The sequence below is a fragment of the Alligator mississippiensis genome, chromosome 5 (genome assembly GCF_030867095.1).
Source record: "Alligator mississippiensis isolate rAllMis1 chromosome 5, rAllMis1, whole genome shotgun sequence".
Classification (NCBI taxonomy): domain Eukaryota; kingdom Metazoa; phylum Chordata; order Crocodylia; family Alligatoridae; genus Alligator; species Alligator mississippiensis.
Window position 1 is genome coordinate 218,173,708 of NC_081828.1, and position 68,007 is coordinate 218,241,714.

General features: G+C 56.9%; 3 protein-coding genes across 8 annotated transcripts in view; 2 read left to right on the forward strand and 1 right to left on the reverse strand.

The window, feature by feature from the left end:
* The first annotated feature begins 8,257 nt into the window (after positions 1-8,257).
* On the forward strand, positions 8,258-19,514 carry LOC102574553 (zinc finger protein 777). 3 transcript variants are annotated; one of them, XM_059729405.1, is made up of 8 exons: positions 8,258-8,338; positions 9,192-9,342; positions 9,479-9,814; positions 11,361-11,487; positions 14,474-14,629; positions 15,958-16,071; positions 16,275-16,385; positions 17,063-19,514. In XM_059729405.1, the coding sequence occupies exons 2-8, from the start codon at positions 9,331-9,333 to the stop codon at positions 18,193-18,195; spliced, it is 1,989 nt and encodes a 662-aa protein (XP_059585388.1). In that variant the 5' UTR covers positions 8,258-8,338; positions 9,192-9,330; the 3' UTR covers positions 18,196-19,514. The 3 variants fall into 3 exon arrangements, with proteins under 3 accessions (XP_059585388.1, XP_059585389.1, XP_059585390.1); XM_059729406.1 differs by lacking the exon at positions 8,258-8,338 and adding an exon at positions 8,438-8,506; XM_059729407.1 differs by lacking the exon at positions 8,258-8,338 and having other exon boundaries at positions 9,020-9,342; positions 15,961-16,071.
* Positions 19,515-20,769: 1,255 nt separating this feature from the next.
* Positions 20,770-59,334, forward strand: LOC102570760 (zinc finger protein 282). Of its 4 annotated transcripts, XR_009462796.1 has the most exons (14): positions 20,772-20,891; positions 21,046-21,453; positions 21,846-21,972; positions 23,483-23,596; positions 24,678-24,788; positions 25,321-25,440; positions 28,041-28,622; positions 30,400-30,519; positions 30,979-31,089; positions 45,493-45,666; positions 51,277-51,439; positions 52,362-52,467; positions 54,371-55,622; positions 55,733-59,334. XR_009462796.1 is itself a non-coding variant. In XM_059729398.1 (10 exons), the coding sequence occupies exons 1-10, from the start codon at positions 20,799-20,801 to the stop codon at positions 33,251-33,253; spliced, it is 2,682 nt and encodes an 893-aa protein (XP_059585381.1). In that variant the 5' UTR covers positions 20,770-20,798; the 3' UTR covers positions 33,254-33,359. The 4 variants fall into 4 exon arrangements, 2 of the variants coding, with proteins under 2 accessions (XP_059585381.1, XP_059585382.1); XR_009462795.1 differs by having other exon boundaries at positions 54,371-59,334; XM_059729398.1 differs by lacking the exons at positions 45,493-45,666; positions 51,277-51,439; positions 52,362-52,467; positions 54,371-55,622; positions 55,733-59,334 and adding an exon at positions 32,358-33,359 and having other exon boundaries at positions 20,770-20,891.
* Positions 59,335-66,125: 6,791 nt separating this feature from the next.
* LOC102570529 (t-SNARE domain-containing protein 1) overlaps positions 66,126-68,007 on the reverse strand; it is a 7,249-nt gene continuing 5,367 nt past the window's right edge. The window contains exon 4 of the mRNA XM_059729418.1: positions 66,126-67,851. Coding sequence (XP_059585401.1) covers positions 66,827-67,851 — 1,025 coding nt within the window. The 3' untranslated portion in view covers positions 66,126-66,826. The remainder of the gene's footprint in view (positions 67,852-68,007) is intronic.

Sequence of the window (68,007 nt, forward strand, 5' to 3'; positions counted from 1 at the left end):
CACACCCCTGGCCCAGCTGGTTTGCGGCCGGGGCGGTGTGGGGTCCAGCCCCACGTTCAGAAGATGCTCGGAGCTGCCGGGGGGCTGAGCCAAGAGGAGGGAGGAGGATGGGCAGGGTCTTACGGGAGGTCCTGGCCTCCTTCCTCCATAGGGTGCCGCGATCACACCACCTGCCCCATCCAGGAGCCCCGTGTCCCCCGCTCTCAGGTCCTGGGCTAGCCTCGGGGGACAGCCCACAGGGAAGCAGCCCTGCCCAGGCTGGCAGATGGGTTTTGTGGGCAGCTGTGGGCTGGCAGGGCTGGGCGATTGTCGGCAGCTGCCCTGCTGCGGGGCAGCTGGGTCCCCCCGTGCCTGGGGGGCTTGGTTGCCTGTCGCTCCCGGCTCTTGTCTTAGCATCTAGGTCATAGAATCCCAGTAAATGAGGGTGGAAGGGATCCCAGGGGATCGCATCCAGGCCAGCCCCCTGCTCCAAGCAGGACCAGCCCCAGCTACGTCATCCCAGACAAGGCGTTGTCCAGGCGGGTCTTCAAAACCTCCAAGGATGGAGAGTCCACAACCCGTTCCAGTGCTCCACCACCCTCCTCACGAGAGAGTTCTTCCGAATCTCCAACCTCTACTTGCCTTGCTGCAGCTTGAGCCCATTGCTCCTTGTCCTGTATCTGCCCCCACTGAGACCAGTCCAGCTCCATCCTCTTTGCAGCCCCCCTGCAGGGAGGTGAAGGCTGCTATTCAATCCCCCTCGGTCTTCCCTTCTGCAGACTCAATCAGCCCATTTCCCTCAGCCTCACCTCACCAGTCACGTGCCCCAGCCCCACAGCAATTTGCATTGCCCTTCATGGGACTCGCTCCGATGCGTCCACGTCCTTTCTGTACTAGGGACCCAAAACTCGACACAGGACTCCAGATGTGGCCTCCCCGGTGCGAGTAGATGGCTTGGTCCCTCTGGCCTCTCCCTGTCAGCCCCCCGCCGGCTGGTGCGGCCCTAGGGCTCCATGAGAGCTGCTCCCCCCACATCTCCCCTGCCCTGTCTGAGAGCAGGACATCTGTGGGGCCCGTGCTGCTGTGCCCCTGAGCTGGCCAGATGCTTGCCTATCCTCTCCTGCGCTGGGAAGTGGGCCTGACCCCTGCGGGGATGTAGTGGGGACTAGGTTTTTATTATATACAGATGTTGCTGGATGTCCAGGTTGTGGCCATAATCTTGCGCCCTTTTTGCTCTTTCACAGCTGGTGCATTGCAGCCCGCCGGCGTGGGGCTGAACCCCACCACGTGTTGGCTGGCAGATTTGGGCCAGGGTGAAGCCCTGGCACTTGTTGTTTGTCCAGACCTCAGTGCTGTATAGGCCTGGCTTTGCCAGGCTGCAGCCAAGTGGGCCTGGCGCTCCTTTGTTGTACATTCAAGCCCAGGTGCAGGTCAGGCCTGAGTCCCCATTTTACTGCTGTGTCTCAGCAGAGCCATATTGCTGAGCCCCGCTGTACATTTGTTTGCCGTCTGTCTGGGCCTGGCACGTTTTGGGCCAGGCACACGTTGCTTTTGTGGCGCCGTGTCCTGGCCCAGCTGTTTGTCTGGCCTTTGAGTTCTGTTGCAGGTTCCTGCCCCAGCAGCGCTGGGATTAGGACTGAAAACTTTGGGGTGCGATATGCTGGGGAAAACTTTGGTGAACCCCTCAAAGACATCACATGGACGTGAGGATCAGCACTACAGTTCCCAGTAATGCCAGCTGTCATGAAACCATCGCGAGACTCGGGATTTCGAAGTCAAAATAACTCCAAGTCTCGATTTCCCGATTCAACCCTCAGATCTCTGGATTTTACCAACTGGTAGGTGGAGGGAAAGGGGTGGTGTGGGGGGGGGGAGTTTGAGGCCCCCACGGTGAAGGAGGGAGTGGGGCAGGAGCAGGCCCTGGGGCTGGGGCAAATTGTCCAGAGGCGTTGGGGAGGGGGCAGGTCAGAGGCGGGCTGCCTGCTGTGGGCTGGGGCTCTGCGCCCTGCTACCTTTGCCCCAGGACCCCAGCAGTGCGACCCCAGTGTGCGTCCTGCCACCGAGAAGGCAGGGGATGTGCGGGGTGGCCAATGTGCCGCACGTCCCCTGCCTGCCAGGTGGGCAGCAACCGTGTCGCGTGGCTGAGCTCTGGGGAAGGCAGCAGGGCACAAAGCTCCAGCCTGCAGCGGGCAGCCCACCTCTGCCCCATGGGGGGGCATGTGCCCCCATGCCTCCCTCAGGGGGTGTGCACTGCTGAGGGGAAGTCACCCCCCACCCCCCCGTGCCTCTGGATGACCTGGCCCAGCCCAGGGCCCCATTCACCCCTGGCCCTGCTCCCTCCCTCACTGTGGGGGCCTAAATCTGCCCCCCAGCTCCTTTCCCCCCATTTATGAGCTGGGCACTGCTCCTCACCCCCAAGACAGCCCCCCACCCTGCTGCTGTTTCTCCCCCCGACGCACAGCACCCCCATCCTGCTAGGGTGCGGGGACCCTTCTCTCTCAGCTCCCCCCACTGCAGCCCGCGGTTGAGTGGCGGGTACGAGGAGAGCAGCCCTGAAACCCAGCTCTCAAGATCTGTCTCTAGTCTGTCAGTACATGTGTCACCGACTCAGGCTCATCGCAGAGCTCCCTTGGGCACTTGGGGGACCGGGAGAGTCCCCAGCGATAGAGCACCTGTCGCACTGGCAGAGCATTTCGCACCGCCCTCCACGCCAGCTCCTCATGCTCCCCTTTCCAGTCCTTCCCCACCAGTCCTTTCCACACCCTGCTGACTTGCTCCGGTCTCAACTCCCCGACATCCGACATCCTCTGCTTCCCTCTCAGGAAATTGAAGACCTTTTTGGCATCTCCCAGCCCCTCGATCCCTAACCCCTCCAATCCTTCTTGTGCAACAAAGGCTCCAAGTCGGGCGTAGGGCCGCGACATCTGCCAAGCCCACGCTCCCTGCCACGCACTCCCGAACAGGCCCAGCCTTCTCAGGAGCTTCCCCCCCAGAACCTGCAGAAATCGGTCACGGTGCCCGCTGCTCCCCTCGCTTCCCTCACCACCAGCTTCAAAAAGTGCCCGTAAACAAAGGGCTCTATGTTGGGGAAGCCCCATCCCCCCAATCCCTCTTCCTTATATATCTCTGTCCTAGCCACCTTCTCGGTCTTCCCCCCCCAAAAGAGAAGGCACAAGGCCCGCTGGACCCGCCGGGCCTGTCGCCAGGACGGGGGGTACACCATCGCCGTGTACAGGATTAGCGGCAGCAAGCACTGTTTGATCGCTTGCACCTTCCCCCTCGATGATAGCCCCCGTGTGCTCCACAACCCCACCGTCTGCTTCACTCTCCCCTCCAACACTTCCCACGCCCGTTTCCCTTTCCCCTGGGTATCCATCCAGACGCCAAGCACCTTCAGTTCCTCCCTTTCCACCCGTAGCCCAAGGTTTCTCAATTCCCCCCAATTCCCTACCGCAAGCACTACGCTCTTGTCCACGTTCAGCCTCGCTCCGGATGCCTCCCCAAACTCGTCTACGTGCTTCAAGGCTCTTCCCAGGGACACCTCGTCCCTCACTACCCATGTCGCATCATCCATGTATAGGAGGATTTTCAATTCCCCTCCCCTCGGCACTCTCACCCCGCTAATCACCCTATCCCCCCGATCCGTTGTGCCAGAGGCTCGATGGCGCAGACAAAGAGCCCCGGCGACAGCGGGCATCCCTGTCTCACCCCCGAGTCCACTGCAAAGGCTTCCCCCAGGAAACCCCTCGCCAGCACCCTGCTCGTAGCCTTTCCATAAAGTGCCCGCACCCACCCCACGAATTCTCCCGGCATCCCCATCCCTTCCAGGACCCGAAACAGAAACTCATGCCCAATGCTGTCGTACGCCTTTTGCAGGTCCAGACTCGCCACTAGCGTGTTCCACTTCCGTTCCGTGACATACGACAGCGTGTCCCGAAGCACCCAGAGTGCTTGTGTCGTCCGCCGCCCCCCCACTGCGCACATCTGTTCCTCACCCAGCACCTGCGGTAACACCGCCCCCAACCTCGCCGCTAGGATCTTGGTGAATAATTTATAATCGGCATTCAACAAGGTGATTGGCCTCCAGTTCTTAATGTGCTCCCGTTCCCCTTTCTTGTAAATCAGGACCACGACACCCTGGGCAAAGCCCTCCCCTACCTGACCCCGCGCCATGAATTCCTTAAAAAGGGCCAAGAGATCCCCCTTCACTAAGTCCCAAAACTTCCCATAGAGCTCCACCGGGATCCCGTCTCCTCCCGGTGTCTTCTTTAGTGGCATCGATCTCAGGACGCCCAGCATTTCGCTTTCCGTCAATTCCTTTCTCACACTCTCCCTCCCTTCCTCCCTCTTTCCAGACTCCCCACCAGTCCCTCCACTTGTTCCTGCTGCACCGCTTTCCTATGAAACAAGTCCTTGTAATATCTCGTCACCTCCCGCAAGACCCCTTCTACATCCTCCACCCTTCCTCCGTCGGCCGTGCGGACCACCTCCATCACCCGCTTTTTGCTTTTCACTCGTAAAGTGAAAAACCTGCCCCATTCCTCCCCCTCGTCCACCCACTGCGCCTTGGCCAGGAGCATCCGTTCTTTCATCCTGGTGTGAAACCACTTTTTCACCCCCTCTCTCGCCCGTTCCCATTCTCTCTTCACTGCTTCCCCCTTCTTCAACTCTTCCCACAATCTCTGAACTTCTCCTTGCAAGCGTGCCAGCTCCTTTTTCTGGCGTGCCTTTCTCCTCCCCACGTCATCGAACCACTCTCGCACGCGCCCCTTAATTTCAGTCCACCAGTCCCACCGGGTTGGGAAAAAGGGTTGCAAGGTTTGCCACTGGCGATACGCACTTTCGAAGGCAACGCATTCCTGGGGGTCGTCCAATAACGAGACGTTTAGTTTCCAGACTCCTTTCCCCTGTTTGAGCCCCTGCCCGATGCCCACCTCTACCCACAGCACGCGATGATCTGAGAAAACCACGTCAATCAGTTGTTTCCTGCAGATCTCCAACCCCTCCGACACCAGCACAAAATCGATCCTCGATTGCCCCCGTCCTCCCAGATCCACTCTAGTAAACACCCCTGACCCTTCCCAAGTGTCCTGGAGCCCCTCGTCTTTAATCCACCCCCGTAGCCACTTCCCCGTACTACCCATCCCGACTCCCTGCCCTATCCCAATCCGCCCACCCTCCTCGACAATGCAATTAAAATCCCCCAGCACAATCCGCGGTCCTCCACCCCCCACACACATCCTCAATTTATGCAAAAAGGCCATCCTCTCCGCAGCCTCGGCTGGGGCGTAGACATTGTACACAGTCACATCCACGCCCTCCACCTCCACCGCTGCTTTCTGTAGTCTGCCCTCTTCCAAGACCTGCTGGCCTTTGATTTTCCAGCCGCCTTCCCTTGCCAGGATCCCCACTCCCGCTGATTTGTTCTCATTTGAACCCCCCCACCACGACGGTCCAACCCCCCATTGCTCCTCCAAATATTTATAATTCCTCCCCCATGGGACCCCGCACTCTTGCAAGCACAACACTTGTGTGTGCAGGTCCCATAAGGTTTTGGACATTGTTTCCCATCTTTGCTTCCCGTATAAACTTCGTACATTTAAAGATGCCACAGTCAATGCCATCAGGGCTGTTTTCCAGAAGAGGAAACCCTGCATCAGATGTCGTCCGTGTCGCTACTTAGGTCTGAGGTGTCTCCCCCACCTTTCTGCATCCCCGTAGTCCTGACCAGAAGGTCGATTGCAGAGGAGCTCAGGTAGCTATCACTATCCTCCCCTTCCCCTTCCTCAGCCTTTTGTTCCTCCACAGGCAGCTCCCCGCTCTTCCCCACTGCTGTTTCCAGCTTTCCCCCTTCTGTCTCCTGGACCTTTCCCCCTTTCACCTCTAGCCGCTTTTTCTTTGGCTTTGCACTCCGTTTCTTCTTTCTTTTCACCAAAGAAGCCTCTTTCCCCTGATCCCCAGCCAGTTCCAGGTCCATGGCTGCTGGCTCAGATATTTGTGTCCCTTCTCCCACTCCCTTGCTCTGCTCCTCTTCCATCTCTTGCCCTTCTTCGGACACGGTGAGCTGGCTGGCTGCCTCGATCCCGTCGTTTCTCCGCTCCACCTCCGGGGTTTCCTCAACTATGCGGGTGTCCGTGTCCAAAATGCCGGTCTTCTCATCTCCTGGATCTTCTCTGCTCCTCTCCCCTGCTGCGTGCAACTCTCGTGCCTTGTTGGCGTAGGACAGGGGGCATTGGCGCTGCAGGTGCCCCTCACCTCCACACAAGGTGCACTCCAAAGTTTCCTTACAGGCTTTGGCCCGGTGCCCCATGCCGCCACACCTGTAGCAAACCGTCAGACTACAGAAGGCGACTAGGTGGGCCTCCACGCCGCACCTGCTACACAGCTTCGGCTGGCCGTGGTACGTCACGTACCCACGGTGGGCCCCTACGGACACTAGGGAGGGCAGGTGCCTCACCCCGCCGGGGTGTCTCAGATCTTCTTCTAGGACCACTCTGGCTTTCCATGCCCCGGTCCAGATCTGCCAGTGGTCCAGGACACGCTGGATATGCAGGATCTTTTCGACCCGCCCCTCCAGCCACCTTCTCATATCTTCCTGCTCTAGCTCATCTGAATACATCTTGAAATACAAAGCTCTCTCCTGGGACCTTTGACCCATTTCAAACCGCAGCCCCTGCAATTCCTCCTTGTCTGCCACCTCAGCGTACCGATCCCAGAAGGCAGAGTACGCCTCTCTCCTCCAGAAAGTAATGTTCCAGTGGCGGAAATTATCAAAAGCCACCATGCAACTTAAGTCTCTCGGGTTCACTTACAACTCCTCAAACAAAATCTTGTTCATGAAGTCTGCTCTCAGCATAGTGGTCTGCCCTTCACCCCCTCGGGAGTCAGGGTGGCTTTAACACGCAGCTTCACTGTTCTCCGTGGGTCTCCTTTTCCCCACAAAGGATAGGAAGGTTCTGGAAAGTTCCTCGTGGGATCCCTGTTTCCTACTGAGTTCTGCCTCGCTCTTTCCCTTCTCCAAAGGCACCACTTTGCCTCTTCGGCCAATCGTAGCCCAATGCGTCGTGTGCACAAGCACCCCGTGCGCACGGCTTCCCCTCTGAGCAGGCCCAGGAGGCTCCTCTTTGCCTGCAGAGGATTGCCCACGTATGCCTGTGGTGAAGGAAGGCCTGTCCCTTGCAGCTGAAACGCTGGTAAAGTAAATGCAATCAGGGCTCGTGGTAAGGTAAATGCTGTTTCACCCAGTCCCTAGATAACCCGGGGAACTCTCTGCCAAAGGATGTCAAGACCAGTTACTTGAGCAGGGTTTGGGGAGCTGGATTGCAAGTTGAATGGGTAATGAGACCTTCCACTGTTATGTTAGGCAGGATATTGTGGAGCTAATGCACCTACTTCTCTTAGCAGTGTGTCCCCCTGCCCCTCTTCCTTTTGTATGAAATCTTTGCTTTCTGCCAGTCCGTTCCTAGCAGCGGGTGAAGTTTATTTCTTTAGCGTATGCAGTTTCGGCATATTGTTTCAACCATCTTAAGGAGATGTCATCGCCAGCGGGAAGAGCCCGAAAGCCACCGGGTAGCATTGTAAATGGGCACAAGTCAGGTGAAGTAGGCTGTTGCGATGAGGGGGTGTCAGGGCCAGAAACCCCGCACGGCACAAGCGAGGGCAAAGGCTGCTGAGCACTTCTTGGCTTGCACGCTTACTCACCTCCGATGGCTCTGGCTGTTCAGCTGCCAACCCAGCTACTCTGTTCAGGTGTTCGAGGGGGGCCCACGTGGGATGGTCTCCTTGAAGGGGCAGATGCCTGCAGCAAACCTGAGAGAGGAGACGAGCCTGCCACATCCCACACTGACGTTTCCGGCCCCTTGGGAAGTGCCACCTCTTGGCTTTTGCTCCCGGTTTGACTGCACAAATAGAGCAGAGCGATGTTTCTGGTGCAAATAACTCAGCTCCCAGCAGAGTGGATTTAACCCGCCGGACTCCTGCTCACAGTCCCCGGGCTTGTCGTGTGAATCGTGTCGGCACACCTAACAAAGATAGCGCACCCTGCGGCACCCTTGGAAGGCTCTCAGGGCAGCCCAGGGCATCCTGGTTGAGGCTCGCTGATCTACAGCGCACCAAAACTGAACTGCAGGAGCTGGGCAAACATGGCAGTGGACAACCAAGCAGCTGGGAGGATCCTGGACTAGTGGGACAGGCTCGTTTACAGCCCAAATCCTCTCTTCTTAGTCATGGTTTTGACCTTCCCCCCATCAAGCCATCCTCTGGGCATCCTGACACGGGAGAACCGGCGCCTGGAGAACATGGAAAACCTTCTGCAGAACAGCAACTTCTGGATCCTGCGGCTGCCGCCGGGCACCAAGGGGTAAGGACCCCCAAGGGCTAGGATCCTGGGTAGATGCAGACTGAATGTGTTTTTCACATCCTTTAGGCCTGTCTTTCACCATTTGCATTCAGGGAGCGTGATCGTATTGACCTTGAGGCTCTGAGAAGTTGGCAGGACCTAATTTGTTTCGCCTTTTCGAGAGAGCAGGTAGGATGGGGGAGCTTGCAGCTCTGGCTCTGCGTGGCTTGTGTGGCAGGCTGGGGACCGGCAGGGTGTGAGCTCAACCTGGGTGTGTGGCCCAGAGCTTCCCATCCGGAAAGGGCAGTCCTTGTGGGTTTGGGAGGTCTTTAGCAAGGTGGGGGGAGTAGGAAGCCACGCTGGAGGGTAGGGATAGGGTTCAGAGAGACCCTGACAAATCGGAGGGTTGGGCCAAAAGAAATCTCACGAGGTTCAGCGAGGAGGCTCTGCTGTCCCTGCTCCTGGGGAGGAAGCTGCCATTTCGGGTCTCTAACTGGTTGCAGTGCACCCCAGACCCCCAGGCCTGACCTGCCCACCCGGAGCAGCAGTCCTAGCGCAAAGCCCTGTGGCTTGGACAAGGTCCCCTAGCTCAGAGTCATATCCAGGCGCTCCCCTTCATTTCTATCACTTGATATCACAGACTTATAGAAAATGCGAGGACCTCAGGGGGTCACATCCAGTCCAACCCCTGCTCCAAGCAGGACCAGCCCTGACTACATCATCCCAGCCAAGGCTTTGTCTACCCGGGTCTTCAAAACCCCCAAGGATGGAGACTGCACCATCTCTCTGGGTGACCTGTTCCAGTGCTTCACCCTGCCTAGTGAGAAAGTCCTTCCTCATCTCCTTTTTTTTGCTGCAATTTGCTGCCCTGCAGATGATCCCTGCGATTGCCCTGCAGATTTATCCTAGTCTCCGCGCAGACAGCCCGTGCCCAGCTGGGTCCAGGCAGGCAGGAGCTGCGGTTCTCCCTCCGCCCGGCGCTGGCCGCTGTGGGCAGGGCGCGGAGAGCAGGCATGGCCGCGCAGGTAAGCGGAGCATCCCCGGGCTGCAGCTGGGCATCACCCCTGGCCAGCCCTGCCGCTCCTGCAGCTGCCCCGCGCCTGGGGAAGGGCACTGTGCCCGGCCCTGCCCTTGACCTTGGCTTGCTCTCCTCCTTGCCAGGCTCCCGGCGGAGCAGCGTGCCCGCAGGTGGCCCAGATGTCCCTGTGGACCGTGGTGGCGGCGGTCCAAGCCCTGGAGAGGAAGGTGGACTCTCAGGCCGCCCGGCTGCTGGGCCTGGAGGGGCGCTCGGGGCTGGTGGAGAAGAAGCTGAGGGTCTGCGAGCAAAGGGCGCTGGAGCTGGGCGGCCAGCTGGAGGGGAAGTGGGGTGCACTGGGCAGCCTGATCCAGGAGTACGGGCTGCTGCAGCGGCGCCTGGAGAACATGGAAAACCTGCTGAAGAACAGGAACTTCTGGATCCTGCGCCTGCCGCCCGGTGCCAAGGGGGAGATCCCACAGGTAAGGACCCCCAGCCCGTGCCCTGGGTTGTTTTTTCACACCCTTCTGGCATGTGGGGCTCTTGTCTTTCACCGTTTGCATCCAGGGAGCGCGATCGTATTGAGCTCTGAGAAGTCCAGGCAGGACCTAGCTTGTTCTGTCTTTTCTAGAGAGCAGATAGGACGGGGGAGCTTGCAGCTCTGGCTCTGCGTGGCTTGTGTGGCAGGCTGGGGACCGGCAGGGTGTGAGCTCAAGCCCGGGTGTGTGGCCCAGAGCTTCCCATCTGGAAAGGGCAGTCCTTGTGGGTTTGAGAGGTCTTTAGCAAGGTGGGGGGAGTAGTAAAATACACTGGAGGGTAGGGCTAGGGTTCAGAGAGACCCTGACAAATCGGAGGATTGGGCCAAAAGAAATCTCATGAGGTTCAATATGGACAAGTGTAAAGTCCTGCACTTGGAACAAAACAATCCCCTGCACTGGGGCAGGCTGGGGCTGATGGGCTGGGCAGCCGCTCTGCAGGGAAGCACCTGGGGGGACAATAAGATGGAGATGCGCCAGCAGTGTGCCCGTGGTGCCAAGAAGGTGGCCGGCATCCTGGGCTGCATTGGCAGGTGCTTTGCCAGCAGATCAAGGGCAGTGATTCTTCCCCTCTGTTCAGCACTGGGGAGGGCACATCTGGAGTCCTGTGTCCAGCTGTGGGCCCCCACTACAGAAAGGATGTGGACACGTTGGAGAGAGTTCAGCAGAGGGCAATGAAAATGTTTGGGGGGGTGGGGGACAGGACTGGTGAGGAGAGGCTGAGGGAACTGAGCTGATTGAGTCTGCAGAAGAGAAGACCGAGGGGGATTGAATAGCAGCCTTCACCTCCCTGCCGGGGGGCTGCAAAGAGGATGGAGCTGGGCTGTCCTCAGGGGGGCAGATGGCTGGACAAGGAGCAATGGGCTCAAGCTGCAGCAAGGGAAGTTGAGGTTGGATATTAGGAAAAACTTTCTCACCAGGAGGGTGGTGAAGCACTGGAGCAGGTTACCCAGAGAGGTGCAATCTCCATCCTTGGAGGTTTTGAAGACCCAGCTAGACAAAGCCGTGGCTGGGATGCTGTCCTGCTTGGAGCAGGGGTTGGTCTAGACGTGACCTCCTGAGGTCCCTTCAACCCTCATTTTCTACAATCCTGTTGCCAGGGCTGCCACAGACTTGCTGCTCTTCCCCTGTAAGGCTGGACCTAGAAAAAATAATGCTACAAATGTGTGCCATGGATCCAACTTCTACCACTGCCTTTTAGTGCAGCAGCGAGAGCAGGCACCTTGTGCCCGGTCCACCAAGGTGTTTTCGGCAGGCGGATGCTCGCATCCTCTCCAGAGACATCCGTCTCCTTGGTGAACGGGGCCTTGGCTTCATATCTGTTCCAAGTTTCTGACATGCCTTTTACTCTCAAGGGCACATGATAAGATCTGTTCCCCGCCAGGAGGATTCGGGGATGTTGAAGTCAGGAGAAAGACTCCAACCTGTTTCAGCAGGCTTTGGCTCTGGCCCTTATCTCAGAAGCTGCCTCTTGTAACCCTCGCGCTTGCAGGTGCCGGTGACGTTCGACGACGTGTCGGTCTACTTCAGTGAGGAGGAGTGGGAGAGCCTGGCCGGCTGGCAGAAGGAGCTGTACAAGCACGTGATGAGGGGCAACTATGAGACCCTTGTTTCGCTGGGTGAGCATCAGTTTTGACTGTCTGATTTGAAACTCTGTCTCTGCAGTTCCCGGTCTGACTACTTGCTAGCTCCTAACGCATTTCCAAAGCATTTATAGCAGACAGCTCGCACCTGTCGTTAAAACTAAAAGCCATGTGCACTGATCTGATCTGTTGCCCACTCGCTGCAGAAGCGATTGTAGTCTCACATTAATGCCTTGATTTCAGGAGCTCCGGGAGAAAGTAAAGCACACCAAGGCTCAAATACTTGAGGCTTGTTCTAAGAGCAAAAGATCATGTTTAAAAAGCCAGCGAAGGTCCTGTTGGACTCTCACAGGACTGTTGTATAATAAAGCTGGGGCTTTTTTGGTCATAAAAGCTTTGCTTAACCATCTGATAATGGCTAGGATGCTGGTGTGTGGAGCCCGCTGCCTAGCACGCTGGTGGAGGCTGTCTTAGTGATCTTCCACCTGCCTGCATACGCCTCATTTCTTATACTTGGACAGTAAACTCTTTTTGGATAAAAAAATGTGGTCTACCTTTGAGTTTGTACAGAGGGGAGTCTGATCCCCTGTTATAATACACATGTTCTAAGCTTTTTGCTGGATCGAACCTTTTTGCACCTTTAAAACGTTTCTGATTGCTCCAAATAGCACTGTTCAAGTTTGCCCTAGATTAGGCTCTCAGTGGGGACAGTGGAATTGGTGCAGAAATGATGCTCCTGTCATTGAATGTGTCCCCCCCACTTCTGCATCCTGACAACGGGGTGCTTTCAGCTTCACCCCGTTACACCCTGGAGCAAGGATTCCTAGATGTGCTTGCTGGGCCTTTGTGTTTCCTAACAGACCACTTAGTTCTGATTCCTGGTTTCTATGGTTTGTATTCAAGGTACCACTAAGAGGCCTGCCCTGAGATCAGGCCTCTGCTGTGCGAACACATAATGAGACAGTCCTGGCTCTGCTGAGTTTGCCGTGTTTACACACAGGCTGATTAACTTCCTTTGCAGACAATCAAACTGGACGGTTGTGCTGACAACGTGCTGCTACCTGTGTATTGTGCAGCCAGTTAAAATTGTATGTCAGGTTGGGGCTATCACCCATGTTCATAGACTCATAGAAAATAAGGGCTGAAGGGACCGCAGGAGGTCACATCTAGTCCAACCCCCCCTCCAAGCAGGATCAACCCCAACTACATCATTCCAGCCAGGGCTTGGTCTAAAAACCTCCAGTATACTCACATTGTGAGTATATTGCTAATGCTCAGCAAATCATGTAACTTGACTGTATTTCCAGAAGCCTGTGAGGCAGCCACACAGGAACCAAAGTGTGAATGAGCTTTTGAACTGGCTAGTGGCACCCCCCCCGCTGCGGTCAACACCCCTCCCCGCGGTGCGAGGTAGCAGCGCATGCAACGCCTGCATGTGTGGTGTGTGGTGCTGTAGACAGGTCTGCGGTGCCACACGCTGCATGTCCACGCTCATCTGGACACGGCGTAAGGGTGTTTATAGACATGCGCCAGGAGGAGGGAGGGGTGCACTTTAATTAGCATGTCTCTTGAAGCCACGCTAATTGAAGTGCTTAGAGTATCACATGTATGTGCGTCCTGTGCTGAAAAATGGCGGTGGGGGCACTTTAACTAAAGCTCGTTTGACAAACTTTAGTTAAAGCACCCCTGCCACCATTTTTCAGCACGGGACACTGATGTACGTGACGCTGCAGTCTGCTGGAGCGTGGTAATTACCGTGCTCCAGGAATTACAGTACACTACTGGAGCAGCTCCAGTGTACCGTACAGTAATGAGTGCCGTAGCAATAAAGTTTGGTGTCTGGGGCAAAGCCCGCAGTGGCAGCCCGCCTTCGCCCATGCCCTGTGCACAGATCTGGGGGCACATGCCCCCCCATGCTTGCTGGGGAGTGCACACAGTGGTGGGACCTACGCGTCCAGGTGGGAATGTTTCATACTCATGGGAGCAGGAGCGTTCTCTGAATGTAAAGCGTCGTCTAATGGACTTGTTTTAAGGAAGGGTCGGACGGAGCTGGTTCTCAGGTCCTGTCCTTATCCTAAACTGTACACGTCAGATCCTCCAGTGCGCGTGTTGGAGCAGACTTGGGAAACGAGCTGGTTTGTTTCCAGCGCACATTGTGACTCCAGAGGGGAAGTGGGGGAAGCAGACCTGGGGGAGAAGACTGCAGTCTGTATTTGTTCTTTCTTTCCTACGCCTCTGGGGTGTTTTGTCAGTGTTTGGTACCGACGTCCATCCCTGTGTGGCTGTCTGAGCCGCATCCTTTGCCATTGAGGAGGTTGAATGGAGAAGAGATGAGTGTGGCAGGCAACTGGCTGCTTAGCTGGCCAGTAACCCATCCGTCTCCTTCCCTAAGCATCCCCGGTCCAGTAGGCCGGGTGTTTTAGAGGGGAATAAGAGCACACAGGACCGGATCCAGACCGGATCCAGAGCCCTTGGAAGTCCGTGGAAAGAATCCCGGCGACTCCTGCTCCGCGGTGCAGTGATGTGGCCAAGGTTACCAGGGAGTCGGTGGCAGAGACAGGAAATGAGCGCGGCTCCGCCCAGCCCCAGCCCAGAGCCTTTGCCCTGAGACCACCTTCACTTCCTTAAAGGGCCAGACCTCCTTTTTAGGAAAAAACGTTTGCATATTTTAAATCTCACCCCCGTCCCCGTGGCTAGATTTGGGTCGTCGGCAATGACACTGAGCTCTTCACCTGGACAGAGTCTGTCTGGGAGGCTAGGATGGTTCATAGGGGTGTATCTGAGCCACTGCGCACATCTGCTCCATTCCTCTTTGGGCCAGCCAGCTCTCCCTCGGGAGCACCCAGCTTCCCTCCAGGCCCGCATCATGTCTGCGCGATCTGTATTGGCCCCTGCCTGCCTCTTGGCACCAGGCCTGCTGTGCGGGGCGAACGGGACAGCCCGTTTCACCCGATGGAGCGTGATTTTTTCCATGAGCGCTGATAGGATGTTATGTCCCCTTTGCATCTCCTACCCTGAGCAGACTACGCCATTTCCAAGCCGGACATCCTGTCCCGCCTCGAGCGAGGCGAGGAGCCGTGCATCCGGGACCAGCTGGCGGCGTGGGATGGACCAGAGAAAGGAAGCCAGGAGAAGGAAGGATGGGTGGCAGGTGGGACCCATGCAGTCCCCGGCACAGGTGAGTTTTACCAGCGATCTTGCTGCTGTGAGCGCTCGAGTCTGCAGGGGCTGGGATGGCAGCATCCAGCAAGGTGAAGTTGCTGCATCAGCAGGGCTCGTCTCTCTGCTTCCACCCAAGACGTGGGGTGCCAGGGGCATGCCTGGTGTTTCCTTGCAGCTGTGGGTGGGGATTGGGGGATGCCCGGCCCTTCCTTCTGCAGCCCTGTCCCTCCCCGCTCGCTCCTGCGTGCGCAGGGAGGAGGGCTGGTGCTGACATCTCGGGGCTGGCCCTTTTGTGCTCTCAGGCACCTGCAGGGACGTAAGAAGAGTAGACCGGTCTCAGCGGCAAACGTTGTCCTGCCCTTAGGCTGGGCTCGGCCTTGGAGGAGCCGTGTGCCGCTATGAGGGGCTCTACATTACCACACAGGAAAGAGATCCTGGAGTCATTGTGGACTGTTCACCAAAAACATTGGCTCGGTGCTCGGTAGCCGTCCAAAGGGCAAACAAAATGGTAGGGACGATGAAGAAGGGAATTATAACCCCCCAAGAAAGTATCATGATGCCCCTTGATAAATCCATGGCGTGTCCACACTTTGAACGCTGTGCCCAGGTCTGGTCCCTGCACCTCCAAAAGGAGAGAGAAGAACTGGAGCAGTCCAGAGCAGGGCAGCGAGGACGATGAGGGCTATGGGGATGCTTCTGCATGCGGGGAGACTAACGAGGCCAGGCCCATTCAGGTTAAAAAAGAGACACTTGTGGGGGGCAGGAGAAGGGTTTATAAAATACTAAATGCTGAAGAGGAAGTCAATAGGGATGTGCTATTTACTGTCTCTCACAACGCAAGAATGAGGGGTCACAAAATGAAGGTCATAGGGAGTAAGTTTAAAACTAACCCCAGGATATTATTTTTGGCACTGACGTGTGGGACTTACCGCCGCAGGATGTCGTGGAAGCTGTGTGACTGGCCTATTTGACATGCCTTGATGTCATGGGCCTCAGCCCAGCACGGAGTAGCTATAAGCCCCTCTTAAGAAGGGAGGCCGCTGGAGACATACCAAATAATTGCTTGGGACAGCAAAAAAGCAAAGAGGAATGGGAGTGGGGTGACACAAGAGACTGAGACGGATACACCTATGATCTGACCCGGTCCATGGGTTCTTTGGCTCCTCTTATGTTTGTAGAGGCAAGCGGGCCCCGAGGCACTCATGTTTTCTCTCTCCCCTGGGAAAAGCGATCCAGCATCGCCAGCCTCTGCCTTGCTGAAGGTCTCTGTTCTTCCCTCTGTTCGGGCTGGGTATGCAGTGAGTCTGAAAGCAGCATTCACCCCCTCCCCGCTTTCTCTGCCAGTAGGAAATGCCGTTTCCAATCCTGACGTCCTCCCACGGGCTGCTGGAGCAGAGGAGCTGCATGTCAGGGACCGGGGAGGTGCAGCGCGAGAGACCCCTGCAGAGCCCAGCACAGGTGAGTGGTAGCTTACAACCTGGAACGGCTGCGGGAGGCGAGATGCCCTCGGCCCGGCGCTGTCCGACGGCCTGTCGCGATGCGCTTTGTCTGTGCTCGCAGTGTAGCCCGCGTGCTCCTCTCACCCCGCAGTCTTCTGCTCTAGCAAGGGCACTAGCGGCCAGTGTCTGTCCCACTAACTTGCTTCTGTTTGCAATGAACAGCGTCTCCTGTTCCCACGTCGGACGCTTTAACCTGGATCAAACGGGAGGCAGCGCCGGGTGCAGGTCTGCAGGATGCAGAGGAGAGAGGAATCCCGCCAGGCCCCGGAGCAGGTAAGCAGGTGATCCTACAGAGATTTGGGGCTTTGGAGGGGAGCAAGGCCCCGTCCATATCCTGAGAGACTGGGGCTCTTTGGAGGCAGCGAGTGGGACGGGTTGCTGTGAGTTGCCCCAGCCGCGGCTTGTCCTCACTGTCCTAAAGGACGGTGGTTTGCGGGGCAGCAACCAGGAGTCACACCAGTGTCTGCTCCGCTCAGCTCCGGATGGACTTGCAACCACAGACAGACAGCCCCTGTCCCAAGGAGCTCGTAGCCTAATGCCCGGGTCCTCCCTCTCCTTCCAGAGCCATGGGGCGGCTGCTTTTGTCTGAGCGTTTGGGTGGGGTACAGAAAAGCTACTGCTGCCCCTCTTTCCCTGCCCTAACGCCCCCCAAAAGGGGTTGTCTGCCCCTCCGATTTGCCCATCCCTGGGGTTCAGGGTCTTGGCCTCTCAGCCCTGCCGAGATGCAGGAGGGACTGACTGGGGTCTCATGGTGATTCCTCACCAGCATGGATCACGGTTGGTAGCACATGCGGCTTTGACCCAAACGATCCCCCGCCACGGGGCTGTTGGGTTCTTGTCCCAAAGCTTTCAAGTATCCCCCAGGCTGCTCCAATGCATGTTGGCTTTTCCCTGCATGGCATCTTCCCTGGTAGGGCTCAGCAGTGACACGAGGGTGCTTTCTATTGCAGCCGGCAGTGGGGCGACCAGCCGAGGGCAGGACCAGCGGCAGGAGGGGCACTCGGACACACCGGTGAAATCAGAGGAGGAGGCATCCCCATGGAGCCTCCAGGCACAGGGTGCAGCCCAGAGCAACCCGGTGCCACCCACCATCACCCGGGTGGAGAAATCCACCCAGTGCGGGAGGGACTTCGGCCTCTTCAAGGGCTTCGTCCTGCAGGGTGGGGAGAAGCCATTTGCCTGCGGAGAGTGCGGGAAGAGCTTCCGGCTGAAGGGCAACTTCGTGAAGCACCTGCGGAGCCACGCCAAGGTGCGTCCCTACCAGTGCACCGAGTGCGAGAAGAGCTTCAACTGCCAGTCGGAGCTGCAGCGGCACCAGATGATCCACCGCGGGGAGAAGCCGTACCCGTGTGGTGAGTGCGAGAAGCGCTACAGCCGCAAGGTCTACCTGCTCAACCACTTGCGCGTGCACACAGGCGAGCGCCCTTTTCCCTGCCCGGACTGCGGCAAGAGCTTCCGCCAGAAGGCGGTGCTCGTCTCCCACCAGCGCCTGCACACCGGGGAACGCCCCTACCGCTGCGGCCAGTGCGGGAAGAGCTTCACGCAGCAGTCCAAGCTCACCAACCACTACCGCACCCACACAGGCGAGCGCCCTTACAAGTGCAGCCAGTGCGACAACAGCTTCAGTGAGAAGTCCAAGCTCAACAGCCACTACCGCGTGCACACGGGGGAGCGGCCCTACAAGTGCGCCCAGTGCGACAAGAGCTACTGCCGCAAGGAGTACCTGCTCAACCACCAGCGCCTGCACACGGGGGAGCGGCCCTTCCAGTGCCCCGACTGCGGCCGCAGCTTCATGCTCAAGAGGAGCTTCGTCAAGCACCAGCGCAACCATGCCAAAGAGCGGGGCGGCGCGGTGGAGCCCCAGGGGAGCAGCGCCAGGGATGGCTCGGCAGGGAAGGAGGAGTCGGAGGGACGGCAACTGCCCCGGTGCAGCACCTGTGGGAAGAGCTTCCAGGACGTGGAGTCGCTGAAGGAGCATCAGGCACTGCACAGCGCAGAACGAGGGCATCCGGAGGGGTCCGAAGCTCCCGGGCAGGATGCCGAGGCCAAGCTGCTGGTTGTGAAGATGGAAGAGATGTGGTAGCCCGTGCGGGGAGGCCAGGAGGGTGCAAGGCCGGAGGGGTTTGGAGATAGGCTGCAGCCCATGCTGACTTGGACCCTGTGTTGGCTGAGCCCCCGAGGGGGTTGAATGCCCAGCCGGCAGGCTTCATTCACTGGTGATGCTCAGCAGGGCGGGTGCGTCTGTAAACAGGAAGCCCAGCAGCAAGGCTAGGAGGGCGTCCGAGTGAGCCCACCTCTGCTGGGGAGAGGATACCCCTGGGAGGCAGGTGGGACGGTGGGTGAGGAGCACATTGTACGGGAGACGCTTGACCATGCCTGGCTTGGCAAGACTGCATCTCAGCTGCACAAGGTATATACTGACATCTTCAGCGTGGTCCCCGGCAGAGGCATGGCAGGTCTAGGCTGCTTCTGTGGCTGACAGCCCCGAGCCAGGGCGACCTGTGCAGGGCACCTGAGCTGAGCTGTTCCTTTGGGGAGGGCCTGTGTGCGTGTGCGCATGCGTATGCATGTGTGTGTGGCCTGGTTTTGCTGTTTTTTATCACGTGGCATACAGATCTGAACACGACTTCTCACACCTAACGGGAACAGGATGGTCTTGGAGCGAGGAGGCAGCTGCCCACGCTCCAAGCCCTGTGGGACTGTAATTAGTACTGTGCCCTGCTAATTGAAGGCTGACAGGGCACCCTGAATGAACACACTGGCTAGGAACACGTGACTTGGCAGCGCAGCGAGTGTGCCCGTGCCCAGGTACCCTGCTCCAGGGCACTATAAATACTCATAATGAACACATCTCACCGCTAACACACACCAGTGGGATGTGCAAAGTGGGATGGAGGCTGCTGCTACGTGTTGTTTCCAGTTGCTCACACATGTCACTTGCCCCCCTTGCTTTGGTTCCCTCCCCGGCTCATTTTTAATGTCATTACAGTAATTGGGAGAAGGCAGATTTGCCTTTTCCCTGCAGTTAGGATGCTGCCAACTGCAGTGGTTGTATTAAGAGTCGTGAGCTACTGGTTGGCTTTCAGCCCACAGGACTCATGCCAGGTGACTTTTGCCCTGACTCCCATCTTGTGTCCGCACTGTTGTGCCACTGGTATAGGACACATGTTAGAGGAGACAATGCTTTCCTGCCTGGTTTCCCTTGAAGCAGGTCTCTGCTTGTGCCCAGTTTCACTCTCCAGGACTTCCTTTCTGCCGCAGCTCCATGTGCCTCTGGTGCTGACCCCGTCCTCTGAATGATGGTGTTTGTCTGACACGGGTGCGCTTTGCTTGGATTTTCCTTCTTTTTTTCCTTAAATGATCTTGCGATGAATAAAAAGCAATGAAGGTGAAGGTCCAGAACGAGGTGTTCGGCTGCTTCGGATGCTAAAATCGGTCGCTGCAAAACACCCACCGATGCCAGTGCTGCGAAATCGCAGGGCCTGATGATGACGCTGGGATCGGCGTGGTGAGGGGAAATGCCAGCACATCGCAGCAAGGCCAGGGCTTTGCTCTGGAGGAGGGGAGACGAGCCAGGAGCTTTGTGGTTGTTTTTTTAAATGGGGAGGCTTCTCCTGCCTCTAGCGCAGAGGTGCTGGGAGGTGGCGAGTGGGGTGGAGCTGGATGCCAAGTGTGGACATGCTCCCCATGCATCACCCTTGTAGGGATTGAAGGGCGGGCTGTCTCTCCTTCCCTCTCCGGGTCCATGGCAGCCTGTGGGAAAGTTGCTCCTGCCTGTCTAGCAAGAACAGCCCCAGCTCATTTCACCTGAGAGGCCTGCAGGCCTTCACCCACCGCTACAGCCTCACCCGGGGCTCCCATGTCTGCAGGAGGAGCAGGGCCCTTTCATCTGCAGTCCAGGGGAAGCACTTCTAGGGAAGCCTCCAGCTGATGGGGGCCAGCCTCTCCGTGCTGGGGGTAAAGCCCCGCCGGGGGCTGCAGCTGCAGCATCGGCTCCAAGGAGCTTAGGGCTGCCCGTCCAGGGTGATCACAGCACGGCGCCCTCAGGCTCTCCCGCACCCCGGGTGGCCGTAACCCACTGGGGGACGTGGATGGGAGTGCCCCCCGGCTCAGGTACGGCTACAACGTGGGGCACGAGGCGCCATATATAAGCGCTGTCACAGATTCATAGATGTTAGGGTTGGAAGGGACCTCCATAGATCATCGAGTCCGACCCCTGCATGGGCAGGAAAGAGTGCTGGGTTCAAATGACCCCAGCTCGATGCATATCCAACCTCCTCTTGAAGACCCCCAGGGTAGGGGAGAGCCCCCCTCCCTCGGGAGCCCGTTGCAGACCTTGGCCACTCCAACTGCGAAGAAGTTCTTCCTGATGTCCAGTCTAATGTCCTGAGAAGCTGAAGCGGCAGCTTGTCGTCTGGACTCCCCCTCGGTTTCCCATGTCTTCCTCTCCTGTCTGTCCTGCGTCCTCGGGGAGCTGCCACGCTCTGCTCTGCTTCCCCCCGGTGCACGGGGCTGCTTTCCAACCAGTGTGGCAGGGGCGCGGCTGCAAGGCGGACTCTCCCCCGCGGGCTGTGCAGGGCGGGGATGCGGCGGGTACCGGGAGGAGGATGCTCCGGCGCCGAGCCCTGTAGGCGGCACTGCCGGCCCGACCTGCCTCCTCTGCTCGCGGCCGGCCCGGCGCGGCGGATGCGCTCCCCGCCCCGCAGCCCGGCATGGCCGTCGTGCCCGGGCTCTAGCGCAGCGTGTCCCGCAGCCATGGCCGAGTGGGCTCCGGCGCAGGTGAGTGCGGGCTGCGTGCTGCGGGGGGGATGGCTGCAGCAGCAGAGTGGCATGCATGCTTTGCTGGCCCCCTGGCCCTGCAGGAGCGCGGGGTGGCGCGGCTGTGCCCGTGGGGTCCCGTCCCCTTGACCCCTTGCCCGTGTCGCCGGCGCAGGTGCAGGTGCAGGAGTGGAACGTGGAGGCGCAGCATCTCATGGCCCTGCAGCCGCCCCTGCTGCCCGAGCGGGCGCACGTGCGGGAAGCCCAGCTGCACACGGCCGAGGCGTCCCTCTGGACCGTGGTGGCCACCGTGCAGGCCCTGGAGAGGAAGATCGACGTGCTGGCCGCGCGCCTGCTGAGCCTGGAGGGGCGGTCGGGCACGGCCGAGAAGAAGATCGTCGACTGCGAGAAGACCGCCATGGAGTTCAACAACCAGCTGGAGAGCAAGTGGGCCGTGCTGGGCACCCTGATCCAGGAGTACGGGCTGCTGCAGCGGCGCCTGGAGAACATGGAGAACCTGCTCAAGAACAGGAACTTCTGGGTCCTGCGCCTGCCGCCTGGCGCCAAGGGCGAAGTGCCCAAGGTGAGCTTCGCTGTGCCTCGTGCGCTGGGGACGTTCGGGATAGCCCCGCCGCCATGGGTGCAGCGCAATGGCCGGGGAGGGTGGAAGGTGATGGCTGGAAAGCCCTGGGCACGGCAGTCCGCGTCTGCGTCTGCTCAGACTGGCTAGCAGGGAGCGCTGCTAAATTCCCCCCAGCGCCCCGCTGCTGAGTGCACGTCCGTCTCTGGCCTGCTCGTGGCTTGGCTCGTCTGCCTTCGAGGGCCCGCATCCCTTTGTATATACGCGCGCTTCTTCCCTGGGTGTTGAATGAAGACTCCCCGCACACAGGGAGAGATTTCAAGGCTAGAGCTGCCGGTTGGCATCCTGTAGTCTGGCCTCCGAGGGCAAGTACAACCGCCTGCTTGTGCTTGCAGATGCCCGTGACGTTTGTGGACGTCGCTGTCTATTTCTCGGCGGAGGAGTGGAAGAACCTGGAGGAGTGGCAGAAGGAGCTGTATAACAACCTGGTGAAGGAGAACTACGAGTCCTTGATCTCGCTGGGTAAATGTCTGCTGCCTGGAGGAGCACCCGATCTCGTAGCCTTTGCTTGTGGCCCAGCTCTGAGTGGTGCCCTGTTCCCTCTGATTCCAGCTGGGCCGGTGCTTATATCCAAAAAACCCTCTTGGTCGGTGCTCATAACCCATAAAAGTTTGCAAAGAAAGGGGTCAAGTCCTTGCAAGGTCAGAGGTCCCCCCTGGCCTCATGGCCCACCCTTTCCTGTAGCAGGGATGTGGCTACCATCACATCCCAGAGAATGACCAGATACCCGTTTACAGCTGGGTCAGCTGAGCGCGCCTTTGGCATGAGTCCAGAACGGGGCTCAGACTTGTGTCCCTGGTGCCGTAGTGACATGTCGTAGCTGGGCCCCTCAGACCCATGCCTCCTCCTGCTTAAAAGGAGATTCTTGCAAGTGCAAGAGTGGTTCAATCTTGTCCGTCTCCAGCATCTGCTGCTGCTGGAGAGCAGACCAAATGCTGCCCTGGTGTCAGAGGAAGTCCCTGGAGTTGCCCTTGCTGACCTGGGACTTGATTAGCTGATACAATCAATGCCTATTTGCAGCCACGCTTGGTAAGAGCAACAGCCCCTTCCTTGCTGCTGGCATTTTCCCAGGGTACATCTTTTTTCTACCTGGTAACAGCAACACAGCCGTTGCTTAAGGGCAACGCTTGCAGAGCAGGAGAGGCTGGACTGGGCTGTGTCCTCAGTTGGTGCTGTGTCACATGTGGTGACAGGCATCTCCCAACCTGTCCCCTGCACCTGCTTTCCTTGCCTGAAACCCTGCAGCCCGAGTGTTCGTTCTCTGGCTTGCAGAATAGGGTGAGAGGACCTGATGCTGCCGGCTGCAGGGCGATTGGGACCAGGCTGCTGTGTGGCGGGACTTTCCTAGCAGGGCCGTGCACAAAGAGAAGCAGCAGGAAAAGCCTTGGGCCGACCGCAAACACCTGCCAGGGGGTTATAACACACTGAGGTGTGGAGCATGACTCATTCAGGGGGGCACAACTGTGGGAGCATTTAACCTTTGAACGTAAAAAGAAAACTCAGCATTTCTGCAGCGTGCAGCCGACCGCTCCTTGTTTAGCTGTTTCACTCGGCAGAAAAACAGGTTGGACAGATGATGTCTGCTGCACCAGCAACAGCCGCTTAGCAGCGGCCTGGCACCAGGTCCTCAGTGTTGCTAGGAAGGGGGTCGACTGTGTTTTCTTGATTCGCTTCCCGCATTTCCCTGCATGGTGGTAATGTAAAATCATCTTCCTGGCTGGGGGCAGGCGATACAGGCGGGGGCCTTTTCTCTGCCCTTGGTTGGCAGTTTTATAGCCAGGCAGAGGGCTTAGCATTGTGTGCGAACGCCTTTCCTGACGCAGATCCCTGCATGTTGGGCACGGAGCGCAGCTCACCTCCCGTCTCAGCCTGTCTCTCTTGCTGCCGAGTTCCCCCATCAAGGAACGCTCCATAACTCTTGTGCATTGTGAAATGAAGCCTCGTGTCCCCCCAATGTCTCCTCTCTGAACAGGCAGCTCCCTTTCCAAAGCCGACGCGCAGCCGAGGCCGGAGCGAGGGGTGGAGCCGTGCATCCCACAGCAGCCGGAGCTGGAGCAGAGACCCATCCCTGTGGACCATTGTCCAGGTAGGGGGTGGGGGTGGCTGGGACAGCTCAGAGGAGGGGGCTGTGGTTTGTCTGCTGGGGGCCTTTGCTTTGGGAGCTGGTCTTCCAGGTGGTCTCTCTCATGGTTGGCTGCCAGTACTGGCTGCTTCTGGCTCCAGTCCCCATGCCCTCCGGTCCCCATGCCCTCCAGTTTCTTAAACATGCTGGTGTTCTGGGCTCTCTGGTTTTCCTGGTTACTTATCTCTGCCTCTTACACTTGGTCTCTGGTGGTGATCATGCTTTGGGGCTACATTACCTCTCCTGAGCCTTTGTTTCTGCTCCTGTCCTCTCCCGAGGAGTCAGTATTCCCCAGCTGTTGGGGGCTGAGGGTGAGAGTCAGGACTCCTGGGTTCTTCTCCTGCTTTTGTTGCTGACTGTTTGGTCATGGGGGAGTTGCCTGTGGCCACAGCCCCAAAAGCATCCTTTGATTTTTGTGCATCCCATGGGAAAAGTGAGAGGTGCTCAGTGCTTGCAGCTCCCATTGGCTTTACCTGGGGTTTGGGTTTCCAGCCTTCATGATTCAGACATCTAACATGGGGCAGCTGGGCTGAAAAGAAAGTATAGCCTGAAGCTGCAGTGTCTTGTTCCCTTCTGCAAATAACTCTTCCACGGGAGGATGTGTTAGGCTGCTGAACGAGTATTTTGAGCGTGCTCGGGCAGTGCTAACGTTCCAGCCAGCCACCATGAAACTGAGAGCAGAAGGGAGCAATTCCCTGTCACTTATTCATTTGCTTTTTGGGGGCCTCCTAGAATCAAAGGGGGTGTTTAGGAAGGGCCTGAGCCTGGAGAACGTGGGAGCATACTGACCTGAGGGGGGGAGTGAGAGTGAGATGTGGATCTTCTCAGGGACCCAGTCCACTGATCTTCCCGAGCGAAGCAAGATGTTTTCAGGGATGCCAGGTTGCTGTGCTGATCTCCCTGTTTCTCCCTCCAAGCTGCACTGGCCTGTTTGGATCTACGTGCAGCCTGCCCCTTTCGCGGCATGGGGACAGTGTTGCTGCGAGGTTGGGGTTCTGTGTTCAGGTGCTGTGCGAATGTGCTCTAATTCTCTCCTCCTGAACAGACCCCCTGGTCTCGACACCTGATATCCTATCGCGGATCAAACAGGAGGCGGCCTTTGTTGCGGAGCATCAGTTCCCAGAGGACAGAGGACTCCCCCCCGACCCCTGTGCAGGTGAGTCCCAGGCGGTGGAGCAAAGGCTCCCTGAGCTCTGGTACCTCTGTAGCTTTCTTATCTCTCTCAGGGCTCATATTCTGCTTCTGACTTGCTACATTAACCACAGCAAGTCTAATTTCCCACAGCAGCTCCTCGTTTGCGAGGTCTCCGTTCGCCCCCAGTCTCAGTTGCTGTCCCTCCTTTGTCTGAGAGTCCCTGCCAGCCAGTGCCCAGCCCAACTCCTTGATGACCCATTTCCATCCATGTCTGACTCCCTCAGCCCTAGGTGCTTTCCCTGAACTCGAGATGGGCGTCTCAAGCACTAGACCAGGGGAGGGCAAAATGCTGCCCGGGGGCCAGATACGGCCTGCCAGGCCATTCTATCTGGCCTGTGGGGCCCCTAAAAAATTTAGAAAATTAATATTTGTCTGCCCTGGGCTGCCTGTCATGTGGCCCTCGATGGCTTGCCAAAACTCAGTAAGTGGCCCTCTGCCCAAAATAATTGCCCGCCCTTGCACTAACCCCTGTCCATCTCACTTCTCTCCACCAGGAGCTGATGCTCTGATTTCTGCACACGACTTCTTATCCTGGATCAAGCAAGAGGAGGAGCCATGTGTCAGGGAGCCGTGGGAGCTGGCTGAGAGAGAGATCCTGACGGGTCCCGTCCCAGGTGAGCAGTGGCTTTGCTTTTTGGAAGCAATGAGCCAAGCAGAAGGGCCAGCTGCTGGGAACTATCCCGGGTTTGTCCCAACTGTGGCTGATGCCAATTCATTGATGTCTAAGGCCAGGAGGGACCGCTGTGGTCTTCTGGCCTGGTTGCCAGCACAGCGCTGACCAGAGCATTGTACTCCGATGCCTGCAGAAGCTTCCCAGCAGATCTGGTTGTGAGCAATGCAGCCATAATTCACACCCCATTTGCTGAGTCTTCGGTTGAAGGAGAATCCCCACTGGAGGGTTTTGCTGGCATACCAGGGTTGGTTAGGAGCCTGAAAGCCATCCTGCCGCAGCTGACACAGCTGTGCTGCCCCAGTGCACGGTGTCCAGGAACTGGTACAAGTGATGCACAAGGGAATTCAGCCTTCTCCTGCAAGCTACATGAGGGCCATTGGGTAGAGCCCGGGGCAGGGCTGAGCGTGCCTCCCTGCCTGGCTGATATCTTGGTGCTTTTTGTTGTGGAGAAGAGGCAAATGCATTTTCCTTTCTGGCCATCTGCTGCAATCGCTGTCTGACACGGCGCTGAATTCGTCTGCTCCCTCCTCTCGGAGTCTCCCCCATATAATCCCCCACCTGCCCACACCCACTTGACTCCGTGCACGGCGAAACTTTGCAAAAAGGCTGCCCCCAGCTAGAACTCTTCGGCCAGCCGTGAGGTTTTGCTTTCAACTGGGAATTGGTTAGTGTGCTTGGCTGTGAGAACGCACCCTGTTCTGAGCTAGTTGCACGCATAGCTTGGTCTTTCCAGTGGCTGTTAGTTCTTTGTATTGCCGTAGCCTCTGGAGGAGCCTGGCACAGTGTGGGGCCCTGCCTTCCTCGGTGCTGTACAGGTGAGAGAGGCTCATCCAAATAGCTGAGGCAGACAGAGGTTTGTTGTCATCTCCATTTCATAGTTTAGGAACTGGATGTTGGACAGATGAAGAGACTGAGCCAGGATCCCACAGGCGGTCTGTAGCAGAGTTGGGAATGCAGCCCAGATCTCCCGAGTCCCACTTCGCAGCCGTAACTCAAATCCCTGTCTCCTTGGGTTATAGGGATTTGCTTGGAGAGGGAACTTGTGCAGAATCTTAGCCTCAGAGAGGAATCTTTTTATTCTCCATTGCTTTATTTTTGCATGACAAATGGTAGTCACTTTGTTTAAGACCTGCCTGGGAAGGGCTCAGGTATGGGACACGCGGCCTTTTTACACTGTTTTGTACACTGACCTAAATTAAACTGGAATCCAAGGTGGACGGACAGGCAGTTACTCTCGGGGTGGCTGCTGCAGAGGTGTTAGTACAGGCCTCGAGACAGCAGGGAACAGATAACAGCCTGAGCAAGCAGCTCCTCTGGGCATCTATGGGCTCGTGACATCTACCCCAGCATAGGTCTGTTGCTGTGCTTTTCCCAGGGTAACTCTACTAAGCAACACCAGCATGGAGCAATGTGTCAGGATCATAAGAAAGCAGGGCTGGAAAGGACCTCCTCTAGTTCAGCCGCCTGCTCATGGCAGGGTCATCCTTGACTAAACCGTCCCAGCCAACTGTTTGTCTAAACTGCTTTAGAAACATCCAGGGATGGAGACTCCACACCCTGAGCAGCCTGTCCCAGCGCTAAACCAGCTTGAAGAGGGAAATTCTTCTTACAAAGTGTTGCGTTTCACTCCTCCTTTACACTGGTGTAAACATTTGTGCGTCCAGACCCTCAGATACCGCAACGTTCAGGGTGGGAGGAGAATCCACACAGCATCGGGTGGAATTGTGGCAAAAGATGCTTGTGCGAAGGATGATCACAAGGGGGTTGAGACTACGCTGTTCTCTTCCTCCCACCTTGCCAGATGTTGTGGGGAGGTATACTGCAGACATTAGAAACCGGAAATCAAAACTCTTGGTTAATTTTTAAGGCCAGAAGAGCATCTGGACTGACCTGTTACAGAACCAGCCGTTACCTTCCAGCTGTGCTAAGGTGGATTTTTGTGTTTGGCTAAAACTGACCTTCCAAAAAGGGGTCTGGCCTAGATTTGATGACCTCAAGATCACCCTCACTTCCCTTTCCTGGTTTCTGGCTGACTTGCAGTGGCAGGGTTGGGCCGGTCACTTGGTCCGTCCCAAGAAAGGGAGGGAAAGGCGTCCTCAGAAAGGTTATGCAGCTTGTGTGTATGCTGCGTGCAGGGATCCCTGACCGGACCGTGCGCAGGCAGGGGAGATCACAGTTCTCAAGCATCTAAATGGCTCCTTTGCCCCGAGGATGTGTGGCGTCCTGTCCTGTCCTGTCCTGTCCGGAGGACAAAGTGCAAAGTATTCTGCGACGGGTCTTGCCCTGTCCAGAAAGCCACGTTTCCAGCCTGTCTTGTGTCAGGGATGCTTTGGTGGGCAGTGACCTGGGAGGAGGTGTCAGGGCTAGCAACAGCCCCCATGGGCTGCAGGGGATGAACGCGGGGCTCCGGCCCTGCCTTGGCCTTTCCCCAGCCGTACCGCTGCGACTCTGCTTCGTGGGACCCTGCTGTGGACTGGGACTGCCTCGGCCACTCCTGCAGCAGGGAGCTGGGGCTGAGAGTCTCTCTCTTTCTTCCGGCAGGCAACGGGCTCATGGTGAAGGCGGAGGAGATGCGGCACCGCCAGGAGGCCCCGTGCGACCTGGGGCTGCCGCCGGGGACCTGCGGAGATGCCCTGTTCCCCGGCTCAGCCTACGCCAGCCAGGAGGCCCCGGGCTTGCCACCGGCTCCTCCTGCCGAATGCAGACTGGGTAAATCTCTCCCCTTGGCCAGTGGGACAAGCGAGTTCCCAGGCACCCCCGCCGCTCGGGGCACAGGCGCGGCAGGGGTGGAGCGGCCGCACAGCTGCAACGAGTGCGGGAAGACCTTTAGCGTGAAGAAGAGCCTGCGCATCCACCAGCGGAGCCACGCCAAGGAGCGCCCCTACGAGTGCACAGAGTGCGGCAGGAGCTTCAATTGCCACTCGGGGCTGGTGCGGCACCAGATGATCCACCGCGGCGAGAGGCCCTACCAGTGCGGGGACTGCGGCAAGCGCTACAGCCGCAAGGAGCACCTGCAGAACCACCAGCGCCTGCACACGGGGGAGCGCCCCTTCCAGTGCGCCGCCTGCGGCAAGAGCTTCATCCGCAAGCAGAACCTCCTCAAGCACCAGCGCATCCACACGGGTGAGAGGCCGTATCAGTGCGGGGACTGTGGCCGCAGCTTCCGCTACAAGGAGTCCCTGAAGGACCATCGGCGGGTGCACGGCGCCGAGCCGGGGCCGCCCCGCAGTTTCCCGCAGGCCCTGGGCAGTGGGGACTAGGCCCCCGGGGCTTCTCGGACTGGGGACTCGGCCGTGCGTTCAAAGGGAGCTCCTGGCGCCGGCAACGAAGCTCGTACCAAATACTCCCGCGAGGCTGCCAGGGCATTGGGACCATCCTCGGTGGGACTCAGTGCGTGGGCTGACCCCCGCTCCTGGCTCCTCCTGTGCACACAGAAGAGCGGGCCCATGCCTGGGCTCCCCACTCCCATCCTGGGCTAGGCTGTGATGTCCAGCTCTGTTTTTAAAGCCTCCCCCGGACGCACTCCTGGGCTTTGGCCTCCTTTCTGGCCCCTGCTGCTTTCCTTTCCTTGCAGACAATCTCGTCACGGGGGCAGGAGAGTACTCTCCTCCGCAGCCCCTGCTGCCCAGAACAGCCTCTCCCCCTGCATTTTATTGCCTTTGGAAAGCCGATGGATACTCTTTCATGGGTGACCCCTCGTTTCACACCCTCTCTGGCTGTTATTTTTACGCTCTGGTTCCCTCCCCGTGCAGTTACGCTCTGTAAGGTGTTTGGAGGTGTAGTTTTGTATGGAAGACGCAACACAAAATAAAGTTGTCTTGGGCTGCACTGGTGTTGGGTGGTTCCTGCAGTGAGACCTGTGGCCCCGGGCTGGGAGTCCTGCAGGAGACCACTGCCAGCAGCGCGGCTGTCTGCTGCCTTTCGGGAAGGTGTAAATGAGAATCAGGCCCCCTTCCTCAGTCGTCACTTCGCCCTCCTCGTGGGCTTACTTCTGTCTCGGTGCACAGCCACCATGTCGCGCGGGGTGTGCGCATCTTCTGTCTGGCAGCAGCTTAGGGTGCTGCATGTCAGAAGTGTCAGCTGTCTTCATCCTTAATGCGAGCCCTGGGCAGCTCTGCCTGTAGGAGGGAGTTTTCCTGCACCGTGTTAGCAGCAGCCAGAGATGGCCTGACACAGGCCTTGCCTTTGCAAGTGGGTTGCTTCTGTTGAATCAGGTCCTCCAGAGTTGTGCACCAGGGCAGGGGACCAGGGATTGTGTGGTGGCCCCGTGCCTTTCAAGGTTGCTCGCCACCCCTCGTTCGCCCGCTGAGCAGCCTAACAGGCTTTGTGGAAAGAACAGCCCTGTGCTTCTCCATCCCTCCTGCTCACAGCAGTATTTCCCCTTCCCCTTTCGTGATTAAGCCTGTGGCACTGAGCAGCCCCTTGTACGTAGCCCCTCTGTTCGGGGGTGAGCTGCACCCGCAGAGAGGCAGCAACGTGAGGGAGTTAGCTGGGGAAAAGCTGCAGCCTCGCAGAAGCAGGGAGCCCTGAGCACGCTTGGGCCGTGGGGCTGTGGGCTTGCAGGTGAGAAGCGTTAGCCCTAACGGCCCCTCTCCATCACTGCCAGCACAGGACTCTCAGCATCTCAGAACCGGCTTAAATGCTGCCTTTGTGTTTAGGACCTTGCTGTGGTCTGTGCTGAGTTGCACTGCCCGTGATGTTACCCGGCTGCTTTGGCCTCTAGTACACCGCACGAAGCTCCCCTCATTTGGAGTCCTTGCTAAAGCCCTTCCAGCTATCCTAGTCGTGCAGCTTTCCTTTTTGCCTGGCGCTTGGCTTTGAGATCCCTTCTCCGTGGCGGGTGCTCAGTGGCCGCTCGGGGATTGTAACCTGCCCCTGTGATGTCCTTTTCCATGAACAGATGGTGCCATCCCCAAGCCTTGTCTCCTGCCCTGGACGGAAAGCAGGGAAGAGCCGCGTGTCGGGGACCGGGGGGGCTTAGCAGAGAGAGAGACAGAGAACACTGCACGACCCAGAACAGGTCAGTAATTGCTTCACCAGCTTCGATTCAGGGAGAGTGTTAGCCCAGAGGAGGAGGGTGGTGCAGTCATTAAGGCATCAGGCTGGGACTCCAGAGACCCAAGTTTGTTGCTGACTCTGCCACAGACTCCCTGTGTGACCCCAGGCAAGTCCCTTAGTCTCCTCGTACTGCATTTGTCTGTGAATCCTTGGCCTTCCTTACTGCTTACCCTGCATGGCGAGGGTGTCTGTGAGGAGTCAAGCAGACAAGGCTGCCCCATTACAGGCTGCTGCTTAGGACTGCCAGTAATGACCTCTCCACGCTCCGACCTTCCCACCTGATGTCGGTGCTGCACCGCGGGGCTCGGTGCGCGTCTACGTGGACCAGCTGGCAAGACGAAGGCTGCGGGACTTGGAGCTGCTGCTGCTTTCATAGTCTCTGTGGGGAGCTTTGCAATGTCGTTTTCTCTCCCACGACCAGACCCTCTGATTTCCATAGCCGGCGTCCCGTCCCAGAGAGAGCCAGGGGAGGAGGAACGTGCCGGGAATCCACAGCACCCGCAGGAACGGGATGTGTCGGCTCTTGGTGCCGGTGAGTGGCGGCTGGGTGGCAGTCGTGGGGAGATTTGGGTTCCAGGTTTGGTTCTGCTACAGGCTGATCCACGTGGCCCCAGGCACGTGGCGTCATAGATGAATTTTCTTCTGTGTCGCTTGTGGGCCAGCCTCTGGGGTACATCTGTGCTGCTGGGACGGGGGCTCATGCGCTTGCAGCTTGAGGGGGCGTCCCGGGAAGCTGCGTTGGGACTCGGGCGGCCGGCTCGCTCTGTGCTGCTGCGGCTAGGCTGTCGCCAGCCCCAGAGTCGGCTGCCTGGGGTATTTCTGTGCTGCGCGGCCCTCACCGTCGCGAGAACAGGCCCTTGGTCTCTGCGTGCCGTGGCTTGTTGTCTGGGAAGTGGGGGTTGCTAGAGGGTCGTATTGCCATGTTGCTTCTGCCAGCTGAGCTCACTGCACCTTTCCAGGGCTCCCCCATTTCACCCTCACCTCCCTGTGCCAAGGGTCCTTGGAGGGACCCTCCATCACTTCCCACCCCTTCATCATGCTTCTCTGCACTCTTGCCCTCTCTGCTTGTCCAGACCTGGCCTCTGCCATCCTTTCCCCCTTCTCCAGCCCCGCGCTCCCCTCCCTCCACACCTGCATTTGGACGTCTGTCTTTGGCCCTGCAAACTACAGGGAGCATGGGGCGAGCTAAGGCGCGGGGGCTGCCGTGCAGACAGGTGTTAATAGGGCCTGCCACCTGGGCCGTTACCCATTTTAGACCCGCTTGCATTGGCTGACTGCCGACTGCTCGTCTTCCCTCTTCCTCCTTTTTGGTTTTTGTTTCTTTCCTCATTTCCCCCCCAAATCTTTGAGGGTCTGCCAGGAGTCTGGGAACCGGCAGGGCACGGTTGGGTTAGACGGAGCCGGGCCCCTGAGTTGAGGTGTGACCCCGACCCCGTGCATGGCCAGTTGCGTGCTCCCCTTCCTCAGCTTCGTCTGTGGTTGTGGAGGCTGTCTCTGCCCCCTGGCACGGCGGAGCTCTTGGGTGCAGGGATGTGTCTTTGGGTTGGCGCAGCACCCAGCGCGGTGGGGTCCTGGTCTGGTCCACGACCCGTGGACGCTCGTGTAATGTGAACCAGTGCTTGGCTGCACTAGGAGGGAGGACCGCTGTGTCTGTGTCTCCCGTTCCCACGATGGCACCCGCTCCCTGCTGAAGCCTTCGCTGTTGAGAAACGGCCCCCCGGCCGAGAGCCAGCGAGCGAGTCTGCGTGCGAGGTCCTTCCCCCTGGTGTGACGGGGGTCTGGATTCTCTCTCTGTTCCAGGAGGCCCGGAGGTCGTGGTCAAAGTCGAGGAGCAGAGTCCTGATGAGCGTCCGGCGGGCAACGAGCAGGCTGGGGTGCCGTCCGGAGAGACGGCTTCCCGCAGCCTGCAGGGCAGAGAGGCCGGTGATCGCCTGGCGCCCGAGGATCGAGGTGAATCCCTTCAGCGTCCGGTCCTACCCCCACGGCCAGCAGACCCGAAAACCTCGCGGGGGGCTGAACCGGGGCCCGTGGGCACCTCGTGGAGCTGCGGTGACGCGGGGGAGCCACGTCCTTCTGCTCCGGCGGCGTCAGCGCCCCCAGCTGGGAAGCCGCCGGCTTGCACCCAGTGTGGCAAGTCCACGCCGCTCCTGCACCAGAGCCCCCACGGCCCGGCGAAGCCCCACCAGTGCTCCCAGTGCAGCCAGAGCTTCCACCACTCGTCCCGGCTCAACTCGCACTCCCGCGCCCACAGCGGGGAGCGCCCCTACACCTGCGCCCAGTGCGGCAAGGGCTACGGGCGGAAGGAGCACCTGCAGAACCACCAGCGCCTGCACACGGGCGAGCGCCCCTTCCCGTGCGCCCAGTGCGGCAAGCGCTACAGCCGCAAGGAGTATCTGCAGAACCACCAGCGCCTGCACACGGGCGAGCGCCCCTACGTGTGCCCCGCGTGTGGCAAGAGCTTCATCTGCAAGCAGAGCCTCCTCAAGCACCAGCGCGTGCAGTGCGGCGAGCGCCCCTACCAGTGCGGGGACTGCGGCCGCAGCTTCCGCTACAAGGAGTCCCTCAAGGAGCACCAGCGGGAGCACGGCGCTCAGCCGCGGGAGCATGGCACTCAGCCGCGGCAGCCGGCGCCCAGCCCGGGGCGGGGGTCAGAGGCTGAAGTGGTGTGCGTGAAAGTGGAGCTGGAGGATGAATGACGATGGCAGCCCGCTCCGTGTCTCTCCTCCTCCCGTGCTGCTCTTTCCTCCTCGATTTCGGGGTGTGTGGGAGGCCGGACAGATGCAATAAAGCCGTGTTCAGTTCTGCCGGGCTGAGGGTTTTCTTCGCGTTTGCCCTCGTGGGGTGCTCGGTGTGAGGCCAGGGCGTGATGCTGCTGCGTGTGCCGGCAGCCATTTTGTTTCTGTGGCTGCTCCTGCTCTGCCCTCCCGCTGCTTGACGGGCTGGCCGCCATTTTGTTTCTGTCGCTGCTTCTACTTCTGTCTTTCCACTGATGAGGGACCAGCCGCCATTTTGTTTCTGTGGCTTCTCCGACTCTGTGTTTCCTCTAAGGAGGGGCTGGTTGCCATTTTGTTTCTGTGGCTTCTTCTACTCCGTCATTCCCCTGGTGGAGGGTCTAGCGGCCATTTTGTCTCTGTGGCTTCTACTCTGTCCTCCCACTGGTTGAGGGACCAGCCGCCATTTTGTTTCTGTGGCTTCTTCTACTCCGTCATTCCCCTGGTGGAGGGTCTAGCGGCCATTTTGTCTCTGTGGCTTCTTCTACTCTGTCCTCCCACTGCTTGAGGCTGTGGCCGCCATTTTGTCTCTGTGGCTTCTGCTCTGTCATTCCCGTGGTGGAGGGTCTAGTGGCCATTTTGTCTCCGTGGCTCTTCCTACTCAGCCATTCCTGTGGTGGAGGGACCAGCTGCCATTTTGTCTCTGTGGCTTTGCCCATGGGTGGGCGGGTGGGGTTTTGGGGCTGGCCACCATTGTACCCATGGGGCTTCGGGCTTGGGCATGCGCCACAGGGGCTGGGCTTCAGGGGGCTGATCCCTGCGGGTAGCTGGCCCACGTGGGTTTTGTGGCGGGAGAGCAGCTAAAATCATCCATTTTGGGGTTTAAACCCCAGGGGCTTGATTTGCAGGGGTGGTCAGCACCCACAACCCCTGCACTCTTGCATGCACCCCAGGCGAGCGCATAAGTTGCACTTGAATTAACGACCGGCACCAACAGGGTTGTGTTTGACCTGATGGATGTGATTATTGCCTCCCTTCGGTGTGGATCGGGCTGCGGTCAGGCAGCTCCTAGCGCTCCTGCACCATCGACCGGTGGCTCGGACGTCTCTACTGTCGCTCGTCCCGTGCCACAGGCTGCAAAAAATAGGATTGTTTAGTCTGGAAAACAGAAAACACAGTGGGGAGGTTTGATAGCCGCCTTCAAATACCCGGATGGTGTCAATCTGGACCTGGAGTACAGATGATGTCTTTTATTAGACCAATGAGTTTTTTTGCAAAAAAAATTCTTTTAATTGCAAACTTTCGGGCACAAATACCCTTCCTCAGGCATCGGGGAAAAGATTGTAAAAGTTGTCCTGGGTAGAAATGACAGTTCGTATTTCCTAGGAGTTCACAGAGGAGTCCGTAGATGGCAAACTGCTCCGGGCAGGCGGTTCATAGCTGGTCTGGAGCCTCTCGCCTCCTGAAAGGCAGTGTCTGACCCTGCTGCCTGGGGAGAGCTGCTGGTGACAAAGCCCCTTCCCTGTTCTCCACGCTCTGTCCCGCGGCTGCTGCTTCTGGTGCGTGGGAAGCAATGCACGATCAGGATGGTCTGTCTCTTCCCAGGCTCAGCCCGTGGATGTAGTGGGTCTGCGTGTGTCCTCATGTGGACTCAGAGGTAAGAGTGGGAGGGAAAAGTGCTGCCCACCCCAATAATTTCACCCCGGCAAGAGTATACCAACCAACAGCCCTCCCGACAGATACGTCGATGTGTCTTCTGCCCGCCATGGCTCTCCTGGTGACTCCGGATCCAATTCAGGGATGTAGGAGCTGTTGGGTCTTCTCCCCATGTGCATTTGCATGTACCTTGCTGGGAAAGCCGGTCTTGTGCTCGGTGCCAGGAAGGGGTTTTTCCCCAGGGAGTGCTTTTGGTGCAGGTGCAGTTGTCCCAGTTTGCACCTCTTGCTATGCACCTCGGTGCAGGTGCAGTTGTCCCAATTTGCACCTCTTGTTACGCACCTCGGTGCAGTTGTCCCAATTTGCACCTCTTGCTATGCACCTCGGTGCAGGTGCAGTTGTCCCAATTTGCACCTCTTGTTACGCACCTCGGTGCAGGTGCAGTTGTCCCAATTTGCACCTCTTGCTATGCACCTCAGTGCAGGTGCAGTTGTCCCAGTTTGCACCTCTTGTTACGCACCTCGGTGCAGGTGCAGTTGTCCCAATTTGCACCTCTTGCTATGCACCTCGGTGCAGGTGCAGTTGTCCCAATTTGCACCTCTTGTTACGCACCTCGGTGCAGGTGCAGTTGTCCCAATTTGCACCTCTTGCTATGCACCTCGGTGCAGGTGCAGTTGTCCCAATTTGCACCTCTTGCTATGCACCTCGGTGCAGGTGCAGTTGTCCCAATTTGCACCTCTTGCTATGCACCTCGGTGCAGGTGCAGTTGTCCCAATTTGCACCTCTTGCTATGCACCTCGGTGCAGGTGCAGTTGTCCCAATTTGCACCTCTTGTTACGCACCTCGGTGCAGTTGTCCCAATTTGCACCTCTTGCTATGCACCTCGGTGCAGGTGCAGTTGTCCCAATTTGCACCTCTTGTTACGCACCTCGGTGCAGGTGCAGTTGTCCCAATTTGCACCTCTTGCTATGCACCTCGGTGCAGGTGCAGTTGTCCCAATTTGCACCTCTTGCTATGCACCTCGGTGCAGGTGCAGTTGTCCCAATTTGCACCTCTTGCTATGCACCTCGGTGCAGGTGCAGTTGTCCCAATTTGCACCTCTTGCTATGCACCTCGGTGCAGGTGCAGTTGTCCCAATTTGCACCTCTTGGGTGGGTTCCTTGGGGAGCAGCTGGGAGAAGCCTTTTTTCTCAGTCGTGGTTCTGGCGCTGCATTTCTTGCCTGGTTTCGGTGCTGCTTCTCATTTGTAAGCCAAGGAAATGCAGTCTAGATCAGTAGTTCTTAACCTTTTTTAGACTCAAGGCATGCCTCCTTAGACCGCAGATCCCCCTTGGAAAACGTCAGATCTTAGCTTTCACTCCTATTTTGAGTATGGAAAAATACTTGAGCAATATTGTGTTGCAAAGAACTCAGCAAGCCCGCAGCAGGGCAGAGTGCTTGTGACGCTCTGGATTCCTATTGGAAATCTCTGGGTTTGTTGTGTGAATCCCGTGTTGGTGTTTGCATACCTAACGTCTAATATTGCACAGCATCTCATGGATCCTTAAAAGGATCTTGCAGTGAACCAGGGTGCCATGGGAATCACCAGTCTAGATCAGCAGCCAGAAACCTTTTCAAGCCGCAGGGCAGAACAGCATGGCTGCAGTCCAACAAGGGCTAGGTGTCTTCTGCGGTGTAGCAGACAAAAGTACCAAGGTGGATACACAACTGGTTGGATCATTGTGCTCAATGAATAGTCATTAATGTCTCATTGTCTAGTTGGGAAGACATATCAAAGGGAGTTCCCCAAGGGTGCGTCCTGGGTCCAGTATTGTTTAATATCTTCATTAGTAATTTGGAGGATGGGATCGAGCGTGTACTTAGCCAATTTGCAGATGACCTGCAACTAGGTGGAGTTGCAGACACTCTGGAGGGCAGGGCTGGGATTCAGAATGACCTTGATAAATAAACGGTCATAAATGGTTTGAAATCATAAACTACATAAATGGTTCAAAATCAAATGATGAGATTTAGCAAGAAGAGGTGCAAAATCCTGCACATAGGATGGAACAATTGTATGCACAAATGCAGACTGGGGAACGACTGGCTCGACTGCAGGGAAGGACGGGGGGTTACAGTGGGACCATGAGCTGAATATGAGCCAACAGCGTGCTCTTGTTGCAAAAAAACCCCAACAGCATCCTGGACTCTATAAATAGGAGTGTCACTTGCAAGTCAAGGGAAGTGATTTTTCCACTCGATTCAGCAGTGGTGAGGCCTTCCCTGGAGTACGGTGTCCAGTTTTGGGCCCCGCACTTCAAGAAAGATGTGGACAGAGTCCAGGGGAGAGCAATAAAAATGATTAGAGGCTTGGGAAATGAGACTTACGAGGACAGGCTGAAAAAAATTGCATTATTTAGTCTGGAAAAAGAAAAGACCGTGGGGAGATTTGATAACAGTCTTCGAATACCTGAAAGGTAGTTCTATAGAGAATGGAGATAGATTACTTTCTGTCTCTGCAGGGGACAAGACAAGGAACAATTGTCTGAAACCGAAGAGGTGGAAATCTAGGTTGGAGATTAGGAAAGACATCCTCACTGCGGATGGTGCAGGACTGGAGCAGGCTGCCCAGAGAGGCTGTGGAGTCTCCATCCTGTAAAGGGTTTAGGAGCAGGGATGGTTAGCCTGGGATGGTTTAGACAGGGCTGATCCTGTCCTGAGGAAGGGGCAGGACTAGATGTGATCTCCTAAGGGCCCTGCCAGCCTGACTTTGCTGTTATTCCATGATTTGTCCTCATGCTGTCGGGAACGCCAGACAGACTCCTCTTGGGACCTTCTCACGGCACCTCGAGGGGGGCCAAGGATGCCGCTCTGTCCCTTTGCTGTGTGTGCGTGTTATCTGCTGGGGTGAAGAAAGGCCAGACGTTATCCTGTATCTGGAAGGCCGGGGGAGGAAATGCAAAGCCCGAGCAGTTTGGGAATCGAAGGCAATCCTCAGCTGATTCCCATTAGCTGGGAGCTAATGGGGCTGTTCCTGTGGGGATCCATGAACCTAGAAGCTTTTGCCTGTTGGTGCTTTCTCCTGTGCATCAGTGAGCACCAGCCCTCCGGTGTGGTAGAAGCATCCTTTCAAGCATGCCGATGCACATGGGCTATCGGGAGTGGACCTGAGGAAATGACCACAGGGAGATTTTGTCTTTGCCCCCAGTGGGAGTCACTTCTGCATGAGCACAGAGGGCAGCTCACCTGCCGGCTCACGGGAGCATCTTTTTCTGGAGTCCTTATGCTTCCCTTTGCTCAGCCCTTCCCTGTGGGCACCCGGGATAACTCCTGGGCCTGGTAGCAGGACGTCCTGATCAGAGGAGGGAGCATGACACGATAATCCCAGAGCTGTATCAAGGTCTTGTTGCAACAGGTGCGGTATGAAGCACTGCCAGCCCCAGGCACTGCTGAGCAGGGACCAGCACAGGGAGGATACGGTAGGTCCTAATCCTCCCGAAGAGAACGTGGTCTTTCGACACAGCCCTCTGCAGTCAGTACAGATCCTAGTCTACCTGCCAGGTGTCTGAGCGTGATCCTATCCCACCCTGCTCGAGTTCCTTGAAAGCCATAAACAGCGGATGAGTTGTTCTCCTCGCTGCTCCTTGTAACTTAGCCTCGTGGCTCAGATTACAGCGTGTTACAAAAATGGATGCATTAACGTGTTTTCAAGGACTTGAGCAGGGTGGAATAGGACCCGACTTGGGTTCCTAAGCCCACAGGCGAACAGCTGGCCTGGTATTTCCCAAACCGGGTGCTGGATTTAGGAGCTGCTGGAATTGGGTTGGAAACTTCGTAATGTTTGACGCTCCGGTAAAAATATTTCAGAGGGATATTAACTGTTTCTGCTTGTTCTCAGCGTCCCCCTCCCATCTTATACCAGCGCGGCAACTCAGCCAGCCCAAATCGGTTCCCCTGCTGCAGCAGCAGTCCAGCACCCCAGGCCTCTGACCCTGCCCTCCTGTTTGCGGTCTCAGACACAGCAGGCTGTGTGTCCCTTTGGCGGACGTGATGCATTTGATGTCATCTCAGTTTGGAAAGGCTAAAGATAGGGACAAGGGCACAAAACGGAACAGACTTAGCCTGGAGTCCGGGGACCCCGCAGCTGCCAGCAAGTGAGTGAAAACTGCCCTTACAGCAGCGTTTCGTGTTTCTCCTTCAGATGACCCTCAGCCATCTGTCCGGCAGAGCCACGAACCAGACACCCCTACAATAGTCTCCAGGTGAAAGAGTTGGCTGCTGGTGCGAGTAGCACTTGGCAGCCTCACGATACCCCTTGCTGGGCTCTGGCCATCCTCCCAGTCTCCGCGAACACTTGATACCTCGAATGACTGGCAGACAGAAGTGAGATAATAGTGACAGGAAAATGGAAGTGCATTCAGCCCCTGGCCTGTGGGGCTTGGCGATCGCACGGAGCCCTGGCATGGGGCTTGGCAGGGAATGCAGCCACTGGCATGGGCAAAAGGTGGGGGAGTTGCAAGGTGGCCCTGAAATGGAAGAGGATGGGAGGGAGGTGCAGGGGAAGCCCTGGATCGAGGGGGGTGGAGGAGCTCCTGGTGGGCTCAGCAAGCTCGGCTGGCAGGACTTGGCTCTGGCATGTGGGAGCCTCTGGCCCAGGCCCCAGCAGACAGCACCGAAGGAGAAAGGGGCTGAGCTGTGCAGGAGCACTGCAAGGATGACAAGACGCGGTATCCTAGCATCCACCTTGCCACAGCCTGAAGGAGACCCCTGCCCAGGAACCATCCCCATCAGAGCACCACATAGTAAGCTCTTAGGGCAGGGGCTATCCTTTTGGTCTGAGTCTGGTGTATGACTGGGGCTCCAGGACTTCCCATGGTGCATGCCATCATCATCATCATGAAGAAGGCTGTTCAGAGCTCTTCTGCAGGACCGTGACTTAGAAGCCTTGTGCTTTACTCCTGGTTTTGCCGCTGATCTACTGAATGGATTTGGGAAAGTCCCTTGACAGCTGGTGCCTCTGTTACCCCACGGGGAAACAGCAATGGGGCCCTCACCTGGGATCTGCCACTGAGAAGCACTAGGTAAGAGCTGAGGCTAAGGTCCCTGCGCTTGATTTCTGCAATATGGGACCAATATTTCTGCAAGTGGGGAATGATTTTGAGCATCTGGTTTGATTTCCTGAAGTGCTCTGCATCCCAAAGCATTGCCTGTTACTGCCAACCCTTGTCTCGGTACCCTGGCATGGGGAACTGAGCTTACAGATCTACAGGTATCAGGATCCTTGCTGTGTGAGCTAAACTGCTCATAAAACCAGTTGTGACTGTGTGGGCCAGCTGCTCGGGCGGGCTGAGAGATGCTATAGGTATGAGTTATCTTACAGCCTTGGCATCGTTAGGGGCTTCAAAACTCCATCTTTTTGGCTTTGCAGGGAGGAAGGGGGAATCTCCTGCTGCAGGGAGAGAGACTAGGTCTTGGAGCAGAGGAGCTGGTCATTGTCCTGGGAGTGATGATGGCAGAGGAGGGTTGCGCTCAGGTAGGAACGGCTGCTGCCGGCTGAGCCGCTGCCTGGCAGACTAGGGATGTCCTGCACATCTAGTCCCTTCAGAGAGCGAGCTCCGTCTGCCAGCGCTAGTGTAACCTGCTGCACAAGCAGCAAGACAGCTGCTCTTTGATCTCTGACAACAGGCACCTCCAAAGCCTGCTAAGCAGAGGTCTGGCTAGCAAGCTCTGAGCGCTGGGCAGAGTTGCTGGAGAGCAGGGATTACCACGCGCCAGAGGGCAGGGGTGGGACTCAGTCTTACCTGCACCCTCTCTAGTTGACACCTGTGCCCTGTGTGCCTGCTCCTAGCTCCCATGGTGCTGTTAAGAGTCCAGGGACAATTGATAGAGGATCCTCAGTTCTCCCTGCTTCCCCTATAAAACAGGAACCAGGCAGGACTCCTGCTACTGACTGTCCTGACAAAGCTCCAGGCCTTTTGCCCAGCTGCTGCACAGAGCATTTGCACTGCAAGGGGCTGCACTGGTCTCTCCCAGGATCTCGTCCCAGCTGCCAGCCAGGCCAGCGCTGCCCTAGACCCATACAGCAGTGCGGGTCCGGCCCCGGCCCCGGCTGTGACACCTGTGTGGTGTGAGCCTGAGAACCGTGTTACCTCCTGGGTCTACTTGGCACCTGCCAGCTCCAGACAGGCCCTGAGGCTTGGGGCTACAGTGGGGCCAGCGGTTGTCTGGTGCAGGGATGAGTGCTCACTTGCTGTGGCTGAGCCTTTCTCTTGGGACAAAAGAGGGTGGAAGAAAAACCTGAGTGGGGTGTGGGAGCGAGGGTGGCTCCTAGGTATTGACAGAGGAGCTCCCCATCCAGCATGCATGGGCTCGAGTGCGTGCGCAGTGCGCGGGGACCAGGGATAGCTCTGCAGGCTGTGAGCTTTATGGACATGGGCTCTATCTCGCACGACTCCCCTTAAAATGGGGAGCCTGGATTTAGGTCCTGGCCTGGTCCCAACCTGGGGGTTGAGTTTTAAAGGGACCACTCCTGAGCTTCCCTCTTGGTCTGAACTGTGCCTCTACCCAGACCAGCGTCTTGGGCCCCGCAGGAGGTCTGATGGACTGACATTATCATGATTAGGTGCTAGGAATCGGCTTGGGTTTGGAGACTGTCTGGACCCAGGTCTAAGCCAGTGGCCCTGCTGCGCTGGTGCTGCTGCATCACTGACTCCCTCCTGTCTCGCCTGTCTGATCGGGTGTCTGCCTCGTTCGGCCCTGCGCTGTCTGGGTGCCGTGGGGCTCGCTCCCCATCACATGCTGCAGAGCTGGGTTCTGCTGGGAGCAGACACGGGGCAGGGGCTTCTCACACAACGAGAGCTGCCAGCACTTTGCACTGCACAGCCAGCAGCCAGGACCTTGGACCATGTATTCAACCAGACCGGTGTCTTCCACGTTGCAGGGCAAAGGGGTTGGACAGGGCTGATCCTTCTTTAGGCTGGGGGTTGGACCAGATGTCACCTCTGGAAGTCCCTTCTAGCCCCACTTCTCTATGATTTTATGACAGTCCTCATCCCTCTGCTTTACCTGTGGCAGGTTAGGATGCTTTTGGTGCCTTTGGGCAATATGCCTTGTAGTTATGAGCCAGAGTTGACTGTTTAGTTTTAGGACTAGCTTAGGGAAGGGTTTATATGGGGTGCTTTAGATTGTGATGGTCCCGCCTAAGGTAGGAGGTTGGACTTGATGACTTCTGGAGGTCCCTGCCAGCCCTGCTTCTCTATGATTTTATTGTCAGATGCTAAAGGACGGGGCTGGGCTTGGGAGCAGGCTAGGTTTGTGTTTGCGTTTACGTTAGCCAAGGGGAAATGGCAGACTATTTTAAGGCAAAGCAAGGCTTTTTGCCTTCCTGGACCAAATGTTTGCGGCGCACAAGGGTGGAAAGGGGCTGGAGCTGTGTTCTTGGCTGAGGTCACCAAGCGGAGGGGCAGAGAGGAGGCAAGGCTAATGCCTGGGGATGCTCCCAATGAAAGGTGAAGGGGGCTGAGATGGGCTATCTCACTAAAGCACTGGGGGGACTTGGAGGGAGGTACAGGAGAGAATGGAGCTGTGGGAGCCAAGGCTTTTGCAACAGGAGTAGTGGAAAGACCTGGGTTGTTGCTGCCCTGCTTTGTGACAGGAGTGCGGGGACCAGCAGCAAGGGCAGGTCATTCTCCTTTCCCTGCCCAGGGCACCCAACTGCCCAGCTGGATTTTCTGCCCTGGATGGAGCATTGATGGCCATGGATGGGGGAGTGACAGGATCTCCCTCATCTCTGACAGCAGACAATGCTCCCCATCTGAGCCCGGCTGGCAGACTTGGCATGATGGGAAGAGGAGCCAGCCTCATAGGCTGTGCACCCCAAAGACTGAAAGGCTTGAGATCCCATGCCCAAGAGCAACAGTGCGTGGCGGTGGCTGGCAAGTCTCTCTTGCAGGGGATGGGTGCCTCCATCTGCCAGCTTGATTTGCCCATGTTTTACTATGGGGATTTCATAGGCTTCTGGGCTTTGCTGGTTGCCTCCCCCCTCGCTTCCAGCTGCATATGTCAGAGGGTTTTTAAGCCTTACTAAGATGCATTGGGTGTTGGCTGCAGCTAAAGCTAGGGACTTTAACCAGGCTGTGCCAATGCTTCTGCTGGGATTTAAAACAAGAGGTTTCTGGCTAGAGAGTCTTTCCTTTCTGCTTAGGGTCAGACCGATGCTGCATTTGGGGTCAGGAAGGAATTTTACCCCATGTTCAGATTGGTACAGACTAGGGGGGTTGGGGTTTGCCTTCCTCTGTAGCTGGGGTGTAGCCTCTACCTGGGATCTCTTGAGCGTACGTTAACAATCTTGTATACGAACAGGACGTTGGCTGCCGCGGTTCCCCTGCTTTCCCTCTCCTTTCACACAAATGGGAGGAAATCCCATTTTCATGCCATGTGTGAGAACAGCTTTGTCTCCCCAGCCCACCTGGCTACAGGTGAGTCAAGTGCAAATGTTGGTCTGATCCTTGATGGTGGCAAGGATCCATTCAAGTCTGGGAAGAGCCACAGCTCCACGCAATGCCTCAGTGCTCTCAAGAGACCCCCCCAGAGGACAGGCTGCCTGGACACGGTGGAGAAGAGAAGGGGCTGCCCTCCTGGTTTATCTAACAGACTTCTTACCCTGTGCAAGAGAACTCCTTGGATTAACCCTGGGCACAGATTCCCAAGGGCAGCAGTGGATTCTGCATCCCTTGGGACTACCTCGCTGTGTATCGTGGCGTCCATGCGGCAGGGAGAGATCCATGCACAGAGTGCCAGAAGAGCCTTTACTCCATGTATTACCTCTGCCTGCATGGGTGGATACACATGGCACAAATGCCCTGCGTGGGAGAAGAGCTGCATCTCCTCAGCTCAGCCACAGTGCAGAAAAGCCACGTAATCCAGCCATATAAGCATTGGGCAAGGGATGGTTTTGGAGCCGTACCCTGCCTTCCTGCAGGGCTTGGACCAGACAACCTCAAGGTGCCTGGTCAGAATTGGGGAGTGTCACGCAGAGGGTGTCGTCCTCAAGCATGTTCCCTGCATGTGTGTGCAAACACTCAGCATGCAACACGTGTGTGGGGAAGGTTTATCTAACACGCTTCTTACCCTGTGCAAGAGAGCTCCTTGGATTAACCCTGGGCACAGATTCCCAAGGGCAGCAGTGGATTCTTCATCCCTTGAAGCCTTGACCTCCATGGGCTTCACAGAGAGACGACAGGCCAGAATGACCTGTTATACACAGTGGTCACACAGTCCCTGTGGCCTGTCCCTTGATGGACCTAACTTCCTTAGGAACATACCCAATAGGGAGAGGACCTGTCGATAGAAGGCCAAAGTGTTTCGCTACTGATGTCCAAATTGCAGCTCATGGGTCCCATGCCAGGACCACCTCTGTTCTAGTGGATGGTTTCCCGTTTGCACTGGGAATTACCTGATGTTTCCAGTGCAGATCCTGGGAAAGCCATAGCATTGATTGCTGGCTGTTCTGACTATCCCTGGCCAATTTCTAGTCACTACAAACACCTAATCCCCCATCCTTTAGCTGCCTTCCAACTCCTGAAGTGAAGATATATGTGGAAACTCCTCAGTGCAGCCGCAGTGCAGAAGAGCCATACAAACGAGCCATAGGAGCCTTGGATAGGGGCTGTTTGGGAGAAGACTCCTGCATTTCTACAGGGACTACAGAAGGATCTGACACTCTTGAGCAAATGGGCAACTAAATGGCAGATTGTAGTGTGGAGACTGACTAGTCACTAACCCAGTTGTATTCACAGGGTTTCCACTCCGCTATCTGCTGATTTGTATTACCCACCATGCCTTGGTGTTAGTATTGCAAACAGAAGGGATGTCCACCTTGTTAGTGGGTTCCCGCACTGCTAGCTCTCATGATGGGCTTTTTCTAGGGCTCCTCCTCCCCTACACCCTGGACCATCACTCACCCCATTGATGTATTTAATGATCACTGGCCAACTATGGAGAATTGTCCATGTGATTTTCTTCTCACCCAATCCCTGGGTTTCTTTACAGGATCAGTCTCTGGTCAAGTCCAGGTCAACTGAACCATCAGTGAAAATTCAACGTAAATTAATAAGTAGTGTCTGATTCTGTATTAGATGAGCTTCCTACTCTCAAGGTAGTGCCAGTTGAAATTGAGTCCTTTATTATCCTGGATTACTCTCTTCTTGCTTAATTTCCTGGCCTTTGGCCTATCCAGCTGCTCAGGTTACTCCTGATGCAGGCCACACCTGAATGTCCTTTTTTGTCTAAATCCCCTTGGTTAATTAACAGAACTCGTGCAGCACAGTCTGCCGTCAATCCTGCTACAGACTTTGTGTCCCTTTATTCACTCAGATTTGGAGCCCTCCTCAACACAGTCCTGGCTCCAGGCAGGTAAGTCCCTTCTTTTTAGGATTCTAACCCACCGTTTGCTGTCCTCAAACAGGCCTCTGAACCGTGATAAACAGACTTTCTGGCCTTAATTAGCCCCAATCTTTGACTGCTTTACCCACAGACTGAAGTACCCTGTTTTTGCCACCTCACTCTCTCACTCCTGCTTTTCCATCTAGACTTCATTGGCCACCTGTCGTGGAGGACCCACATCCCTTGCCCTCTTTGGGCTTCTGGATGTAATCCCTACCAGCTTGCCCTGAACTGGGACAGCAACGATCTCAGGAAACTTCTTGCATCACTTCTATTGTTTGGGATCCACCGTCTTCCTACACAGATGCAATTCAATATAGGTAGGTGTCAAGTGATGCTTGTGAATGGTTGTGGACTCTCTATCCTTGGAGGTGTTCAAGACCCGGGCAGACAAAGCCTTGGCTGGGATGATGTAGGTGGGGCTGGTCCTGCTTGGAGCAGGAGTTGGACTAGATGTGACCTCCTGAGGTCCTTTCCACCCTCATTTTCTATGAGTCTAAAAATGAACCAAACTATACATGTACTATGATGGTATGACTACACTATCACTATAGTAGCTGTTACCACACGGGAAAGAGATCTGGGAGTCACTGTGGGATCTGGGGTCAGGAAGGAATTTGACCCCAGGGTCAGACTGGTCTGGACTGCAGGGTTTTTGCCTTCCTCTGTAGTGGGGTGTGTGGTGTCTCCCTGGGATCCCTTGAGCATATATTAACAACCTTTCATAGAAGCAGGACGTTGGCTGCCGTGGTTCCCCTGTGGCAGATTTGGGTGTGATGTCTGGTGTTGTGGCAGAATTGACAGTAGTTTAACAAAGAAGTGATATGAGGGATTTGTATAGGATGGTTTGGATAGGGCTGATCCTGCCTCAGGCTCGATGTGACGTCTGGAGGCCCCTTCCAGTCCTACTTCTCTCTGATTCTCTCAAAACATCCGCTCAGTGCTCAGTGGCCATCCAAAAGGCAGCCTAATGTTAGGGATGATTAAGAAGGGAATTGTAAGCACAATGTAAAGTATCATCTGCCCTTTTATAAATCCACGGTGCATCCATGCCTTGAATCCTGTGCCCAGTTCTAGTCCCCACTGCTCACAAAGGATAGAGAAGAGCTAGAAAAGATCCAGAGAAGGGCAACAAGGATGATTAATGATAGGCCTGGCCTGGTCAGTTTAGAGAATAGACACTTGAGGTGGGGGCAGGAGAAGGGTTTACAAAATACCAAATGGTGACGAGAAAGTTAATAGGGATTTATTATTGACTCTCCCAATACAAGAATGAGGGACCACAGAATGAAACCAGTAAGTTGTAAGTTTAAAACGAACACAAGGAAGTTCTTTTCCACCCTATATGTTACTAAAGTGTGGAAGTCGTGGCCACCAGACATGGTGGAAGCTGAGAGCGTAGCCAGATTCACAGAAGGACTGGACCTGTTCTTGGAGAAAAGTGGCATCAGTCACTACTGGGCACAGGGGTTAGGGGCACGGCCTCTGAATCAGGACTTCCTAGACTTTAAAAGCTGGGGGCGGCAAGCAGTAGAAACCCCCCTGGTCATCCCTCGTTCATGCTCCCTTCCAGCATCCGCTCTCTGCCCCTGTGTGACACAGGAGACCAGGCAAGTTGGACCTATGGTCTGAGCCAGTAAATGGCGTTTCTTGTGTTCTTATGAAAGCTCCCAAATATTCTTTCTTTGATTGTTGGCCCAAAAATGCTTCTTGCTTTCAGATAAATCCACAGGGTCACAGAAAAGAGAACACCTCTGAACCTTTTAATTCCATCTATTCCACTGTTTGGAAACGAATCCATCCCTGAAGCTCTGGGGCGTGGAACGGGAGATTGGAAATGAGCTATTTGGGTAAATGGGGTCATCTCTGGGCTTCTCTCTATGTAGATCTAGAGGTAACTAGTTATATGTCCCCATGTTAGCATGTAATATTTCTCTGGCTCTTCGGTTAAGACAGCATATTGCACAGAGCAGGGATTTTGGTACAGAGAGACATATTCTTTCCCTAGTCTCTTTCCTAATAAAAAGCAGAGGATGCGTTCTTTCTTGATGAAGACTCATTCTTCTGCTTGTCAGGATTCAGCTGCTTTTCCAAACCAGGGGACGTTCCCGGGCAGTCATGGCCAAGGCTGCTGGCTTGCCTTTGGTTCATGGAAGTTGCTGAATCGAGGGTGGCAGGGCCCTCAGGAGGCTATATCTAGCGCAACTCCCTGCTCAAGGAAGGATTGTTTCTGTCTGAACCATCTCTGACGGATCTAGCTCAGCGGCTGCATCGTCAGAGCACCTGACAAGAAGTCAGAACGTGGCATTGATGTCTGCAACAGTGGTGCTCAACCTCCTGCGGGAGGAGCTGTCACCTGGACTGCAGATGGGGCTGGAAATCTGGCAGTGAGTGAGCGGTGGCAATTACTGCTGCCACTGCAGCCCCACCACCAAATTTCCAAGCCCTGCGGCTAGATGACACGGTGCCATGTGCTGGATTGCCACCCCAGGTGGCTGGCCCAATCTAGTGTGTGTGGGGTCAAAGTGGCAGCCCCTATCTGGCATATGCGGGGCTGGGACCGGGGCAGCAGGACCAGGGCTGTGGCAGGGGGCCCGATCCGGAGTGCACAGGCCTAGGGGTAGGTGACAGCCTGATCCAGCAAGCGTTGGGCCAGGGCAGCGGGCCCGATCTGGCACATGGGGCTGGAGTCCGATCCCATGCACTGGACCCAGCCCACGGACTGACCCCTCCACTGCTCATCCGCCCTGCATCCCAGAAAGGCTGGGCAACACTGGGCTACAGACTTAGCTCACTAGCAGAGGAAAAGGTCACAAAGGAATAGCGCCAGGGTGCTAAGAGACATGGTCTGCTCCAAACCCCGGGAAGAGATGGCACGGCTATCACCTATGTGAGTATCCAGGACCGCACAGGTGTAGGCTAAACTAAGAGTCAGCCTTTGTGGGTAGAAAAGACTGGCGAGGGTTGCACATGGGATAGGGACAACAAGAGACCTGTATTGCACACAGTGTTCTCGCTTTCCTTTCTCCGGGAAAGTACAAGATGTCTAACACTATACGTGTAATATGTGTTTGATAGAAAATACTCAGGGTATATACTTTGTATATACTGTGTTAAAATGAGATGACGAGCAATATGATATCAATTCCGATGTGTTTTATTATGTTATATTGAAATCTTATGTTGTATTATCTTTTGTGAGGCCTCTGTTGGGGGTCGTTTTGAGCCTTTTATTTATGGTTTGTTTTTCTAATAAAATGTTTAAAAGTTAAAAAAAAAAAAAAAAAAAAAAAGAATATCCAGGACCAAGTCACCCAGAGGTCTCATTTTCCTTCCTCCTACCAATCCTTTGCTTTCGTGGATGTTCCCGTCTTTGCTTGCTCTTCCCTTCATTCCTCCTGCTCCTTCTCTCTCTCACTCTTTCTTTGCCCTCATCTGGTTTTCCTGCTCTTCTCTCTGCTCGCTCTGATTTTGCCTGTGGAAAGCGCCGAGCCAGAGAGGAAAGTTTCACACTTTGTTCTGAAACCCGAGAGACTGATGATTGTTCAACCCGTCCAGGAACAAGTCCCAATCCTGTGCATCCGTTGTCAAGAAATGCCAGCCTCCCGCTCTCATGAATTTTGCCTTCCAGCTGTGGTTTTCTCACAGAGCGCGGAGGACGTAGCTGCCCAGGCAAGCCGAGGTGACACAGTCAGGCCACGACGCTGTCAGCTGAACTCAGGTTGAGGTGATCTGGACTCCCTGTAATAATAGGAGGTTTTAGCTGTAATCAGGCAGAAATAAGCCATGAGTACAGCAGGCCAAAGAGAACTCCCTCTTCTATATGAGAATGACTCCAAACTTTAATTAGTCTGTCATCATCAACCTGTGCAAAGCCAGGGTGCAAAATGGTGCACTTTATGTCAGCAGCAGGCAGGTCGCAATGCCCCCAAATGTTCTGGATGACAAGAGGTCTCCTCACATGCGGTCTAGATTTCATAGACATTAGGGCTGGAAGGGAGCTCGTAAGGTCATCAGGACCAGCCCCCTGCCCCAAGGGGCAGGAAGTCAGCTGGGGTTAAAGGATCCCAGCAAGATAAGCATCCAAATGTGTCTTAAAAGTGCCCAGAGCAGGTGCTTGCACCTCCTCTGGGGAGTCTGTTCCAGACCTTGGGGGCTCAGACAGTAAAGAAGTTTTTCCTTACGTCCAACCTAAAATGGTCTTGGAGGAGTTTGTGACCATTCGACCTTGTCATCCCCTGGGGCGCTCTGGTGAACAGGCGTTCCCCCAGATCCCGATGCACACCCCTTATATACTTATAGGCTGCCACTAAGTCATGCCTGAGCCTGCACTTCTCCAGGCTGAAGAGTCCCATGGCTCTCAGCTTCTCATCATAAGAGTTCGGGGTCGGACTCGATGATCTATTGAGGTCCCTTCCGACCCTAACATCTAATATCTATGAATCATAAGGCCTAGTCTCCTGCCTTCTGATCATGTGCGTGGCTCTCCTTTGCACTCTGTCAAGCTTCATCATGTCCTTCCTGAATAGTGGAGCCCAGAACTGGACGTAGTACTCCAGCTGTGGCCTCACCAAGGCCGAGCACAGCGGGAGGATGACATCCTGGGTCTTGCTTGAGATGCATCAGTAGATGCAAGCCAGAGTTTTGTTCACTTTGCCAGGTGCGGCATCGCATTGGTGGCTCTTGTTCATTTTGTGGTCAGCCTTGACCCCCAAGTCTCTTTCGGTTGTTGTGCTAGCGAGTGTAGCATTGCTGAGCCTATAAGCGTGATGTGGGTTTTTATTCCCGAGGTGGAGCACTTTGCATTTCTCTATATTGAATGCCATCAGGTTTTCATCTGCCCACCTTGCAAGCCTGTTGAGGTCAGCCTGGATCACCAGCCCTTCCTCAAGTGTGGACACTCTTCCCTGAAGTTTGGTGTCATCACTGAACTTGGCCAGTTTGCTTCTGACACCGGTGTCCAGGTCGTTTATGAAGACATTAAAGAGTACAGGTCCGTGAACGGAGCATTGGGGGATGCCACTGGTCACCGAGTGCCACGTTGATTCGGTTCCATCGACTACCGCTCTCTGGGTCCGACCTCGGGGCCAGTTCCCCAGCCATCGGACTTTGGAGTAGTCGAGGCTGCAGTTGCCCAATTTTTCCATGAGGACATCATGGGACACCAGGTCAAAGGCTTTTGTAAAGTCCAAATAAATGGTAATAACTTCTTTCTTTTTGTCCAGGTGATACATCACCTGGTCATAGAAGGAACTGAGTCTAGTTCAGGACTTAATTAGAAAGTGTATAACCATGTCTAATGTGACTCCTTCTTGCTGTGATTTAAGCCTGCCATCAGGCCGGGGGTTGGACTAGATGACCTCTGGAGGTCCCTTCCAGCCCTGCTTTATGACTCCATGACCTGTCCTCAGTGGATATGGGGACCAGTTTGATAACCATCCCCTTGGCAGTAACCTTTCCCCTATTTGAAGATTGTTATCATGTCTCCCTTCAGTCTTCTCTTCCCTAAACTAACCCAGTTCTTCCAGCCTCTCCTGTAAGTTGTGTTTTCCAGGCCGTGGACCACTCTTGCACTCTTCTGGGATCTCTCTTGTCTCTGTCTCCAAGTGCTGTGCCCACAACTGGGTACAGGACTGCCACGTGTATGAGAGCCTCGTGGTTCTGAGTACAAGCCACCATGATAAGTGTATAGGTCTCCCTTGTTGGGACTCTGGCACTTTCTTCTGAAGCCATGCTTGAATAACTGGGTGGACTGGCTTCCTGTGGCCAGGGATTCTCCAGCTGGCTTGCAAGTGGTTGCAGCCCCCCTGCCCTACCCATGCTGCTAAATGGAGCAAGGCATCCTGCCTAGATTTTGGACAGAAAGGCATGAGAATCACTGGGTTGGGGCAATTTCTGGAGTCCTATAAAGTTCACTTTTTTGGTTCCAGCATTCTGCAAATGCTTCTGAAGGCTCAACTCTTCTACTCCTGGAAGGAAAGTACTCCTGGAAGGAAAGGAGGCTTCCCCGTGGCTCCAGGGGAACAAGGACTGGGCCGTGTGCCATGGATCAGAGGCAGAATCACTCAAGAGGATTATCTGACTCCCCTGAAGGTAGGCAGGGGTGGGTTGGGTGGCTGCTTCATAACCGTTCAGCAGAGCGGGGGACCACTAAGCTGATTCAAACCCAGGGCATACCTCTGGCATCGCTCCGACCCCCAGCTGGGAAAGGATGGGGATCAAATGGGTGAAAAGTGGATCTCATGGTGGGGAGCTTCTCCAGGCTGTCTGCATTTGGCGTGGCTCCCAGCTCTGCAGGGCTTCTGGAGAGCTGTGCCTATGCCGGACGCACCGGGGGTGTGCGATGGGACTGGGGGGAGTAGTGCGTGTGGAAACAAATCAGCACCCTAGGGTGCTAGGGGCTGGGTGCTGAGTGTGCTGCAGCTGTGCCCTTCCAGAGCAGCCTCTCTCCTGCCTGGCACCCTAGTACCCCTGGGTGCAAGCACTCCTGGCAGCACCTGCTCAGCCCGGACAGGTGGCATTTGTCCCTCCATGTGGGGCAGGTGGGCACGGGACCTGGGCAGTGATCAGCTCCTGCTGTTTTAGCTGGGGCTCCCTTCCGTTTCCTTTGGGGTAATCCTGTGTCTTGGGGTACGGGTGCAGCTGTGAATGAGGGGGAAGGGACTGAGCCAAAGGCTCCATCCACTTTAAGTGCCTGCTTCAGGCTCTTGCAGGCACGAGGTCCCTGAGCGGAGGACCTTGCCCTAAAGGGTATTCCCTCCAGCATTTGTGCCCCTTTGGGGAAGACCCCAGGGCCTACTGCCAGGGGAGGGTGCCCACTTCTGCTCCTAGCATGCTGTGACCTTGGAGGATCCCTGCAGGCACGTTGTCCTACAGAGGCCCCCTTCCAGGGAGGGCAACGAGCAGGCACACCTAAGCCTTTTCCTCCCTCAGGTGTGTCTGGGCTCTGCTCCCCTCCTCTCCCACTCTCAGTCCTATTTAATACACCCAGAAACAGAGTGCTGTCTTTTTGCAGACAGAGGAGAAGAGGTGCCTGCCAGTGGAGAGGGAGGACCCCCGGGCAGCAGCGTTTTCTGGAGGGGAAGCCCACCGCCTGAGAGGAGCCCAGAGTGCCCGTGCAGGTAGGAAGCTGAGATGGCCCCGCTGTGCGGGTACAGGACAGTCCCCTGGCTGCCAGACCTCAGTGCCTGCTGCAGCTTGTCCTCCCTCCAGCCCCAAGTAGAGCTTTCTCCTGAGCTCTGCTCAGGCTTCAGATCCAGGTACTTCAGCTCCACCCTCAGCAGCTAAAATCAGAGCTGAGACACCAACACAGCTGGTTTTGGGGGGGAACCTCAGGATTTGGAAGGTGTCAGAGGTTTGTGGGGGGGTCTATGCACCATGCAGAGGTTGATGATGGGCTGTCAGAGAGGAGGGATGGTCTGCACCCTTTCTCTCTCCCTTGCACATTCAGGCACTGTTCCTGGAAAGCTGTTCTGTCCACAGCCCAGCAAGATACGGGGTCTGAGCCTGACCCCTGCAAGCAAGGTCATGGGGTCCTTCATCCCAGGCCCTAGCATGCAGAGGCAGTAGGGCCTGGGTGATGTCCAAGGCAGCAGCCATATTTTCCACAGCTCCGATCAAGAAGTGCTGATTGGAGTCCCAGGCTGCATGCATGGGCGAGGGTGGTGGGGGAAGCAAGCAGAACTGGCCGTGCTGGAGACAGCCAGGGTCTCCTTCCTGTGTGCAGACAGAGATCACATCTGGAGGGCTTCAGATGCCTCAGAAGGGATGTCCGTGCCCTCTGAAGTGCTCCTGAATGGGGTCCAAAACGAACCCCGGAGAAAAGAGCTCCTTTCTGGAAGCAACAAAATGATTTCTGTTCCTTGTGCATATTCTGCAGAGCATGCAGGAGGGCTCAGTCCTCCAGCTTCCTACAGTGCTCTGCTCTCCCCCTTTCCCTGCCCTGCAACAGAGGGAGCGGGGAGAATGGGGCTGACTGCCAGCGAGCGCTCTCCTGCATGCTCTCCCTCCCTTTACTGAGTGTGTAAGGCTCTTGTGCCCGCACAGCAGCTGTCCGTGCCACTTGTGGCCCCCGGGCTGCAGGCGGGATACCTCTGCTTTCGAGTACTCAGGAGCATGGGGCAGTCACACTTCCCTGCCCTGGTTCCCAAGGTGAAGCCGCTGGGTATGAATGGCACCTGTGCTGGGTTCCCCCACCTTCTTGCACAGGTGCTTGCTGCATGCATGGCCAGGACACAATGGCCAGCAGGTCCCCCCAGCCCCGGGCTTGCCCGTCCTGCTGCTCATGGGTGTAGGGCAGAGTGACTTTTCCTGGCACTGGCAAAGCCTTGTGTAGGCAAGACAGCACACTCTCTGCAGGTCCTGTGGGTGTCCTGCTCGCCCGGGGTTTCAAGGCCTTGTCTTTAGTCCTGCCTGCAAAATATATTGGTGACACAGGGTGATCAGTCCATCCCAGCCCTATCGGAGTACCCTGGCAGGGTCTGGAGAGGGGACCCTGGTGTACAGGTCACCTAGCAGAACCCATCTCAAGAGACCTCCTTAATCCTCCCTGCTCTAGCGTGGTCTCCTTCACCTGCTACCGCCAGCCTGTGGTCATGGTCAGGGGGACCCCTCACCCCATATACAGCTGATGTCCCTCCCCCGTCCTTTCACTGCCCAACAGAGACAATGGCATTTTGTTTTACTCCCATGTTAAAAACGTGGCTGCATTTGAACCCAAGCCCTTTGAGCTGCCCTGCAAAGGCAACGCCAGCAAGGCCCTGCGGGTTCTCAAGCGCTCTTGTCCCCGTTCCCAGCAGGCAGACGTAGGATGGCCTCTGCTTTCCAGGCCCGCATGTTGCAGGTTGCACAATGCCAGCCCCAGCCCTGGCTGGGGGCTGTTTTCTGCCCATCATCTGCATCCAGGCTGCCAGGGTCACTGCCAAAGCAGCCTCACATCTGCATCCTGCTGGAAAGCCAGCTGCTAGGGAGAGGAGCTGCTGTCCTTATGCCCTCCCACCCTTCAAATACCCTCTCTTCCTGCAGGTCTCGCCCTCTCCCTCATCTGGAGGAGGGCAAAGGGCCCTTCACGTGCCAGGGCTGTGGCAAGGGCTTCCAGCATCAAGTCACGCTCAAGATCCACCAGCGCACGCACACAGGGGAGAGGCCCTACTCGTGCGGTCAGTGCGGGGAGCACTTCTGCTACCAGCAGCATCACAAGGTGCACGTGCAGGTGCACCAGGGCTGGATGGTCTATGCCTGCAGCAAGGGCTTCACCATGGAGGGCGACCTCACGCGCCACTGGCGCACACGCACCGGTGAACGCCACTACCCCTGCCCCGACTGCGGCAAGCGCTTCATCTCCAGCTCCAAGGTGTGGGAACACCAGCACAGCCGCACTGGCAAGCGCCTCTACCCCTGTGCCATCTGCAGCAAGGCCTTCATGCACCAAAAGCCCCTCACTGTGCACCAGCACAAGCATCATGCCCCTGAGCTGGTGCAAGAGCCTGTGTGGGCCCAGCCCTGCTCCACCAGCCCAACACGGAGGCCAGTGCAGCCCCGAGCTGCCAGTGCGGGACTGGCCACAAGACTCAGAAGCCCCCAGGGAGGCAGCACTGGAAAGCAGCCACATCCATGTGCTCAGCGCAGCTCGGGCATCACGACCATGGTTAGGAGAACCAGCCAGAGCTGAGCCGAAGCCTCCTGACCCCCGGGAACGGGCTTCAAGTCCAAAAGGGTTTGTTATAAAGAGGCAGTAGCTGACTGTTCCCTGTGGCCTCTGGGGACAGGGCGAGAAGTTGGGGGCTGAAACTGAGGGATGGGCCCCGGGGCCCGGTCCTGGCATGTGGGACTTCATCCAGCCCAGTCCCGCTCCTCTGGCCTGTGCAGCCAAAAGGTTGAGCACCAATGAATTAGACAAACTGGTTTCTCGTCAGGGATGACCCTAAGCAGAGCAGGGGGTTGGACTAGATGTGACCTCCAGCCCTGTCTTTGGGATCATAGGAAAGCTGGGCTAGAAGGGACCTCGCAAGGTCACATCTAGTCCAGCGCCCTACTCAAGGCAGGAGCATCCCTGACTGAACCAGCCCAGCCAAGGGCCTGTCCAACCTGCTCCTGAAAACTCCCACAACTTCTCCAGGTGCCTGTTCCAAATTGCGACCACCCTCCGAGTCAGAGCACTCCTCCTCATCTCCACCCTGAATTTCTCCTGCTGCAGCGTGAGACCATTGCTCCCAGTCCTGTCCCCTACAGCCACAGAGAACAGCCCGTCTCCATCCTCTCCATTATCGCCCTTCAGGTATTTGAAGATTGTCCCTCAATCTTTTCCCCAGACTAAATAACCCCTGCTCTTCCAGCCTGTCCTCACCAGTCTGGCCTCCCAGACCCCTTCTCATTTTTGTTGTTCAGTGCTGGACTCTCCGATCTGTTCACTTCCTGAAGCGTGGGGCTCGACACCAGACACGGGACCCCAGGGAGGCCTCCCCAGTGCTGAAGAGAGCAGAAGAATCACATCCTTTGGTGTATACAAGTGAGTCTTTGTAGGAACCACACCACCAATCTGTATTTCATCTGCATCTTAAGAGTCTATCTTCATTGGCACAGGCCCTCCAGGAGCTGCAGCCTGAAGGGAACGCTGTGCACTACAAGACATGCAGTGATGCCGTGTGATTTGCAAGCACCGGGGCTGGTCCATGCTGTGGGGACGCTTGGGAACCTGAATCCTGTGCCCAGGTCGGGTCCCCGCACCTCCAAAAGGATAGAGAAGTACCCGAGAAGGGCAGCAAGGACGATGAGCGCTATGGAGGGGCTTCCATGTGAGGAGACACTAATGAGGCCAGGCCTGGCCAACTTAGACAAGAGACACTTGAAGGGGACAGGAGAAGGGTTTGCAAGACATTAAAGGGTGAAAAGAAAGTCACTAGGGGTTTATGATTGACTCTCTCTTCCCAGACAAAATTGAGGGGGGCACAGCATGAAATGAGCAGGCCGGCAGTTTAAAACTAGCAGAAAAAAGTTCTTTGTCACCCAGCATGGCCCTAAAGTGTGGAGCTTGTTGCCACCGGATGCGTTGGAAGCAGAGAGTTCAGCCAGATTCACCAAGGGATGACAAGTGCTTGGAGGAAAGGGGCATCGGGAGCTATTAGGCACAGGCGTGAGGGGCATCAGACCTGTCTGGACCTTTAACGCTGGGGGCTGCAAGCGGGAGAGGGACAGGGGAGAAACCCTGGGCAAACCCAGCCACTGTCCCCTTCAGCCTCCTCTCTCTGCCGTGTGACACAGGAGCCCGGGCAAGATGGACCTAGGGTCTGACCCAGCGCATGGCAGGTCTGACGTTTTCCTGCCCCGTGACTCCAGTCCCTTTGGGTCAGGGTCTCAGTGCTGCAGCATGAGCAGGCTCCAAGCCTGGTTTGCCTGGCAGGCTTCTGGCATCATTGCAGGAGGGTCAGGAAGGGTGAAGAGAGGATCACTGTGTGGCCTGGAGCAAGGGCACTGGTGCTAGGTGGTGGCACTAAGGATTCCTGGTGGCAATGGCCGTGGGGGTGCTGAGGGGGATGCTGGAAGCACTAGGGTCTGGCACGGGGTTCAGTGTGTAGATGGCCATTCATCCTTGGGAGCCGGGGCCGGGGCACATCTGATCCCACGCTTGTTCTACAAGGCTGGCTAGCGTGGCTGCGGAGCTCCCCTGCTCTCACACCAGGGCAGGAAGGGGGGGTCCAAGGCAAGAGGGAGTTTACCTCTTTCTTCCTCCCCCTAGGCTTCCCCAGCAGGGTTGGTACTATATTTTCTCACATGCAACATGCCCTGGAATAAGAGACGCACGTTGGGGCAAGTGGAGGGTGCACAAGGTGAGGACACAGAAATGGAGGAGCTGTGGTAGGGGCCACAGGCACAGGGGTGTCCCCAGCACTGCTATCTCTTGGGTCTTCTGTCTACCCCAGGGAGCAAGAATGATGATTCCTTGTCAAATCCAAGAAAATGAGGGTTGGAGGGACCTCCGGAGGTCACATCTAGTCCAACCCCCTGCTCCAAGCAGGATCATCCCCAACTACATCATCCCTGCCAAGGCTTTGTCTACCTGGGGCTTAAACACCTCCAAGGATGGAGAGTCCACCACCTCTCTGGGTAACTTCCAGTATTTCACCACCCTCCTAGTGAGAAAGTTTTTCCTAATGTCCAACCTCAACTTCTCTTGTTGCAGCGTGAGCCCATTGCTCCTTGTCCTGTCATCTGCCCCCACTGAGAACAGCCCAGCTCCATCCTCTGTGCAGCCCCCCTGCAGGGAGGTGAAGGCTGCTATTCAATCCCCCTCGGTCTTCCCTTCTCAAGACTAAATAAACCCAGCTCCCTCAGCCTCTCCTCACCAGTCCTGTGCTCCAGCTCTGAATCATTCCTGTTCCCCTCTGCTGGACTCTCTCCCACTTCTCCACCTCCTTTCTGTAATGGGGCCCACAGCTGGACACAGGACTCCAGATGTGGCCTCCCCAGTGCTGAATAGAGGGGAAGAATCACTGCCCTCCATCTGCCGGCAACGCTCCTGCCAATGCAGCCCAGGATGCCGGTCGCATTCTTGGCACCAAGGGCACACTGCTGGGCGCCCTCCCCACAAACAAAAGAACATAACGCAGGATGTTAAAGCTACCTGCAAGTGGGTAATAAAGCCAGATCCCTGCCCCTGTGTGAGCCTCGACGACACCAACAAATGATGCCTGGCCAAGAAGCTGTCACCCCTCGGACAGCTTTGGGATCTGTCACTAATTGAGACAACGCTGAGAGGTCTCAGGTATGTCATTGGTGTTAACTTGAGCATTTCATCTCACAAAATGAGTCCAGATCCTCAGCTTACAATTTCTGGCACCCTCTGAGCGTGGGATGGGGGACAGGCATTACAAGCAGCTCGTTAAATTCAGGAGAGGCAAAGACAATCTTGTCACAACCTGCAATGATGATCTTTCTCCCTGGGGACCCTAGGTAGGGAGCCAATGCAGGAGGTGCAGCAGGTTGCTTCTGCAGTGGGCAAAATGGCTGGACGGGATCAGGTATCCCCCTGTTCAATGCCGTCTTTTACAGAGCTCGTGCACCAAACAGCCTGTTGCTGTGAACGGAGCGGGGATCCACCGCCGGGATATTTGCTGGCTCAGAAAGCATGTTCTGAGCGTCTTTCCACCCGTGCATGACCTGAAAGCATCATTTCTTTCTCTCTCTCTGCTCTTCGTCAGGGTTCAGCTCCCAGAGCTGCTCTGGCGGCCTGGGTTTCAGGCATGCCAGTCACCAAGTACGCGTCCCAGGCCCAGGCGGGGTGCGTGCCTATCTGAGCCGGGTGAGTTAATGCCAGCTGGGGGATGCATGGCTGCAGCAGAAGCATCTTTGCTCTTCCTCTGCTCGCCCCTTCGCTCCCATGTGCAGCTGCCAGCAGAGCAGATCCCTGCCCCTCCATTTGCGTCCAGCCTTTAGTGAAGCTCCTACACCGCCACGATCCAGACTCACGAGCAACTCAAGTGGCTTGTGCTTTGGGTGGTGGCTCCTTTCATTTCACCAGTCACAACCACCAACGGGGCGCTTGATTGTTCTTTGCCTCTGACATCCAGGAAAAGTGGATCCAGCACTAGGACGGAGTCGACATCATCAATACATTTCTTATCACGGGCCCCACATCTAAACCCCTGGCTTTACTTCACCGAGGCGGAGCTGGACACCGTTGACCAGGGGCTGTACTGCACAAGGTAGATGTCACTACCTCCTCATAACTGGGATTTGATTAAAGACCCCAAGTGCGAGCTTGGTGAAGTCCCAACTATAGCTCACATCACAGGGTTGGTTTTAATCATTTTAATGGCTGCAATGCAGACCTGCACAAGGTTACTGATCATGCTTTGCAATGGATCTCACATCTAAAACTCACTCCAGCCGTACCCCTCAGTGCCGGTGTGTATTGGTTTATGGGTTGTTCTGTCATGTGGTTGCTGTACAGTAGTCCATACAAATAAATAAAATCATTGTTTCCTCATCTCGCTCGAATGCAAGGAGGCTGTTGCATGCCGTGCTTGTGATGGGGGCTCTTCCGGGCAGCAGTGTGAGCAGGCTAGCTGAAATAATGACCACTTTTCGAGGCAACACGGGTAGGTTGTGCCACCCTCTTGCGGTCTGCTTCATGTCTTGTGCTCACGGTCCCAGACTGTACCATCCACTTGTCCAGACAGAGCGGGAGCTACCGGCAGAGCGGCAGAAGGAGCTGCATTTGGGTGTGACGATGCTGATGTCCCCGGACGCCCGCAGACATTGTCACCGGGGCATGCAGACAGCATGCTCTCTTTGCGCTCCATGTTGAATCCTGCATGGTCCGTCTCCCTCTGTCTCTCTCGGTAGCTTGTCTTTTTATTCCAGAGTTAGAAAGTAGGACAAGAACAAAGGAGACTCCTGGCCAATGCCCTGAAGAACCGGACCCACGCTGGGAGGCCTGATGGAGGGCAGAAGAGACCCTCACCTGGAGTGCTGAGCGGGGAGACGCCTGTTCAAGCTGTAGCACAGATCAGAAAAGCAGCCAGAGCAACCAAACCCAGCGCCGCTGAGTGTGACAGCGATGCCCACCAGTGCACAAGCCCTGTGGCTCACCGAGAAGGCCACAACTGGGTGAGAAGATATACCATATTTTCTTGCATACAGTACATCCCAGAATAACATATGCACTGTATTTTTGAAAGGCTGAATAGAGGATCATAAAATCATAGAGAAGCGAGGGTGGAAGGGACCTCCGGAGGTTATCTAGTTCAGCAAGATCATCCCTATTCAAACATCCTATACCAGAGGTTCCCAAACTTTTTTGCAGATGCCCTTCCAGATTTACCAGCTGCCCATGTACCCCTACCAGCAAATGTTTTATATTTTAATGGCTTAAAATCCAAGTATTATTAGAATGAAAATTGAATCTGCCATTACACAATTTCCCCCCAGAGATGTCTTGTGGTACACGTACCCCAGGGGTACGCGTACCTCAGTTTGGAAACCCCTGTCCTATACAAATACACAGATAGAGAAGAGGACTGGGAGGGCCCTCCAGAGGTTATCTAGCCCACCCCCCTGCCTGAGGCTGGCTCAGCCCTGTCCAAACCATAATCTAAACTCCCCATAAGACTACCACCGAGTGCTACATAAGACTAGTAAAGAATAGAAGATCTTTCCTTGTAATAAGTTAGTGTTTCTTAATCCTTTTAAACCGGAGGCACCCACTTGTCGGACTTGAGGCACCTCTCGGAAAATGCCAGGTTTAAGTTTTCATTTCTTTTTTGACTACAGAAAAATAATAGAGCAGTTTTCCTGCTGTAAAGAAAAGGAAGACTCCAAGAAAAGGTATATTTAATACGCTGGATTCCTATTTGAACTCTCTGGGTTTATCCTGTGAATCATGTTTGGCTGTCTGCCTGTGCTAAGATTGCATGGCACCCTGCGGCACCCTTGGAAGGACCTTACGGTGCCCCGGGAGCGCTGTGGTCCCTGGCTGTAAGTACGGAGCAGCAGCAGAAAGTAGGGAGCGAGGCTGGGTCATTATGATGTTCCCTGTGGATGCTGCAGGCTTTACCTTCAAAGCCTGTCTGTATGTCTGTCTTCCTTTCTTAAACAAGGTGTGTACCTTATTCTGAGGCATGCTGTATGTGAGCAAATACGGTCATTTTTGGACTGGTGTGTTGCTAAACTCAGAACAGTTAGAAGCGGTCTTGAAATGTTGAGAACCGCTGGTCTAGGTCGCGGTTCGTATGACTTTCTCATGCTTAGTAAAAACTTAGGTCGTGTTTTGTCTGGGATGGTTTGGATAGAGGTGACCCTGCCCTGGGCAGGGGGTTGGCCTAGCTGTGACGTCTGGAGGTCCCTTCCAGCCCTGCTTCTCCACGACTTGATGACTATGTGACGTAAGGGCATCCAAAACAGACTAGGAAGTAGCGAAACGCATTTCAGGTAGTCGTGACCTTAATGCAAGATGGAAGTTGGGGGAGTATCTCCTCAAGTATCGGGGGGCAGGATGCCTATAGCTGCCCTAGACTAGGTCAACTCCCCACTGGGGGAAGGCGATTAGAAGAGGAAGGGGGATGGCTTGTCATGCTCCAGAACGAAAGGAATCTGTATTAAAGCTGTGCTGACACACCGCGCAATGGGAAAGGAGTGCTATAGCTGCACCCCAAGTATGGCAGGGCGGCATGCCTTGCTGAACCGGTTAGGTGCCACCCTGCTTTAGCTTCTGCCACGCTCCGGACCAGCACGGCTACCACCTCTGCAGCTGCGCAGGACCTTATGAGAGGCATCCATCACAGAGAAACTGAACTGAAGGGGTCGGAAACCAATTCTGTTTACAAGGCAGGAACTCAAAGGAGCAGAAAGACCAACTTTCTCCAAGGCCGCAATGCCCTCTCGTGGACAGACCAAAATAGCACAGCTCTTCTGGACCGGCTGCCGCTGGACGTCACGGCTCAGCGACCAAAATCTGTCACGATCCAAGGGGAAGGCAAAATCTTTCGGATCTGATTTTTTGCGGGGGGTGAGACCTTCCTCCACCTTCACATCCCAAAGGCAACCGGTATGTATGCCCCTGTACAAGAAACAGGGTTCAGCGACCCCGGGCTTCCACGCTGCCTCCATGAAACATGGAAAATCAACATCCGGAGCCTGAGTGCTTTGGGCACCAGTCTCGATGCCCACCGGCTTGTGTTAGCAGGGACCGCCTTACTCATTTAAGGCTGTCTGGCTGGGTTTACCTACTCTTATAAAGGCTGGACCACGCCAACCGAAACTAGCTATAACTGGCCCCGTGGCTGCTCTGATGTCTGGGTCACATCCAGGCGCCTGCAATTCTGTCCAGTTCTCTGTTGCCACAGATAGGGCCAGGGCTGTGACATTGCAACCAGCTGCAGATCCAGCACTAATCCCCCCGGGAAGTTACAGGTTGTTATCACACACAGATGGAGCACATGTATGTACCACGATAGCGTTACCCCGCTGTTGTATCAAGGGCCCAGGGGCACGTCTGAGCTCACCGTGCGACTGGTGGCCTTGGTGGTCACTGTGTGACTGGTGGCCCAAATCATCCGTCTTAAAACCAGGAAGGCAAGGAAAGGCAGGGAGCATCCTAAAACCCCCATAACTCCACTCCGCAGGTTTGCGATGAGCCGGTAGTCATGGAAACGTGGGCACAGCTGGAGTAAAATATGCATGCGCGCGCGTGTGTGTGTGTATTGGGGGGGGGTCAACACTATTCCCACTTCGTAGCCCTAAACCTCCCCATGCCCAAGGGCACCGAGGGACTCGGTGTCAGAGCCAGGACGAGCTTCCTCTCCCCAAGACGGCAGCGGAATTCATCCAGCAATGTCTTGGTGCTGACGGGAGGGAGAAGCCCTGTCTCTCCCCAGATGCTGCACAAGAGGGGACTGGCCTCGGTCCTGCGCTCTCGATTGCTCGGCTTCTAGGCTGGGACGGGTCCCAGTGCCCAGGGGACAGCGGACCTGGTTATCGCGACTGTGTGTAATTCCTGATGGAGCCGCTACCCTTCCCTGGCTGGGAGCCCCCCTGCACCAGCACCGTGCACTCGGTGCTTGCCAGCGAGCAGGGGCTTTCCTCCTCCGACTCCCAGCCAAGGAGGCGCAGCTGGTCGGACGGGCCCGGATACGCCGCGGACCGTTTCTCTCTGGGCTCCGAGCCAGGGGAGCTGCCCAGCGGTAACCACAGCAGGAGCTGTTTTCTCGTCGCACGCGGGCAACCGGATCCAGGGATCACTTCCGGTGGTGGTCCCCGTTGGCATGGCAACCCCCGCCCCAGGGATGCTGCAGCCATAGGGTCCATTGGGGTTGGACGAGATGTGACCTCGGGAGCTGCCTCCCAGCCTCGCTTCTCTAGACTGGGACTTTGGCCGTTCTCGGGCCGGCTCCTTCCCCGCCTGCTCGCCCTTGGCCCGTGCCGCAGCCGGCGCAGGGGTCCCCGGGCACCCATCGTGCGGTGTCCACGTGGGACCGGCATCGCAGCCCAGGGAAGCCCCGGAGCAGGCAGCAGCCCGGAGGCTGGAGGAGAGGAAACTTCCCTGCGTTTTCCTGCCCAGCGTGAGCCACCGCCGTGCAAGAGGCCCCGCACCTCGGCTTCCAGCACAGCCCAGGGAGTCCCGCGACAGGCGCAGATGGATCTCCATGCCTTCCCTGCTGTGTGGCGGCTTCAGGCTGTTGCTGGCAGAGAAGCACAACCATTGGCATCGCCCCATGTGCCCCCGCTGTCCTGCTGCTCCTGCCTTGCTCCTAGCAGGCCGCGGTGCTCCGGTGCAGGCCGCTGGGCCCCGAATTGCTAGGCTGGCAGCGTTCATCATGTGCACTGCATATCCCTAGCGGCTTGCTCCCCTTTCTCTGTGCCCTCGCTCCCTGGCAGGGTGGCGAGAGAGTCACACACTGGACACTGTCCGACTCCCAGGCTACAGCAGCGTCCGAGCCCCGTGTCTGCACCCAGAGGCTCCAGGACCTCATGGTGGCTTTTGCTCTCACGTTTTTTCTCGCCCAGGGTTCAGGCCACGCCGGGGGCAGGGGCCAACCCAGCCCAACTGCGCGCTAGGATGAGCACCTTGCACTGAGGTGCAGCCACCTCTGGGGAGGAGAGCAGTGCAGAGTCCACCCCCGGGATGGGGAGGGAGATCTTGGTTGAAGGGCACCGTGCTCTCACAAAGCACCGGGACCTTCCCCATCCGTGCAGGACTCTTACGGCAACCTCCCACGGTGCACGCTGCATGTGGCAGAGCCCTCTCGCCCTGTCCTTGCAGGGACTCCAGCCACAGCTCCGACACCTGGTGTGACGGCGGCATTTCCCCACGCCCCGATCGCCTTCCCCGGCAGCAAACGCCTCGCCTGGAACCCCCTGGGAGGACAGGACATGCAGGCTCATCTTTCACAGTTTCTTCCTCCTCACTGAGCACCAGGTGTCTGCGCAGGAGCCTTGCTGGCAACGACCCCAAATAAAACACCTCTTCATCAGAGGCTCCCAAAGCCCTTTGGCAAGGGGATGCAGGGCATAGAGTGAACCCTGTGCTGCAGGAGGGAAACTGAGGCAGATGTTCTCGAGGCCCCACAAGGACGCAGTGGCCGAGAGGAAATAAAAAGCAGGCTTCTTGGCCCCCCAGCCTTGTGCCAGGCTCGCTGGCCCCGCCTGTCCACCCCACTCCCAACACCTGCCCCCCCAGGCTGCCAATGCTTCTCTGAGGCTACAGGATGGCCTACAAACCCTGTAACAAGCAACCCTGGAGGCTCTTTGGGTAGGAAGTGCAGGCAGGCGGTGTTGCAGGCTGGGGAAACTGAGGCTGGTGCTGCTGGAGTCCAACTGAGACCAGAGCGATTGCAGAACGAGGTCCCCTTGGCACAGGCTGGGGTTAGGAGCGGGCACGTGGATCTCCTCCTGGCCAAACCCCAGCGGCGCACGTCCCAGACCCTGCTGCCACCTCCTACCTGGGCTAGCGCGGCCCCGTCCTGGCTTCTGCCTGAGGATATGCGCCGTTCCCCGCAGCTGTTGGGAGACGGGGTTGGCAAGGCGGAGGAAATCGGGGGTTTGCACAACAAAACCTCCAGGCACAGGGTGTGCTCACCAGGCACGACCCAGCCAGAGACCAGTCGGGCCCTCAGGAGGTCACGTCCAGCCCAGCCCTTGCTCCCGGCTGGGTCAGCACCATCAACCAAATCTCAGGGGCATCCAAACCCCAAGCCTCCGAGCTTGGGCCTGCACGCAGGACGCCTGCCAAAGGACTGGGAAGTATCTGGAGCCCCAGGCTGAAGAGTCTGGGGCGGAGGATACTTGCCGGTAGCGGGGCCACATCAGGCTTTTGAAAGATTCAAAGGATATGGACCTGATCTGGCTAATTTGACCTCGTACATGAAAACATTTCCAAAAAAACCCCCAACCCATCTTAGATGGGGGTTGGTCCAACCTGACTTTGAAAACTTGGGGACAACCCCCTATGCCATGCAAGGCAAACCCCCCCCCCACACCTTCTACTTGCCCCAGGTACAGCAGGGGGATGAGGGCTGTCCACGTCCTGGCGCTACCCGGCCAAGGAGGAGTTGGTCAGTACCGGCTCGAGAGACCCCAGGCTAAGGCCATGTCCCCATTGCAGAGCCAGGCACAACTCCCAGCCCAGACCAGTCTGAGCCGGGGGGACAGGACCTGTGCAGGGTCACCTCGAAGGGTTTGTGCAGCAGCACTGAACGCAGTCGCTGTCCCTTCTCTCTCCATCTGGACCCTCAGGGCATCCAGTCCACCCAAGGCTGTCCTGGAGCACACCGCGTGGGGGGTGGCGACGGAGCCAATGCTGCCGTAGGCTACCCTGGGCACTGCCAACCCCAGCCTCACATGTGGCTTTGGACACGTCCAGACCCCGCTGCCAGCACCGGGGGTCAGGGAGCACTGAGCCCTGGGGCAGGCAGGTGGCCGTGCCCGAGCAGAGCCCAGCAGGCTCCCGCTCATCTCTGGCTGCTAGTGCCCAAGCTGGGCTGCGTCCCTGGCCCACATGGGACCGTCCCCAGCAAGACTGGAGCCAGCATCAACACCGGATGGCACCTCCTGCAGCACCGCTTAGGCCTGGCATCACTGCCAGGACAGTGAGTCCAGGAGAGGAATATGGGGGGGTCTGGGGACACATGCTGGGCACCAGGAAGGGGCCGGGAGCCCCCTGCCCAGGGGAGGATGGGGGACGGCTCTGGACCTCAGCGCCAGGGGGAGCGGAAGGGGAGACAGGACTGCAGCCCAGACGGGTGCGGCGCCGCCCTCGCCAGCATGGAAGCCACACACGCTGGGGTCGGGTTTTGCTTTTTTTTTTTTTAAACAGAAGTTTATGGTTATATGCAAATTAGGTCATTAAATGATTTGCATAAAATGTTCGCATGACAGCGACTAAGAGTTCCTAACTGCCCGCCCCCCAGAAGGTAGTAATCCTACTCGCACTAGCACGCTTGCACATACGCCCCTGCTGGCATGCGCATGCGGCTCTGGGAGGCATGCTGGGCTTGTGCACACACACACATGCACGCACGCACACGCTCCACTCTCAACCTTGCTGCACGCACACACCCACTAACGCCCCAGTACCTCGCTTTCACGACTGCCTCGCACCCGCACGCACACCCCACCGTGCTCCATGACAAGTTCGCTCTTGCACACGCCTGCTGGCCCCATGTGCATAGCCTGCCCCTAGGCTCGCCGCAGCTCGTGCTCACGGGCCTCTGTCCTCCACGTGCTCACGCAGCGTCCCAGCCTGGTCCCGAGCACCGCACAGCTGTGTCCTGCTGCCCCGCTGTGTCCTCTGATCTCACACGCCGCTACCACCCACTGGCTCAGACACGCTTCTGCACGCCCCCCCGCTCACACGCACACGCACGCATACCCAGCACACCCTGCCCATGCACACGCCACATGCCCACGCTCCTGCGCTCACATCCAGCCTCCGGGAGGTCTGTACATACACCAGGTCCTTGGTTTGGATCGAGTCCCAGCCCGCTCCTAGCTGTTGGTCAGGAAGAGCCGTCTGTGTTTGGAGGACGACCCGCGTGGCCGGCCCCGACGCCGGCCCCTGCCCCGGCCGCCGAAGGGGCTCCGGCCAGCCACGGAGGGCTCCCCCCAGGGGGCATTGCCTGCGGTGGGCAGGGGGAAGCCGCCCTCCGGCTTGGGCGGTTCCAGCAGCGGGTCGACAGCCGGGCCGGCCTCGGCGGGGGGGGCCTGGCTCTGGCGCGCGCTGGCCCGCTCCTGCCGCAGGTAGCGCAGCTCGTCGCGGATGTCCGTCAGGACGCCGAGCAGGCGGAACTGGAGCTCGCGGTCGCGGGCCCGCTCCTCGCGCTGCGTGGCACGCTCCTCCTGCCACATGGCGAGCTCCTGGTGGTACAGCTGGTCCCACTGCTCCTCCAGGTCGAGCAGGCGGTGGATGTTAGTCCTCCAGCTCTCCCGGCGGCCGTCCCGCAGGCGGGAGCAGCCCAGCCCCCGTGGAGGCGCCGGGGCGGGGGTCGGGTCGCCCTGGGGCGAGGCGGACGAGGGCAGGGACTCCTCGGTGAGGGCGCTGTGCAGAGGGGAGCGGGCCGGGTGCTCCTCCTCCGGCTTCTCCCAGGCGGGCCCCATCAGTACCCTGGGCAAAGCGCCCATCTCGGTGCCCGGCCCGACGCCCTCCTCCTCCTCGGGCTGGGAGGAATCGAGCACCCGGCCCAGGGAGGGGATGTCAGAGACGCCCTCGTGGCCCCAGTCCGAGTGACCATCCACGTGGTTGAGCGCGTCCTCCGGCAGGGAGGTCACGGAGCCCTGCGAGTTGCACCGGCGGATGAGCATGGCCTGCCGCGATGCCTTCAGGTCTTCCTCCGCCGCGAGCTGGGGCTCCGGGCCGGGCGGCAGCGCCATGGCCCCGCCATGTGCTCCGTCCATCTCCCGGCCTTCCCGCTCTTCCTCTTCCGACATGGAGGCGTAGGAAACGAGGGACTCGTTGCGCAGGGACGGCGACATGGCTGACATCTCTGGGGTCCGCAGCTCCGGTCCCGACTCGGCTGGAACAGAACAGAGGCTGAGTCCCTGCTTCGAGGCTTTCGGTGCCGCTGGCTGAGCTCCCAACCCCTCTGCCTGCCCCCTCCCCTGGCTCTGGGCTGGACCCCAAAGAGCATCGTACTGCCCCACTGGACCGGCACCATCTCGACCAGGATCCA

Excerpts from the sequence above, each read along its gene's own strand:
- LOC102574553 (XM_059729405.1), top strand. Across the intron at positions 16,072-16,274 it reads CCCTGCAGAGCCCAGCACAG|CGTCTCCTGTTCCCACGTCG; the intron begins GTGAGTGGTAGC and ends TGCAATGAACAG. Across the intron at positions 16,386-17,062 it reads CCCGCCAGGCCCCGGAGCAG|CCGGCAGTGGGGCGACCAGC; the intron begins GTAAGCAGGTGA and ends TTTCTATTGCAG.
- LOC102570760 (XM_059729398.1), top strand. The coding sequence starts at position 20,799 with ATGCGCTCCCCGCCCCGCAGCCCGGCATGGCCGTCGTGCCCGGGCTCT. Across the intron at positions 20,892-21,045 it reads CCGAGTGGGCTCCGGCGCAG|GTGCAGGTGCAGGAGTGGAA; the intron begins GTGAGTGCGGGC and ends TCGCCGGCGCAG. Across the intron at positions 24,789-25,320 it reads CCCCCCCGACCCCTGTGCAG|GAGCTGATGCTCTGATTTCT; the intron begins GTGAGTCCCAGG and ends TCTCTCCACCAG.